This window comes from Pinus tabuliformis, chromosome 4_2 (assembly GCF_031772625.1).
Source record: "Pinus tabuliformis cultivar Carrire ecotype Pingquan chromosome 4_2, CPIR1, whole genome shotgun sequence".
NCBI lineage: Eukaryota > Viridiplantae > Streptophyta > Pinopsida > Pinales > Pinaceae > Pinus > Pinus tabuliformis.
This window is the reverse complement of record NC_142304.1, coordinates 496,156,516-496,228,604: the sequence shown is the minus strand read 5'-3', so window position 1 is coordinate 496,228,604 and position 72,089 is coordinate 496,156,516. Positions and strand designations below refer to the sequence as shown.

Sequence of the window (72,089 nt, the reverse complement as noted above, 5' to 3'; positions counted from 1 at the left end):
AAACAAAATCAGGTTGTTTTTGGATATCTAAACATGCTTGTTGAATTGAGAATTTTTCAGAAGGTAAAGGTTGGTTTCCTTCTTTTTAGGAACACCCATGACCATATTGATCAGATGTTTAGTCGTTTTTTAGTCACATTGAGGAGGAAGGAAGTTGGGAGCGTGCCATCATTAATTGAATGTATTAAGAAATCATACATGCTAGAGCCTACTTTTGATGTGTTGGAAGACACTGTTGACATGTGAAAGTTTATTCTAGGATCGCATGATAAGGAGAAATTCATTGAAAAAGTTATTGACATTAGCTTCCAACATCAATTTCGTATCAAAAAAATTGATGTGAAAACACTAATATGGGGCAAGAAGTATTCAACTACCGCAGAATGGACACCATCATTAGGTTTGGAATTTTTGAAGTTCATTCTAGATCATCCAATATTTGCATCAAAAATATTGTTATTACAATCAGTTGGTGAAGTTCATAATGCATGTAGACAGAATAGAGATATAAATTATCCTGATTGCCTAGAAGAAATTAAAAAATGTATTAGATATATATATATGAGTACTTTGACATTGTTGATACAGTTTGGTGGGAGTCATTTTTCAATAATCAAAGTGATATCATTTCAAGAACAACAAATGAAGATATACCTTTGAAAAATCCATTTATTTGGCCACAAAATGTGTCAAATGAACATGAGGAAAGAAACATTGTTGAACAACAACAATCTCAAGGTATTATTTATTCTTCACAAGCAGAGGAAAGAGAGATGTATATTGGTTCTGAAAGATCTCGTGCACAATGTGAAGCCATGGAAGACCTTTACAGGGGTTCAGTACATGATATTAAGGAGGGTTGCATGATCACAGTGCTAGCAGATGGAGATCCCAATGGCTATCCATTCTGGGTTGCTAAGGTTATAAATGTATTTACAACAAATGAAGATGTTACAAGTGTTGAAGTACATTAGTATGCCACAAATACACACCCATTCAATGGTGTGTATAAGCAAGAGATGGTAGTTGATAAAAAAATTGGTGGAAAGAGAAAAAGAAAGGGTACAAATATAAATCGTCGCCGCACAAACCTCTTAAAATTGGAGGATGTTGACATACTTGTTTATGACTTCAATTTAACTAAGATAGGAACTCTTCTCTTCAAGACGATAGAGATTCTGAAAAGTTTGTTACTAGAAGGAACAATGTTGAGATGAGAGTCTGCTGAAACTAGTCGTAGATCCAGAAGAATTTTGAAACCTGAAATGGTGGGCATGCATGTGATTCTCAACCCTTTGCACCAATGCATAAGGGCCTATAAATACTAAAATATAATAATATAAGTCTTGAAACATTAAAATCAACATATTTTTCTGCAAGTAAATGCTTAATTTTAAAAATAGAAATTCTATCCTCGTTCAATTGATATCTGGCAAAGAAGTAGGCATCCTTTCCTCATCTTCAGAATCGTCATAATTGAGACTGAGCAGCATGTGAGGTGCATGAAATTCGATATGATTTTCCCATTGTGAATATATCTGGGAAACTGCAGAGAAATGAATGGAAGGAAACTAATTTATGTTGATCTGGTAGTTGGCAAATCCTTGGACCTTTTTCTTCTTTTCCTGATATTTGACTTCAAATTTGGCAATAAGCTTGATTTGCTCAAAAGGCAATTGCAGAAATTTTTGGAAAGTTTGTTGTTTCCAAAATTTAATCCTTTTGATTTCTACCTAGTCCTTGGCAACAAGATCTTCTATAGACTGCTTTAATTCTCCTGGAACAACTTCCCTTAATGGTTTGGAACCTGATAGGTCAAATTATTCTATAAATTATGTTCCTTTCTGCAGATTGTTAAACATTTTAGTGTGTTGTTTGTATCCATGCTTTGATTTCTTTGGCCTGCAACTCAAGGATGCAAGCATGAATCTTTTATTTGTCTTAGAAACTTTTGGAATTTCATCAGATTGAAATTCTTTTTCCTAGTCAAGAATAGACGATTTTTTTTTTAATTGATTTGTCTTCTTCTACTAATGAACCAATCCTTTCATTTAAGTTTTTAATTTCTTGATAAAATCTTGAGATTTTATCCATATTTTTTTTTATATAAATTTGATTAATTTTTCCTTAAAATTAGATAAATTTATAAAGCTTGCTCCTTAAAAACTCCTAGACTTTGTTTTGCTTCTTGATTCTGATTGAGTTGATTATGAAGAGATTCAATTTTCTCTTTCAAGGTTGTGATCATATCTCAAAAAAAAAAATTATGCTTCTTCCTTCTAGATGCGGATTTTATCTTCATGTAATTTTTTCAATTCCAAAATTTGTTGTTAATGTTTTGCATTTGCCTTTTTCAATTCTTCTGTAGATTTTCCCTTTATATAGTGAATCCTTGAACTGGAGTTGCAAAATACTCCTGCCAGTTTTTTTTCGTTGAACAATTCACTTTTCTTCATTTTTCCCTCTAAAACTTTAATCTTCTACAAACTGTTATCATATGGAACTGCAAGCTCGTTCAAATGATATTGATTGTAATTAAAAAAAAATCTCATAAAGTCTGAGATAATTCCTAATCTTTTTCTTTTACATCTCCCTGAGCCTGTCAACTGAATTTAGAAACAACATCCAAAGCATCATGTTTCCATTTCTTTGTTCTTCTGACAAATGATTTTGTTTGAGTATTAAAATAATAATTTGTTAAAGAATATAACTTATCTACTTCATTAGGATGGAGCGTGCGGGATTAGGGTAGTTCCCTAGGGTTTTTCTGCATAACCCTGAAGATTGTAGCCTGTACCGTAGCCGTCTTGTAGCCTCTCGCCGGTGCCGTTAACCTCTTCCACACCCGTCGCCATCCGCTTCCGATCGCTGGCCGGAAATGGGGGAGAATATGGAGACAGAACAAGTGGATTACTCTGAGGATCCTTTCCCGGATTGGGGAGCATAACAACCATGCTAAAAAATTATCCAAGGAGGCCGCGTTAATGCCCAAAGGCGTTTGGGAGATTATCGAGCAGCAAGGGACAAATGAATACCAGTATTACCACCAGCCATATATAGATCAAATATATCAGAGGGAACCTGGTCACTGAACAAGCTATATTTTTGTTATTTTGTTAATTATCTGAACAATACAAATGATATTTTTGAAAAGTACAGAACAAAGTATGAGGGCCCTGCGCGGCTAAATGTACAAACATAAACTAAGTATAATACAGTTGATAGTATTTACAACTAAATATAGCAGACTGCCCTGCGAGGTATATCTGGCTATAGTTACTCATAGTTTCTCTTATGATCATAGTGCACAGTGGCAAACAGCATATGCGATAAGCATCTACAATATGTAATTTTTCCATTTTAATGAAAAATTACGGATTTTTCAAGATGAAAAAAATAATTTGTTAAAGAAGGGATTGTATATGGAACTTCCTCTAACTTAGAAATCGGTTTAAATAAAAATGATTCCCAAGGAATCTTGGTAGAAATGGGTGTTATTACTATTGAGGAGATGTAGTAGATATAGTATCCATTTTTTGATGTGATTCCATTTTTTTCTCATTTTCCTTGGTGGTGGTTTCACTAGATACTTTTTTTTCTTTCTCCTCATTCACTTCCATTTCTTTGACTGATGTAGTTTCTGGTTTCTTTTGCTCGGTTTCCTTAGGAGAATTAATCAGAATAATTTCTTATTCAATTTTTTTTTTTGGATTCTTTGTTGTTCCTACACTTTCATGCTTCCCCTTCAGACTTTTCTTTGCTTTGATGTCAACTTCTTTACCTATGACAACCAAATCTTCAATTTTTTCAATTTCAACCCCTTGTTCCTTTTGAGAAATAATAGAATGATCTGAAGTGATTTGGTTGAAATTAAACTGGAAAAATTCAGAAGTCTTTAACTGTTCAATGAAATGTTGAGATGGAGACCTTTTTCTTTTAGGATTTTTTCCAATAGATTTTCCCTAAACTCTTGCAATTGTTCTCTTGTTTCACTATTTAAGAGTTTGTGTAATGTCCTTAAGAATAAATAATAAAAATAATAAATAATAAATAAATAATAAACAATAAATAATAATAAATAAAATAAATAAATAATAATAAAATAATAAATTAATTACATGCTCTAAATAAATATAAATAAGAATAAACAGAAAAATAGTAAAAATCAGTAAAGCTATCAAAAAGTAAAAACAAAAGAAATAAAACAAGAAAAATAGTAAAAATCAGTAAAACTATCAAAAAGTAAAAACAAAAGAATAAAACAAGAAAGCAGTAAAGTTGCATGTTGACACATGGAGTGTGTGCAAGTGGTTCCCCTTCTAATGTTTTTTCTATTTAATAGATGGTGAGGAAGATGAGAGGCATTCCATGATTCCATCATTCCACCATCCATTCTCTTGGGAGAATAGTGTTGTGAGACAAAGGATACCCTGGCAGTAGTACATTGATTGAGGGCTCGGGGTGGCCAGTTGTAGCAAGATTTTGTGCAACTAAGCCTACGGTTGGGTGGAGAGTCATCCCCAAGACTTTGTTGCAGGTACCAAAATTCAACTAGCATTCAACTAGCGTTCAACTAGCACAAGTAAGTTGCCTCTACTCGTATCTTTGAAATTCAATATTAACTAGTTGTTAAATTGCTCGTTGATGGGGCTGTTACATATGGTATCAGAGGTTAGGTTCAACTCTTAGGGCCTATAGACATTTTAATGTAGAAAACTTCGATCTAAATGATTTAACGAAAATAAGATGTTAAGCATAAGGTTGATCATTTAATATATGATTTTTAGAAGAACGGTAGCCTAATATTCTATTATTTGAAAATGTCCTGCACCCAAGCAAATGCCTTATACTAAAAAAATATAAAAAAAAAAGAAACAAAAAATATTGATAACATAAGACTGAGCAATCAACTCGGAAATTTTAAAAGTCAGTGAGTTTTCTGCGTGTAGTCAAGTTCGCTGGTTCCATTTAGTAACTTAAATTGGAGTTATTTATATTTTAGAGCCACTATTTACTTTACACATTTCAAGAGGTCAACCGACAAATTCTTGTTTGGTTGTTTACTATCTAAGACTGCAAGTTATTTCCGTTTTTGATGAACTAAGTGTCGAAGATTCGAGTTTTAAAGCCCTATTGGATGGAGAATAGTTGGATTTGGCTTTCCTGAGTTCTTTTTGTTCTGTGAATTTTTAAGAACTATTGCAGATTTTATGATTTCTAACCTGTGATGTTCCAAATCTCCGCTGGCTTTTTCTTGTAACTCAGCGTTCAATGAACCTAGTTTTCCTAATCTTTATAGCTTTTTTTTGTCTTGTGACATCCAAGTTGAAGTTTGGCGTTTGTTCTGTGGGATTCAATCTGAATAGTTGAGTTAGATAGTTGGATTTTTTAAATATTGTAGATAAATTCAGTTAGAATTTAAATATGGTCAAGAAGTACTGTGGCATGTTTGTTGCAATCCTCATATTCTTGCCGGTATACTTTTGGTTTCTCCTTAAAGTTAAAAGTCAGTGGTTTAATTTCTGGATTTTAGATTCTTTCCCCTGCTAAGGCCAACAGTAACTATCCTTCACAGGGTTAGAATATGGATTTCCTCTGCAATTTAAGTTCGGTGGTTGGATTCCCGTATTGAGAACCTCCCTTTTGTTTTATTACAACCTACGAATGGAAATTGTGAGCTTCCAGGTCTTACTCCACTTGAAAATCTAATCGTGTGCTTCATTATGTGAATATCGAAAAGCTTATTGTCTTTCTTGCGTCTATGAGTTTTGTGCAGTGTATTGGAATTTTAAATTAAAGGTGCTTATTGATTTTTTTTATTTTTATTTTCATTCTTGTTAGCCGTGACTTGTTTGAAAACCTTAGGAAATAAACGATTTAGGTTTACTTCATAATCCAATTTAGGGACACGTCAACAAAAAGGAAATGTGAAGCAGCATACACTTCCGGGCGAGTCGTTGTTCAGTTGACTGGTAGGCGAACTCTCTTTTACAATTTGGTTGGGCTAGTCACATGGCGCACGAGACAAGAGCCCGTCAGATGGATCTCCAAAAAATCGCTTCTAGTACCCCGTCTGGAATGCCCGATAAACCCAAATAGAAACTCCTCTGGCATCTTCGTTGCATTCATAATAGGCATCACGATTAAGGGTTATTTTAATATTTAATAGGTGGCACCCTTTTTCTATTTTCCCTAACTGGGTGGAAACAATAAAAGGCAATGGCATCTTCAATATGCAAGACTCTATAGATGACTTCCGAAATAAAAGCAGACAATAATCTCCAATATGTCGATAGATGGTAGCTTCATCCGAGTGTGTACTTGACGCAGACCACCTTTTTAGTTCAAAATAGACTGCAGCATGCTAAAATGTCTTCCAGCCTCGCTTCATGAAACATTGATATGAGCGATGTGAAAAACATGTGTTTTTTACGAAGGAAAAGCCTGTTTAAATGCTTCTCTAGTTGCATGAAAGAGTCGTCACAAGTATCTACGAACTTGAAAGGGAAATAAATGAATTTTAATTGCTGATGACAGATCAAGTTGTCCATTTGAGTATTTTTTGCCTAAATTCGTTTCTTGAATAGAATGTTTTCAGCATCAAACAGCTCAACTCTGCAAAATGACTTGATTTAAATAGAATATTTTGAGCATCAAACAGCTAAAGTCGTCCACAGTGACTAGATAAAGAGACAATCGCACAAAATTCAGGGAAAATTTTATGAATGTCTGCTAGAATTCGTGTCTCGTGTCTTCTTCTATCTTTGTGAAATCAAGGTTTGCTTTGTTATGTTTTTTTATCACCGATATATGAGCAACATGTTATATTTTAGTTAAGAACTTCAGACCCTAGTGAGAAAATAAGCAGCACACCGATACTCTGAAAATTGAGGATGGGTGCTAAACAATGTAGAGCATGTTTGGAAACCATGAATTTATTGGACTATGCTTGGATCAGTAGGTCTATTTGGATGAGGTCTTGTAGTATGCAATTCATCACGTGTACAATATCACATACAAAAGAAAAATCTTGTTTGACAGTTTCACACTTTGATTGGCTCCACAGAGTCTGGATAGAATCTGTTGTTATATTGGAGAGGATTTATGTCATGCAATTAAGTGTACATTCTCACTATAGTTCTCTGTGAAGCATCTTACAGTTTTGTGAATTAACTCTGGAGTGTTGAAGGAATCATGATTGTTTTCATCTTTTTTCTCATGGTTGAATGAGACTAGGAATTATTGTTAATAAAAATTTTGTCCAAGCTCAAGAAGATCAGAAGATAACAAGACCAAAGTGGGAAATTTATAAATATTGTCAAATCACACTTTTGAATTGATAATTTGCATGATCAATCAAACAGTTTCAAATTTGTCAATGGTTTGATTTCATGTCTTGTAGTAGGGGAAAAATATACAAAACAGTAGATTGAAATGAATCAAGAATCTTCAAAACTTTGTTGAATAAATTTGGCATGGTTAATACATATTTGGTTAAAAATTCACTGCATAATTATCACAACAATAATCTAAGTATTATTACAGTGTTTGGTTGCATTATTCTAGTGGTATTTTTTTTTTAGCGTACAAGGTCTCTACATCAACCTTCTTTTCTTTTTTTACAGTTCATCAAATTTCTTTCTCATCACATTTTGATAATTGATCTAGCTTTGGTAGGCTGATATACTTGTTAAACTAGCTATAGTCAACTTATTTCTTTAGAATCATTACAAGTCTGATATTAAATTATGAAAGTGAGACCTGAAATTCCAGGGGTATCACCATTTGTTTTGGAGGATCAACTGTAAGTGTTTGGCTATCATTGCATGCATATGCTGGTGACTTGATTTCACTGTTAGAAATCTGGTATTTTTTTTAGAGGTCTGATATAGGTCTGATCTTGACATTACAGTGATATATTACCTTTGCATTTGGAACTAATCTTGAATCTAGATCATTAGTACTCCTTATCTTGCATTCAGTGATCATTTGAGAAATGATTTGGTGGAATGATTAGATCATCTAGTGACTCACATCACATTGCAGTTTTGCCTTAATTAGTTACTGAATTTTGGTATCTAAGGACTAATATATTCTTGGCAATAAGCTACAACAATCGGATTTCTTGATAGCAGACTAATGTTGGTATAACTTGAAGTTTGGTGCATTCATTTTATAGACAACAGATTGATATCTGCATTAGTATTTGAATGAGTCTCCTTTCTTATTTCTTCTTTGGTTTGGATACCGGCCTTTTCCTCCGTGGTTCTCTAATCTCATTAGAATCTCATTGCATGGTAAAACCACTGATAGAAATCTCATAATCAACTACAACAGTTAAAGGTGTGACAGTGCTTTAGTAATCTAAAAGTTTATTAATTCAAGGTGTTGCTCACATAACTCTCTGTGGATAGCTTGTTTATCTCTACCTACTTGTGCTTGTACACTTTATATTCCATTACAACCATATAACAAAGCGAAATTCTAAATGAGTCACATGATTAAAGGTATATAGTTTAGTTGTGACTCATTGATAAAGTTTTCCATAGGTGACTAACTATCTGCATGAATTATGGATAACAAGATGTATGATCAGGCAATTTTATTATGTTGATGTCTTCAAATAGGAAATGATAAGTGGATTACATTTGGTAGCCATATTAATGAATTTATTTATAGGGTATTGCCCAAGTTTGGGAATAGTAACAACATTTCCAAAGTGTATCAATGCTATGCTTTTAAGATAGGAGGAAAAGAAACGACAATGACTGGAGGAGAGAAATTAAAGTCAATTTAATAAAATAGAATGAAGTGAAGAAGTTTCCATTTTTGAAGCTAATAGACTTGGAATATTAGGAAATTAAGACTAGGAGAAAAATAAAAATCTATCTATGAATATCTGGTAGGAGGAAATGAAGGGATGTTCTATCAAGAAGAAATTTCTTTTAAGGGTATTGATGAGTGGACCAAGAAACATGATTGGTAATGGTCATAATGATGATCTACATAGTTTAAAAGTGTGAATATATGAAGTTGAGAAGTTTTGTTCCCATAGCGTTAAAAGAGGATATCTTAACAATGAATTTCACCAGAATTTCCTTGGGGAAGGAAGAATATATGATGAGAAATTAAGACTCAAGATGATGAGAATCATGTGAAATTTAACGATGTACTTAGATGATTATACTTATGGTGTAAATGGTCAACTTTCTAGTTGAAAGAAGTGGAAATGATTATTGAAAAAGTAATTGGTATCTTGATGAAAACATAACACTAATAACACTGATGAGATACCATAGATCCTAGATGGATGTTGAATAATCTTAGTTCATAGTTGAAGGTTTGTAAAGTAAATGAAATTGATTTTTTTGATGAATCATGATAAGAATGCTTATAGAGTATTATTCTATATTTGATAATTATTGAGATGTTTCTCATATTGATGATGTTTCATGATATGATGGTATGAGGGTGATCATGCACATGTGGTTCATATTTATATAGTTGTTACAATAGTGATGATGTATCCTTATGATGATGATGATATGCATTGGCATTATGATGTTATGTCAAGGTATATTGAAGGCATTATGATGTTATGTCAAGGTATATTGAAGGCATTAAGATGTTATGTCAAGGTATATTGACATATTCATTTACTACGTGATGATACGTATTTAATGTTGAATACTCATGATGGATATGATATGCATAACGTGGCATAGGAATTATGATGCTATAATATGAGGTTTATTGACATATGGTTCATTTATTATGTGAAGTAATGATATGTATTTGATGCAAATATGTTAATGTTATAACTTATGATGGTATTTCATGAGGTGAAGCGTGTGATAGTTACGTACAAATTTATGACATGCATGAGCATGCAGTTCGTTATTATTCATAATGTTGCGATTAATGTTCTCATGATGACATGCAAGACTTGGCATGTGGATTATTTTCTATGATACTATGATGGTATAGCTAATGCATTGGTTGCATGTTGAGGTGTGATGATTGACAGGACTCCACAAATGGGCCGAGAGGGCCGATTTATTTGATGATCTCGTGCGAGCCCATACGCATGAGGGAGAATAAGTAACACCATATGGGCTGGGGACAAACTCAATCAACACTACATATGCCATTGGTTCTTTTGTCTTGTGTAGCTCTTGATGGATAGCTCTTGAAGGGATATGGGACCATCTTGAGGAGGCCAAGTGCATGATGTTCTAGGCTAGGTGCCTAGTATTGTATTGGGATGCCGAAGTCTGGTAGGGGTGTAAGGACTTCGATGCCTGGGGTTGTGCTCCTTAGTGAGTTGTGGAGGGAGTGGGCCAACCTTGAAAGATGCCAGTGACATTGAGCACTGTACCGGTGCCTGCCTTGGGGCAGATGAGGTCTGAGTCAGGTGCGAGCCTTGGGGCCAACCTTGGACTAGGATACAAACTGAGGAGGCCATCCTTGGACTAGGATACAGACCGAGGAGGCTTATGCCTGATTTCGGAAGTGGGAAAAAGGACGAAGATTACTTGGGATTTCTTGGGTGCTGTGAAACTTTCGATGCCTGCTGGTTATACTAGTTCAGCAGAGGGTGCTGGGACTGTTACATGAAGTAATAAATAACCAAAAAAATGTAATGTCCCTTTAAAAAAAATAAATTAACTTCAGTTCCTTAAAGTGGGGGAGTATGTAATGTCCCTTAATAATAAATAATAAATAATAAATAAATAATAAACAATAAATACAATAATAAATAAATTAATTACATGCTCTAAATAAATATAAATAAGAATAAACAGAAAAATAGTAAAAATTAGTAAAGCTATCAAAAAGTAAAAACAAAAGAAATAAAACAAGAAAAATAGTAAAAATTAGTAAAACTATCAAAAATTAAAAACAAAAGAATAAAACAAGAAAACAGTAAAGTTGCATGTTGACACATGGAGTGTGTGCATGTGGTTCCCCTTCTAATGTTTACTCTATTTAATAGATGGTGAGGAAGATGAGAGGCATTCCATCATTCCATGATTCCACCATCCATTCTCTTGGGAGAATAGTGTTGCGAGACAAAGGATACCCTGGCAGTAGTACGTTGATTGAGGGCTCGGGGGTGGCTAGTTGTAGCAAGATTTGTGCAACTGAGCCTACAATTGGGTGGAGAGTCGTCCCCAAGACTTTGTTGCAAGTACCAAAATTCAACTAGCATTCAACTAGCATTCAACTAGCGTTCAACTAGCATAGGTAAGTTGTCTCTACTTGTATCTTTTGAAATTCAATATTAACTAGTTGTTAGATTTCTTGTTGATTATAAATCACTTGATTAATCTAATTATGGGGCTGTTACAGTTTGCCTCTTTCAACAACCTGCTGAAAGTTGTCAATGTTTATAAAAATCTCATCAAAGGGGGGTTTTTGATGAATACCTTTTTTTATATAATTGACTGTTATATAATGACTGCTAATGATTCCACTAGGATCATAGTCATTATCAGGGAAAGAAAATAACCAAAATTCTTAAAGCTCTTCGACTTCTTTGAGTCTGTGTCCTCTGTCTCGGATATTTATGTCACCAAACTTGATTGGAAAATTAGGCCATATTTTATTTTGCAGCTTACTCAACTTTTTGGCTTGGCCATTCAAAATAACTTGATTAGCTACTTCTCTTAGAGCAAGCCTTTCCAGGATATATCGTGGCAAAAGGTGGGGACCAACCTCACTTCCAAAAACTCTGACATTGGAAAATAATTCTTCCACAAACCAGTGACCGATTGATTCTAAGCCTTCTTTCAAACTTTGACTAATTTTGGGAGGTATTGTTCCAAATAGGATTTCATGGAAAGGAATCAAAACATAATGGAAAATATCATAAAAATGGTATTTAAAATTAGACTCCCATAGAATAGGAGCATAATTTTGAATGGGTAGTTGCTGATCAGACAGGCAGTTCCATTTCATGAGTGGGAATGGAACTGAGGAAATAATAATATCTATCAAATAGGTAGACATATATAAAATATGTTTGAACCTAAGGGGAGATGATAATGACATATTTAATGAATCTATGATATTTTGTGACAAGATCTCAATCTAGTTTAGGCGTTTCCCCTCATTTAAAATGCTATGGATTATTGGGATCCATTTAATTTTGCAATGCTCAGGATCTTGTTCCCCATATAATCTGGTTAGCATTTTAATAAGAAATCTAACAGGTTTCTTAAAAATAACTATGGGATATTCCTTTTTTGCTTTAAGCTTGAAACCTTGCTCTTCTTCCCTCAACTAGTCTTCAATTACTATATCATAATTCTCTCCATATTTCTTCAAGAAAATACTTCAAAACTTATTAAGAAGTTCAACTTTAAGATGGATTTCCGAGGGAGTGAGATTGTATATGGCCAATAAGACTTCAGTTTTCTAGGAGGCTATGACAATTTTTTATGGTATGATATTGTTCGGGTTTTAATATCAGCGTGAGAGAAAATCCATGAATCCATGTCATAATAAGGAAAAATTATGGCCCTAGCTGCTACTTTATGTAACTCTATTGCTCTGATTGCTTCAAACTAATTGTTCTTTGTTTGAGAAGCTCTTGTGTTTTTTAACCATTATCTTTCCTCAAAGAAATCAAACATCTCCTCCCAGCTCACCGTACCTGATTTTTGTGTTTTGTAAGTTGAATTTGAGATGAGGAACGAGTTGAATTTGACTTGCTTTGGTAGCAGACCATCCATTTCCTTAATTTTTTCCCAAATTTGCTCCACTTGTTGCTTTGCTACTGAAGATTTTCCTGATTTTCCCACTTTTTAACTTGTGAACAAAAAATGAAGCATATATAAGTTTTCCTTGTTTAAAATTTGAAATTAAATTTAGGAATTTGTATAGTGACATCCTGCTTACACAAAACTTTTGAAACTATTATTGTATTCCCTTAATTCAATATTTCTTTGAACCAAGGTTAAGAAAACAACATGCATGCAAAACACTCTAAAATATTAAGAATTTTGTTTAGAAATATAAGAAAATCGTGAATAAATGTGTTCATTAATTTCCTATAAGAAAGCCAACTGTTTTCTTTTTGTGAATCGAGAAAGGATCGAAGAATTTCTTATTGATTTTACCAACAATCAATTGAACGTGAAATGAAAAAAAAAATTAAAAATATAAAAAAGTGGACTGCATGTAAATCAAGAAAAATAATATTTTATTCAGATGATCGTACAGTCGGGTAGTTGAGCGTGATGACATATTATTTATAGAAATTCTGGTAGTCGGCCCTACCTGCTAGTTGGGTGGTCGAAAGGTCGGGTAGTCGGGAATTTATAATTTATTTACAAAACCATTATGAACTGACCTTGGACTTAATAATTTTTATTTTTTATTTTTTTGGATAAACAAAAAAATTATTTAGGACCTTTTGTTTTTATTCATTTTTCCTATGTGCAAAACAAAAGAGGGTTGCTGTAAACTTGACAACTCATTAGAGGAACCCATCGGAAAGCTAAAGCATTGTTATGAGCAATTGAAGCGCATGTCTGAGGCTAAGCAGGATTGGAAAGGTAATGAGAAGAATAAGGGAAAGTGGGATAAGAAGCGAACAAGACCTCAAGATAGAGGTAACAAAGAAAATGCAACACCGCACACAAAGTTCAATGCATCTGAGAGAGGATAGTGATTTCAGTCTGAGGAGCATAAAAAGGTGATGGCATGAAGCCTTTACAATATTGGACTTTTGGAAAATATCATTATAGGAGATATTGTCCACAGCATCGGAGTGGTAGACCGTATATTTATAGTGCTTAGGAGGCACATACAATGGGGGATGTTGGGTAGAGTATTCCTCGTATTTATGCAGCATTGAATAACAGGCAGGAAAATCACCAAGAATTTATTATCGAGATGGAAGGTAAGATTTGTGATTAATTTATTTCTACTTTGATTGACCCTGGATCTAATTATAGTTATGCTAATCATGACCTGGTGGATAAGTGTGGTTTGAATAAATAAGTACATGCAGATTATTGGATAGTGTAGTTGGATATAGGTACTAAGAAAAGAGTTCATTATTAGGTAAGAGTTTGTGCATTTGAGTTGAATGCTATGCCTACATCAACACATTTAAATGTGCTTCCATTGGGATCATATAGTATGTTGTTGGGTATGGACTGGTTGTATCTTCATAGGACCAAGGTGGATTGTTATGACAAGTCTATTGAGTGATTGGATGACAATGGAGAAAAAAGGATCTTGAAGGGTAAAAAGAAGGAAACATTAGCTAGAATGATGGCAACTATGCAAGTAAAGTGTAGTCACAGGAAAAGGCATATGTTATTTGCAGTACATATTTCCAATGATAAAGGTAAGGATGTCAAGGGTGTGAAAGTTTTGAGAAGGTATCTAGTTCTATGTTAGTTTCAGGATGTATTACCAACTTAGATTTGAAATTTTCAGCCTCAAAATGAAGTGGACTTTTATATTGAGTTAGTACTAGGGTTAACTCAAAGGAACCATACAGGATGAGCACACTAGAGTAACTTACTAGAGTTGAAGTTGTAGTTCAAGGAAATGCTTTACAAGGGATACATTAGGTCAAGTGTATCACCTTGGGGTGCACCAATGTTGTTTGTGAAGAAGAAGGATGGTACTCTCAGGTTATGCATTGATTACATGCATTTGAAGGTGACCATCAACAATAGGTATTTGTTGTCGAGGTTTAATGACTTGTTTGATCAGTTGAAGGGAGCAACAATATTCTCGAAGATTGATTTGAAATTAGGATAACATCAGGTACACATTAAATAAGAGGACATCTACAGGATTGCTTTCTGAACCAGGTATGGGAATCATGATTTTGTTGTAGTTCCTTTTGGTCTAACTAATGCTCCAACAACCTTTATGTGCTTCATGAATAATGTATTGCATCCTTATTTGGACAAATTTGTCATTGTGTTCATTGATGATATATTAATATATTCTAAGAAGGAGGAAGAGCATGTCGAACATTTAGCAGTAGTGTTAAGATTTCTAAGAGAGCATCAATTGTATGCCAAGCTTAGAAAATCCAGTTTATTTCAGACAGAGGTACATTAGTTGGGGCATGTTATTTCCAAGGAAGGCATAACAGTGGATTTGGAAAAGATAAACTCTATCATGAAATGGGTAGCTCCTAGGAATGTGGAAGAGGTAAGGTAATTTATGGGCTTAACAGGTTATTACAGGAGGTTCATTAGGAACTTCTCACAAATTTCTTATCCTATTACATCATTGCAAAGGAAAGGTAAGAAATTTGAATGGACAGAAGAATGTGCAGCTAGTTTCGAGCAGTTGAAGCAATTGTTGACAAATGCTCCAGTTCTAAAGATTGTAGATCCAGATAAAGAGTTTGTGGTGTGTAAAGATTCCTGCAAGAGAGGACTTGGTGGAGTCTTGATGTAGGAGGGACAAGTGGTATGTTATGAATCAAGAAAACTGAATGAGCACGAGTAGAATTATGTTAAACGTGATCTTGGGTTAGCAACAATCATCCATGCATTGAATATGTGGAGGCACTATCTTCTTGGCAAGAGGTTTGTATTGATGAGAGATCACAATGGATTGATATACTTGTTTGACCAACTGAACCTGAATTCCAAGCAAGCTAGATGGTTGTCCACGATTAGTGAGTTTGCTTTGAGATCGAGTACATTAAAATGAAAGAGAACAGGGTGGTAGATGCTCTTAGCAAAAGAGTGTGGATGAATCATATAACGTCTATGAGTTCATATGGGACAAATTTAAAGGATCGAATCTTACAGGCAGGACAATAGGATGACAAGTATAGGCATCTTAGCACATGTTACAACATGATACATGTGATCAGGATGTGGACTATCACCTCACAACAGATGGATTAGTGAGATTTAGGGACATGATATATGTTTCGAATAATAGTTAGCTCAAGAATCTTATATTTAGGGAATTTAATGCTAAGTCATGTTCAAGACACCAAGGACATCAGAAGACATTGGCAATGGTGAAGAAGTTATATTATTGGATGAATTTGAAAAGGGAAGTGGCAGATTTTGTGGCTAGATGCTTGGACTGTCAACAGGTCAAAGAAGAGTGTAAGCATCCACATGGATTACTATAGTCGATTATGATTCCAAAGTGGAAATGGCAGGTCATTTCCATGGATGTTGTTGTAGCTAAATCATCCCATGGATAATAATAGTTCTATTGATGCTCATGGCTTACATGACATGAATTTATGATTCTTAGGTCAAAAAAATTATATTAAAGGTGGGGAAATATGACTTTTGATATAAAAAAAATCACTTGCCATTTTGCCAAACTTAAAGAAAAATGGCTTTGGAATGGAGCATTTTACCTTTTAATTCAACATAATTCTACCTATCTTCCAAATGTCTTTATTCTTGACTGGTCTGAGGGAATACCAGTTAGCTTTGAGAGGGTTTTGAGTGATGGAGTCAATACACACATGTATGATGCTCCTTCATGGACTTTGAGAGGCTTTTTGGAGTTGTTTGATATATGGCGATTAATTATGGAAATATGGAAAAATTCTTGTCATTCAACTAATTTCACTAATGAGGGGAAGGATAATTGGTAGATGATATGGAAAAATTTGGTTCACTGGTAACCTATGTTCAACAACATGGTTGTGATGGTGGAGGCTACGTTCAAACTTCTTGGTTAGTTGATATCTGAGAATATGTTTTTTGTGTTTAGTGTGCCTCAAGAATTTTGGGACCTTTGTGTATTTTCAGAAGTGCCTTCAGGGTCCACATTGTATTTCATCACTTCTTTCTTCTCCAATTCAGGTTGTCAAGTTGTTCATGGAAATGTTCTACAATTACGAAGGAAGATTTTAAAGTGGATTTTGAAAGTTTTTGATCCTTTGGATCAATTGGGGACAAATAACGAATTGACCTACTTGTTTTCAAAAGTTGTTTTTGCTATTTGTGTTGGTTGTGTGCCCATTTCAACATGCTCACTATTTGATGTAGTAAACGTGACAGATGTGCATCTAGGTGGTGACAGTGGGAACTACCTTCCACAAGAAGAATCATTGGAGACATCCTACAATGAGGTTGAATTTGCAGACGCGACATTGAAACATATAGGGACATGATATGGAACTTCAGAGGTAACTTATAGTAGAGGCCAAGAGAAAGGAATTATTAAAATAAAGGGTGACCTTGAATTTGAGTTAGAATTAGCAATGGCTCTATCAACTACAATAGTAGAAGCTCAAAGCAAAGTTAATAATGAAAACAACATTTCTTGCAAGGAAAGACATGCCACAACTCGTTTAAACATGCCTACATCTACAAGCGAGAGGAGACATGATATTAAAAAATCCAGATTGGGTGCTCGACAAAGAAACACTACAATATGGTCGAAGAAGTTGGTTACTTATCTCTACAAGGTAGAGGTCTATTGTGAAGGAGAAACATTAACATGAAGATAGGTGCATGTTGATGTTGCAAATGGTGTTGTTTATGGTGAGCATAAAGTAGAAGAAGTTGCGGCTGCATGCAAAATTCCTTTATGTTATGTACTTGCATTTGTTGGAAATGGTGTCGAGGATGTTACATGCATGTATGCTTCTAAATGGTTAGTCATAGCACCACAACGGGTTTCTTCACAATGGTGGGAAGTCATAATGAGTCCTTTAAAGGAGTTGGAATTTGCAACATTTGCAAAGGCATCGGACATGAAAGCATCCCAAGAAGAGAAAAAGGTTAGACCATCTACATTGAGTCCTAGTATAAATCCTCAGGGGTGTTCAAATGGAGTTGGATCTAAATATTTGGTCAAATTGGAAGCATCACAGATTTGTGATAAGTCAACTGAAAATGGTGGTAAAAGATTTCCTAAGGATGTAAATTGTATCTCTTTAGACACTCGAGATTACAAGACTCCACTAGCAGATTGGAGTTCTTTGGAGGACATGGAGCTAGAGATAAGAACTTTTACTGAGCCACTTCCAACCAACTAGCAGGCATATAGAAGTCATCATATTTATGTTCTTGAAATATGACTCATGAAATATCAAACAATTTATCCAAAGGGCCCTACACTTGGTTTTTGTGTTGGACAACTGCTCTATCCTCAAACATGTCCAGAGAATGAACATAACAAAACGATGGCTACAAGAGGGATTGAAAATCAATAAAGGTAAAACCCCTACAAAGGTTGTGAAACCTTCATGAAATCTAATGAACGAATGTTCTTCCAGTCCTACATTATTGGAAGAGGATTGTTTGAAAGGGCGCAACACTGCACTGTTTGGGAAATGGCAGACAAAGACGTTACAATTTCCCTTTGTTGTGGGTGTGATTGTGCCAAAGAATGAAAGAGGTCATGTGGATGTATGAACATAAAAGTGTCTTCCTCCTGGTACTATGCACCTAAGGATGCAATGTTTAGTGCCTATTGCAAAGAGGCTGGGAATTGATTTTTCTCAAGCCATGGTTGGATTTGAGATTCACAATGGACGTTCAATGCCGATCTTTGAAGGCATTGTTATCTGTGAGGAATTTAGAGACCAAATTTTGCAGTCATATTCGAAAGAGGAAGAAAGGAGGGAAACTGAAGAGAAGAAAATGAAATTCCAGAGGCAAGGCAAGAGGTTATGCGTTTAGAGAAAACACTAAAAGAGGCAGATGTAGATAGATGTCTTTCGGATTAATCACATAATTAGTATTTGGTCGACATTTCAAACCAACTAATGTGGTCCATCCTCAAGACAAGGTGAAGAATCAATCGATCTTAAGGAATAAATAGTATGGATGCATCATTGCCCAAAATTCGTTGTTGAAAACTAGCCATTGGTAAATTAGTTAAATTAGTTAAAAAGGTAAGTAAAATAATAAATAATAAAATATATTTGGCTAAAAACTAGCTGTTAGGAGTAAAAATAAATATAAATTATTAAAAATAAATTAAAATAATTAAAATATTATATATTGGTTTAGAAACTAGCTGTTAGGACTAAATAAATATTATATTAATTTTAAACATTAATTAAAGTGTTAAAATAATATATATTTATTTACAACTAACTGTTTTAAAATATTTTATTCATTATATCAAAGTCTTTAAATCTACTCTTGAGTCAATATCCTATTTTAACATTTTAATAATTAATTAGATATTATCAGTTTATAAAAATCTTCGGGGCTACCTTAATCAAATATATACCTAAGATCAAGGAAGAGAACCCAAGTTAAAGAGATCAAAATATAAAAATGAAAAGGGGGGTTAATAATTAAAATTAAATATAAAAATTATATTAAGAGACCTAATAATAATAATGCTCAAAATAAAAGTAAGAGAAAGACTCAAAATTTATAAAATTCAGAAAATTAAGAGGGAAACAAGGTAGAAACATAAAATGAATGAAAAGGAGGAAACAAGAAAAAAGAAAAAGAATTCATGAAAACAATAGAAAAATAAAATGAAGAGCTAGAAATAAAAATAACCATGGAGAGGAGCGGGAGGAATCAAGAAGTGAGAGTCGGAGTCCAACTCTTACTTAATTTCCAACCATCATCCTTATTAAGATTTTTGGCATGCCTTTCAATCTCAATCAGTTCCCCAAGCTTCCTATGGTGGAAGTGATCCACCCTGAAAATGACTTTGGACTCTTCAATGCAGACATGGTGTTTTGTTTTCTTTGCATGCTCGGCTAGGGCTGATGAGCGGGATCAATTGTGTCTAATATCTGCAACATGCTCATGGATTCTCTGCTTAATAGACCTACCTGTTTCCCCAATATAGGGAATACCACAGGAGCAGGGAACAAGGTAGACACCCTTCATGTCTTTAGGGTCAATAGGGTCTTTAACAAATCCCATCAAATTCTTAATGGTATGGAGAGGCCTGAATAAGGAAGTGTCATTAATCCTCTTAAGGATATGGGCAATCCTATCCGTGGTTCCTTGGATATACAGGAGATGAACCTTAGAGATAGGATCAACACTAGTAGGTTTAACTCTTGGCACCTTGCATGCCTTGTGAAAGGCCTTGAGGCTTTGAGATCTGTTATACCCATTCTTTCTAAAAACCTCAAGAAGATGAGATTTCTCTTGTTCAAGGTGGCTATCATCAGATATTCTTAGAGCACGAGTAGCAAGAGTGTTGAGCACCCTGAATTTCTGAGCCGAAAAGTGATGAGAGCTGGCATGGAGATATTATTCTGTGTGAGTTTTCTTTCGAAACACTTGGTGACTGACGGAACCATCATCCATCCTGGAAAGGAGAATGTCTAGGAAGGGAGTTGAGTCACGAAATGGGTATGTATCTACTATTAATTTCATCACCTTTTTCCTCATTTCTTATCTTTTTCATGTTTTAATGCGCTAATATATTGATTGATTATCATAAGAAACAGATGAACTACTCACAAATAATATTTAGCCATAGTAACTGCTGTTTACTCTTCTTTATGCAGAAAAATGATGAAAGGAACAATTATTTTTCCCTAACGATGGAACAACATAAACCAACAAATGAAGGATGGAATGCGTCGGTTGTGGACAGGGCTGAGGGTGAATCGGGAGGATCAGTGCGAAAAAGGAAAGGTGTCTGAAGTTAGAAATCAGTTGCGAACCCCTCAGGATTGGGAGATCCCAAGGGATCACATTTATCTTTTACCCCTTTCTTATTATAAAAGAAAATGATTGTAGGAAGAAAGGGGGATGGATCTCTGTTATTTCAAATTGTAATTTTAATTTACAGACTCGTGCTGTTGAAGAATCGACCATATTGTAATGCTATTTAAGTTCCATGATTAATATATAACTGAAGTTGCTGTTCATTCGTATTCTTTGAAGTAGCTCAACAGTGTTCGTTGGTGGCTAAGGGCCTGACCTCTGGTGGATTAAACTGCTTCCTTGTGTTATATATTTCTGATTCTCACAAGTTTGATTGGTTTGATAATTTTCCTGTTTTCCGTGAGTTAATCTTATTCGCTAATTACCACTTTCCTGTGTTGAAGTAGTGTATTTCCTTTACATGTTTTACAGCACTGTCATTTGATTTGATTTACGCTTATTCCAGATTCAATTATTTAGATAGTGAATCGTATTGATTTAATCAACTGTAAGCGTTTGGTTATTGCTATCGAACTCTCAGATTGATATCATTTCCATTTGGATTGCTTTATAGAGATTGAGTATGATTTAGATTGAATCAGCTAAGAAGAGATGAGTTATTGCTACTGTGCTCTCGGCTGATGCTATTGTTACTTGAAGTGTTTATGTGAGATTTGATTATGATTTCAGCAGAGGTTTGAGTCCTGAATCTTAGATGTCATATTTCCTTTAATGATTGCAATTTGAGTTTATTAGATGTATCCATTTACTCTTGTATCAAAGGTCTATACTTCCTTTTAAGAAACATTACTCTCTAGATTCATAGCATGCACATATTGTGTACACTCTTGGAATAAAAGGACTTGCCCGGGTTGATGATTAATGTGAGGTAATTAGGAGTTTTAGAAGACACCTGTTATCAACCAACAAAGGGAAGGCATCCATTCTCTTCAACTTTCATTGTGAACTTGATGGATTCCAATTGAGAATTAAGGTGGTTTAGAAACAAATCCAATTTCTTGCGACCATGAGGCCAGATGACACATGTATCATCAATGAACCTCTTCCACTTTTTAGGGAAAAATTGAGTTGTGGCTAAAGCCTTGGTCTCAAAATATTCCATAAACAAGTTAGCGATGATAGGGGAGAGAGGGGAACCCATTGCAACACCATAAGTTTTCTCATAGAACTCACCTTGGAAACTGAAAAAAGTCGAGGTGAGGTAGAGTTCAACTAATTTGGCAGTGTCTTTGTCAGTGATGTGATTGATGATATCAATGGCCTCTTGGATGGGGATTTTGGTGTATAAGGATACGATGTCAAAAATAACCAAAAATTCTCCAGGTTCCAACTTGATTAATCTCTTCTCTTATCCAACGAAGTACAAAAGGCTTGGAAAGCTGCATTTTCATTACAAGAAACGTTTCCCATCCATTATAATTCGAAATCCTGAGATACTAACATGTATCCAATGGCACTGGGAGTAAATGCAAGATTATACATTTTGCACAAATGTAAATAATTAATGATCCATATTACACATGACCAAATCCAATAGAGTCATAGGAGGACAAACTATTCAAAGTTTAAGCCAAAGTGTGGTCCCAGGAAGCAATGTTTCAAAATTACCAATGAAGAGTTCAACGGTCAATATCCATTACAACATCACTTCCTCTCTATTCCAGAAACCCCCAGAGGTGTTCCCGTAGGTTGTTTGAGGTCTTTAATAATCGTATGTGGTTTTTCAACATATACATGATGAAGAGTACTCGCTCCCACATGCATATTTTCTATTCCGTTGCTCATATACACACTTTATATTCCAAAACTCAATTTTATATATTGTTAATATGTAAAAGGATGGGATATTGTTTTGTAACGGAGGAAAATAAATATTATAGATATAATATTTTATATGTTTTTGTCTTTTTGTAAATATTTTTAAAAGAGAGGGCAGTTTGATAATTGTTCCCAAAAATTAGTTCTTCGAACCATTTAAGACAGTTAGTCAGTTAGGCTGGGAGGGGGAATAAAAGTTGAAAATCAAGACATTGTAAGGGTTTAAATTTTTTTTTTTGGGAGTTTTGAAGTTGTGAATATAATGTAATGGGTGAAGCTCTCTGAAATTGAAGAATTTAAATCAATTTGATTCCATTTCTTGGGGTATCGCAGAAATGTCTTCTTTCTATGTGTTTTCATTATTGCATTAAGGTTTTTCTTTTGCAGCTGTTTGTGTAATGAAGCTATTGGATTCTTTTAACTAACATATTTACAAATGTTGTGAACATAACAAATAACACCTGTGGATTTTATTTAAAGAAGCCTTTGAAAAGCACTCCACCACACTGGAAATTCGCCACCATTCTCTTTCTTTCATTATTCAGTCTGCAGAGCTTAAGCCCAGATTCTTAATTTCCTAAGCCATAAAAGTTTTGTCTTCTTGTTTTTCTTCCAATCATCTCTCTAATATAAAACCCTGTAAACCTCAGTTATCTTGGCTAGTATGATTTTAAGGGTAAGTTTGAGAATTATATAATTTGTTGCAAGATTTCATGGCCTATCCCTCTAGCCACTTATTTTAAAATTTGTTTTTCATTCAATCTTGGCATGTCCCGAGCACTTGTCCCCTGCATCCAGGAATTGTCTTCGAGGTGACAACATCTTTTGGCGTTGTTTCCGTGGGTCATAGATACAAAGTTATTTTTCCTTGGATGTTAAGATCTAGATGTTAAGATCTATTTCTTGAGGGTGAACAAGATTTAAATATAAAATTGGTTTTTATTATTCACCTGGCGATTCCACTGGTAAAGACTTCACTAGAGGAAAATTTTTGCTAGCAAGAAAATGAGGAAGCAACATGGAAAATCCAGGTATCAAAATTTTAGGTTTTTCAAGGAATTTTTTATTATTATTATCAGCTTTGTTATTTGTCTTCCTCTATACATCAAAAATATATTTTCTTGCTTCACATTCTCATAGGATTGGAAGGCCCAAAAATTACATTCTTTATTGAAAAAATAAAACCTATCTTCTTTATGTATCATTGATATTGGGATGATTTCACTCCCTAAACCTAAGGAGAGAAATTATGTTTGCATTACAATACATGAAAATAACCGGTCACAATCTGAACATGAAAAAAATGATTCATTGTCTTTGGCAACCACCACTTTGCCTCACAAGCAACTCACCGCTTTTCAACTCAAAACCAGGGAAATCTTTAAACCCCTAAAGATGCCTAGAGTTCTTCATGATTATCCTTCAAAAAATTTCAAGTTTTTGCAAAATTTCTATGGAGATAACAGTGATGTTACAACTAAACAACATGTCTTGGAATTTGAGTACTTTTTGAGTACTTTTTGAACAGATTTGAAATTATTTATGAAGATGTGGCCTTGAGGTTGTTTTGACATTCATTGAAGTGGGAAGCTCAGTAATGGTTCCAATATTTGAAGGAAAATTCAATTAGTTCGTGACAGGGTTTTCAAGATATATTTATTATATATTGGGTAAAGAACAAGTTGTATGAAAAATACTTTTTGGAATTATCTACTATCAAGAGGTAGAGCAGTGAATAAGATTTAATAGAAGATTTCAAAAGCTCTATTGCAGCATGCCAAAATAAATTCGACCTCTTGAACCTATTGTTATGGTGTAGTATTCAGAGGCTCATCCTATTGACTCAACTTTTTATCTCAGGTAAAGGAAGCCTTGCACCCTAGAGAATATGTTTCTTTATGCACAGGAGATTGAGGGTAACCTTTGCGCCTCTAGGAAGCTTCCAGATCAAAATTTGCAGGAAAATCTCTAAACAAACCAACAGAAGTAGGAATCTAAATAACAACCATCAGATTTGAGTTTTCATGTGTTTAAATATGAGAATGTATCATCTTCAAGTTTTTCTTCTTCCTCTGATCTTATAATTAGTAAATCAGTTTTCTCCAAGGAGTCAAAAAAATTTCACCAGCAAGATGTTTTTACATGTGCAGACTCTACTCATGAAATGATGAATGGTCTTAACATGATGTATTTTAAAAAACCTATTATTAAAGATGGTGGTACTTGATCAACTAGTATAGGGAATTTTACTGACAACAATAAAAACATTCTAGCCCCTGATATTTATTTATCATATTACTAATTTGTTGGAGAAAGGCACGTGCCATATTTTTCAGAAAAAAAAAAAAATTAGGTTAATTTTCCCTCAACAAAATAATGTGACAAAATGAACAAAGAGTTGTGTAGCTACATCTCTGAGGAAAAAACCCTTTTATTAGGTTGTCTTAAGGAGCTAGCTACTACAAAATTCAAAGGAAATTTTGAAATTGTTGATCAAAATGATATTTTCTTCTTTCATAGTTTTTATGATCATGTAGCTAATTATATGACAACTTTATATACCAGACAACCACTATTTATAGGGAGGTATGTATCAACTTCACTGCCTCCAGATTCGTTATTATACAGATCAACGTTTATTCTCAAAATTTGGGGACAAAGTTGTGTGTGGTCCAACACTCAAAAGTTAACATGGTTATGTTGGAAATTTGTTTTCACCTAATGACAAAGAATTGATTCGTAAATAGTAGGAGCTGTATATAAATAAGCTCAGGTGTTGAGCATTTATTTCCAGTTTTAGTTTAGTTTTTCAGTTAGTCAATAAGGGCGGCAATCTAAGTTAGAAACAGGTTTGGAGGGTGTTTCAGATTTCAAGAATGTCAGATTCTGGTTTTTAGATTTCAAAGTTTTTAGATTTTTAGAATCCATGCCCAATTAAGGCCTTTGAACTGTGGTTCTTAGTACTTTGTAGAAAGTTAGAAACAGGTTTGGAGGGTGTTTCAGATTTCAAGAATGTCAGATTCTGGTTTTTAGATTTCAAAGTTTTTAGATTTTTAGAATCCATGCCCAATTAAGGCCTTTGAACTGTGGTTCTTAGTACTTTGTAGAAAAAGCGTCGTCCCCAGTTGGAGCCAGGATGTTGTAGCTAAATCCTCCCAGGGATAATAACATTTATATTGATGTTCATGGGTTACATGATAGGATTTTATGATTATTAGTTCATAAAAAAATTAAAGGTGGGGCAAATCTAACTTTTGTTAAAATAACTCACTTGGTCTTTTGCCAATCTTAAAGAAAAATGACTTTGGAATGGGGCATTTTTCCTTTTAATTCAGCATCATTCTGCCTATCTTCCAAATGCCTTTATTCTTGACTAGTTTGAGGGAATATTAGTTAGCTTTGAGAGGTTTCTAAGTGATGGAGTCAATATACACATATATGATGCTCCTTTATGGACTTTGAGAGGCTTGCAGGAGTTATGTGATATATGGTGATTAATTGTGGCAATAGGTAAAACTTATTTTCATTCAACTAATTTCGCTAATGAGGGGAAGGATAATTGGCGCATGATATGGAATATTTTGGTTCACTGGCTACCTATGTTCAGCAGCATGGCTATGATGGTCGAGGCTACGTTCAAACTTCTTGGTTAGTTGATATCCAAGAATATGTTTCCTATGTTTAGTGTGCCTCAAGACTTTTGGGACCTTCATGTATTTTCAGAAGTGCCCGTGTTGTATTTCATTGCTTCTTTCTTCTCCATTTCGGGCTGTCAGGTTGTTCATGGGAATGTTCTACAATTATGAAGAAAGATTTTAAAGGGGATTTTGAAAGTTTTTGACCCTTTGGATCAATTGGGGAGAAATAACAAATTGAACTACTTGTTTTCAAAATATGTTTTTTCTATTTGTGTTAGTAGTGTCCCCATTTCAACATGTTCACTATTTGTTGCAGTAAATGTGACAAATGTGCATCTAGGTGGTGACAGTGGGAAATGCCTTCCATTGAAAAAATCATTGGAAACATACTACTCTGAGTTTGTATTTGCAGATGCAACATCGAAACATACAAGGACAGGATATGGAAATTCAGAGGTAACCTATGATGAAGGCCAAGAGAAAGGAACTATTAAAAGAAAGGGTGACCTTGAATTTGAGTTAGAGTTAGCAATGGTTCTATCAGCTACAACAGTAGAAGCTCAGAGAAAATTTAATAATGAAAAAAATATTGCTTGCAAGGAAAGACATGACACAACTTGTTTAGACGTGCCTACATATACAAGTGTGAGGAGACATGATATTAAAAAATCCAGACTGGGTGCTCAACATAGAAACACTGTAGTATCATCGAGGAAGTTGGTTCCTTATATCTACTGGGAAGAGGTCTATTGTGAAGAAGCACCATTAACAGGAAGATGGGTGCATGTTGATGCTGCAAATGGTGTTGTTGATGGTGAGAATAAAGTAGAAGAAGGTGCGACTGCATGCAAAATGCCTTTATGTTATGTACTTGCATTTGTTGGAAATGGTGCCAAGGATGTTACATGTAGGTATGCTTCTAAATGGTAAGCCATATAACCACAATGGATTTCTTCACAATGGTGGGAAGTCACAATGAGTCCTTTAAAGGAGTTGGAAGCTGCACCATTTCCAAAGGCATCAGACATGAAAACATCCCAAGAAAAAAAGGGTTCGACCATCTACATTGAGTCTTGATATAAATCATTAGGGGTGTTCAAATGAAGTTGGATCTGAAGATTTGGTCAAATTGGAAGTATCACATATTTGTGATATGTCAACTGAAAATGATTATAGACTCAAGATTACAAGACTCCACTAGCAGATCAAAGTTCTCTGGAGGAATTTTTACTGAGCCACTTCCAATCAACCAACAGGCATATAGAAGTTATCATGTTTATGTTCTTGAAAGATGGCTCACGAAATATCAAACACTTTATCCAAAGGGCCCTATACTTTTTTTTTGATTTCGACAACCAGTCTATCCTTGAACATGTGTCCAGAGTCTGCACACAATGGAACAATAGCTACAAGAGGGATTGCAAATCAAGAAATGTGAAACCCTTGCAAAGATTGTGAAACCGTCACGAAATCTAGCCAAGGAATGTTCTTCCAGTCCTGCATTATTGGAAGAGGATTGTTTGGAAGGGCGCAACACTGCACTATTTGGGAAGTGGCATACATAGACGTTACATTTTCCATATGTTGTGGGTGGGATTGTGCCAAAGAATGAAAGAGGTCATGTGGATGTATGGTCAGAAAAGTGTCTTCCTCCTGGTAATGTGCACCTAAGGATGCAACGTTTAGCGCCTGTTGCAAAGAGGTTGGGAATTGATTTTTCTCAAGCCATGGTTGGATTTTAGATTCACAATTGATTTTTAGTGCCAATATTTGAAGGCATTGTTATCTGTGAGGAATTCAGAGATGTAATTTTGTAGGCATATTCGAAAGAAGAAGAAAGGAGGGAAATTGAAGAGAAGAAAAGGACATTCCAGAGGCAAGGCAAGAGGTTATGCATTTAGAGAAAGAATTGAAAGAGGTAGATGATTCATCTCTTCTCTTATCCAATGAAGTGCAAAAGGCTTGGAAAGTTTCATTTGTATTGCAGGCATTGTTTCCCATCCCTTATGATTCGAAATCCTGAGATACTGACATGTATCCATTGAAATTGGGAGTAAATGCAGGTTTATACCTTTTACACAAATGTAAATAATTAATGACCCATATTATTCACAACGAAATCCAATAGAGTCATGGGAGGACAAACTATTCAAATTTTAAGCCAAAGTGTGGTCCCGGGAAACAATGTTTCAAAACTACCCATGAAGAGATCAACAGTCAATATCCATTATGACATCACTTCCTCTCTATTCCAGAAATCGCTAGAGGTGTTCCCATAGGCTGTTTGAGGTCTTTAATAACCATATGTGGTTTGTTAAAATATACATGATGAACAGGATTGGGGCCCGCACACAGATTTTCTATTCCATTGCTCATATACACACTTTATAGTCAAAAACCTGATTTTATATATTGTTAATATGTAAAAGGATGGGATATTTTTTTGTAACAAAGGAAAAAAAATATTATATATAATATTATATATGTTTTTGTTTTATTTGTAAATCTTCTTAAAAGAGAGGGAAATTTGATAATTGTTCCCCAAAATTAGTTCTTCGCAAAGTTGAAAATCATGACGTTGTAAGGGTTTAGAGTTTTTGGGAGTTTTGAAGTCATGAAGGTAATGTAATGGGTGAAGCTCTTTGAAATTGAAGAATTTAAATTAGTTTGATTCCAGTTCTTGGGGTATTGCAGAAATGTCTTCCTTCTCTGTGTTTTCATTATTGCATTAAGGTTTTTCTTTTGCTAGTGTGTGTAATGAAGTTGTTGGCTTCTTTTAATTAACAGATTTACTAATGTTGTGAACATAGAAAATAGTACCTGTGGATTTTATTTAAAGAAGCCTTAAAAAAGCGCTCCACCACACAGGAAATTCACCCACCATTCTCTTTCTTTCATTATTGAGTCTGTAGATCTTAATCCCAGATTCTTAATTGCCTGAGCCATAAAAGTTATTTCTTCTTGTTTTTCTTCCAACCCTCTCTCTAATATAAAAACCTGTAAGGCTTAGTTATCTTGGCCAGTCTGATTTTAAGGCTAAGTTTCAGAATTATATCATTCGTTGCAAGTTTTCATGGCCTATCCATCCAACCACTTATTTTAACATTTGTTTTTCATTCAATCTTGGGATGTCCTAAGCACTGGTTCCCTACAACCAGGCACTATCTTCGGGGTGACAACCGATTTCATTACAGGTTTGCTGAGGACATCCAGAGAACATGATTCTAATATGGTTTTGCTTGATAGGTTGACTAAGGTAGCACACTTCATTCTAGTGAAGTCTACTTATTCAGCTAATGATGTAACACATGTCTTCATCAGAGATATAGTGAGATTGCATGGTGTTCCAAAGAAGATTTTGTCAGATAGGGATGCTAAGTTCACTTCCAAGTTTTGGAAGGATTTATTTGGAGGTTTGAGTACAGAGTTGGCCTTCAACACAACTTATCATCCACAAATATATGGAAAGATAGAGAGGGTCAATATAATTCTAGAGGACATGTTGAGGATGTATGTGATGCATCAACAATAGAAGTGGGAAGAGTATCTTCCACTAGTTGTGTTTGCTTACAACAATGGGTATCAGGAGTCACTAAGGATGTGTCTGTTTGAAGCAATCTATGGGCAGAGTTGTAATACTCCCACCAGTTGGAGTGATCTAGTGAGCAGGTTGTTGATTCGACCGAACATGTTGGTAGAAATGAAATAGGAAGTGTTGGTAATCAAGAAGAATATAAAGGCAATATAGGACATGAAAAAAAGTTTTGTAGATCACAACAGGTTATTTAAGGAGTTTCAAGTTGGGGAACATGTGTACTTGCGCGTCAAGCCCAAGAAGAGATCCTCCAGGGTTGGGTCATTAGTGAATTTGGAAACTCAGTCTTGCACGCCTTTCGAGATCCTTGAGAGGATTTGACGAGTGGCCTATCGACTTACACTACCTTCAACAGTGAAAATCCATGATGTTTTCCATGTTTCATTGCTTAAAAGATATGTGAAAGATGTTGAACACTTTATTGATTGATATATATTGTAGATGGAGCCAGAAGGAGAATTTTAGCCGGAACCTTAGTGTATTTTGCAGAGAAAGATGCTCAATCGAGAAATCAAGCAGGTTAAAGTGCAATGGAAGCACTTTGGGCCCATGAAGCGACATGGGAGATGGCTGATCAGATGCAGGCTATGTATCCTTCATTGTTTTCCAGTGGAGGCAAATGAGTTTTGGTTTATGTACATATTTATATATGGTTGTCATTGTACATACCACAATGATTTGTGTTATAAAGTGCCAATAAGTGGTATGGTTGTCATGTTGCTATGTTTGTCTTGTTGGTTTGGTTTTCAGCAGGTTGTTCATGGTAAATACTACAACGAGCTAAGTTATAAAGCTCCATGGAAAGTATGTTTTGATTTTTAGTGGTCTTGCTGGTTGTAGGTGTCATTGAACACCAAGGATGGTGTTCCCGCTAAGGGGGAGGGGTCTGTAACAAACTCAACTTAAAAATTCATGTAATAAATTTAATAAAGGCAAAATAGTAACCAAGGTCATGGGATACATATTCCAATATGAATGTTGGGAAAGAACGTAGTGATAGGAATCAGTTGTGATTAATTAATGGCTGTGGAAATTGGAAAAGGAAACGACAAAGGCTTTGGAAAGGCATGGGGCATTTATTGGAATTTTATTTATGAAAACAATGGAAAATAGGAGAAAAGGAAGGTGAAAGGTCACATGTTTCATGTGAGGAGGAAAATGAAGAAACTAGAGGCCTCAATGATAAAAAGGATTATGAGGATCAGTTCATAACTTTGGTCAGTTGAAGCTTTTTTCAGTTCAGTGTTTAACACCCTCATTCTATTCTCTCTCTCATACCCTTGGACACTTATAGTTTTCTTGGAGCACTCTTGGAGGAGTGTGGCATACTTAGGATTTGGAGCAAGAAGGCAAAGGAAAAATCAGAAAGCATAAGAGTACATTGAGATCAACAACTACAACAGGTTTTTCTTGCAGATACCGAGTTTCATGTATGACTTCCTTGCTATTTTTGGCATGTAAGACACATGCATGTGGTTTCTTGGTTATGATTTGTCATTGGCATGGAGGATTTCCTGGATTGACAGTGGTTTTGCCTAGCCTTGCCATTTCCTAGATAACCATGGTGTTGTGGGTTTTATCTTTTATTTTCTGGTTGGTGCTCATGTTCCTTATGGTTGTGGGTTGAGTTATTAGTTCCTGGATCCTTGGTTGGACAAACACTCTCAATCCCTTGGTGGGTTGAGTTACTAATCCTAGAAGCCTTAGTTTGAAAAATGCTCTGGAGCCCAACGACCATTGTGGGTTGAGTTACTAGTCCTAGAAGCTAGGTTGGAACAAATTCTCTGGAGCCCTAGACAACTTGGATGGAGATTGATTTGGTGATGGTTAGTGATGTTTGACCATGAGGTGGAATCATTGGTTGAGGGTTGAGGCCTTTTGGCCTCTAGAAGGATTAGTTTGGTTTTCTTGGTTTATTCCATGAGATCCCACATTCATGCTTGGAATATGGCACGAGGGTGATTGATTGAAAGAGAGATTTGGTTCAACCCAATCTATGGTCAGGTGGTACATGGAACCCCTTGACTTGGTTGGATTTGTATATGTTAATAAGAGCTCTTTCCTCTTATGTTCTATGTGTAAATGTACTTGTTATTATGTGGCTTTGATGGTTGTTCTATCATCGTTATTATTTTTGTTATATTTTGGTTATAAGCATGGTTTATGACATACTTGAGTTATGGCTCTCATCATGTTTGATTAGCAAATGAATGGTTAATGAATGTATGACCTAATATATGATAACACAGTTAATGTGAGAGGGCATCAAACCTTCTTGAAGAATCTCAGATAAGTATGAGGTCTCTATGTTCATATGTGTTTTTATGACTTGTACATTACATGTTCCTGATGTGTTTGACGAAATTTGTGTCATGGGTAGGGTGATTTAGCTCAACTCCTTGTTCAATTTTTTGCATTAGAAGCCTTGTCTTCCTGTTATCTATCGTTTTTGAGAATTTCATCAAGTTTTAGGCATAGGCCTGAGTCCTAGCCCTAAAAAAGTGGCTCATAATTCAGGGTTGCTGGCAAGGAATTGCCTGAAAAATATTGCAGTCACATGGAGGTCTTGTTCTGGGTGTGAATGGAGGGTTACAGTCACTTGGAGATCTTGTCATGGGAGATACTAGAAGTTATTTCAGTTAAAAAGCAAGTTAACTCAGGGGTTGGACATCTGGAGTGGTTGGTTAGCCCCTGGGGGTCCTGGGGGTCCAGAGGAAGGTCAATTTTGTCTTGTTTTTGTCGATTCCACTTCCTTAACTGTACTTGGGGAGTTGAATCATATCATAGTAACTCTTCGTCGCATATTTAAGCCTGTGGATCGGTAAGATTGAGTAAGTGTGGGAGGAGGGTGTTACAACTTCCATACATGGAAGGTTAAAATTCAGCTACAACTGATGAATAAAAACTAGGGGCTTGTTAATGGCATTAAGAAAGCACCTAACGATCATGCCCAATTAATCCTTTGGAAAAAAGGGAAGAAAAAGCAAAATCTATTATTGGTCTCTCTCTCTTAGATTCTCAGCTTCACTTAATAGATTTAGAGAAATCTTCTGCAGAAATATGGGAAGAATTAAGTAAAATATTTGGAGAGAAAGTTGTGAATGAAAAATTCACCTTAAAATTACAACTATTCAAACTAAAAATGCATGATGACACATCTTTGGCTACTCATATAAATGAGCTAAAATCTCTCATAAGGTAGTTGGCAGAAATTGGCTCTAAAGTAGATGATGAAGATGCAAGGGCTATATTGTTGAATAACTTATCTTCAAATTATGACAATATTATTTTTACTTTAAGCCAATTATCTTTTAAATCTCTGGATGAGATGATAGCAACACTCCTAGCAGAAGAAAAGAGAATGAAAGCGGGAGATATTGAAGGCAATTTACAAACTGGAATTGCACTCTTTTCAAAAGGGAAGAAGAAAAATAGGAGCTCAGTTGAATGTTTCTATTGTCGAAGACAAGGACATACAACACTGAATTGCAAAATCCATGCCAAAGATCTTCTGAAAGGAAAACTGAAAGAGTCAGCAAATTTAGCAAATACAGAAGATATATCAGATTCTATATCTGAAAATTCTGCAGAACTTGAGAGTGAGGAAGAATACACTTCTAAGCTTCTCAAACTCTTCTAGGATTTATGCATCTATATGCAGTTTTATTATGTGGTGTGTATTGCAGTTTTATAATGTGTTATTGTCCAAGTGAAATGTGAAAAATCAAATGAAGAACTAATTGTGGAAAAAATTAACATATTTTCAAATTGGTGGTTCTCTATGCATACGGGGACACAAGAACATATCACTAATTTGATTATGTATAATCTATTATAAGTCGATGACATCCTTTAGAGCCAGGAACATCAACTTACATGCTAATTTGATTATGTGTTTAAGAGGTCACCTTATATAATTGACTTCTGAATACATTCAGTACCCAGACAACCTTCCTAGATAACTGGGGAATACAACATAAGACAATATGTTCAACATATGGAGGTGTGCCCATAGGATGGTTCATTATTGAGATTCATCTGTCATGATCCGGGAGGTCGAGAAGCGTCAATTATGCAAAGTATGTCAACAATGGCCTAAAGCGATTGTCTTAAAAGGACCAAGTGATAGCTTGAAGATTTGGTAATGAAGAAAGAGAGGTGTTTGCAAGATTTCAGAGTGGGTGTAAGTGTTGATGAAGACTAGTGAGATAGAGATTAATATTATTGTTGTAATATGTGTTTTCAGTGCTTTCCATGTAAGAATTAAGGGAGGGTGTTGGAATTAATGCTTCCATGTCATGTGTAGGTGTCATTGAGAGTCCCAAGGTGTCAATCTAGAAGATATTGATTCCTATGCTATGAATTGGAGCTGTGTCATGTTTGAGTCATAATTTGTCGAAGTCAGTGTTTTATGTCCTATATATTGTAACAGTTGTGATCAATAATAAAATAGTGAAGTGTGATTTTGTGTTATGTGTAATCTTTCTATCACTCCCTCTATTGTTTTCAATCACATTTATATTTAAATAGGTTATAAAATTAGTGGTAGAATATTAAGAAATGAAAGATGGACAATAAAGTTTTAATTTCTTTAAATCTTAAATAATTAAACCATGCACTAGGATTGAAAGTTGATAGTAAGAATAAATTTTCAGTAAAATAAGTCTTCTAGATTAATCACATTGTTAGGATTTGGTCGATGAGCATGCTGCAGACATTAGACACAATTGCTCCTGCACATCATCCCTAGCCAAACATGTAGAGAAATCGAAACACCATGTCTGCATTGAAGAATCCAAAGTCATTGCTAGGGTTGATCACTTCCACCACAGGAAACTTAGGGAAGCGATTGAGATTGAGAGGCATGCCAGAAATCTTAATAGGGATGATGGTTGGAAATTGAGTAAGAGCTGGATTCCAGCTCTCTCTTCATGATTCCGCCTCCCTTTCCTCTCCCTCTCTCTTTTTAATTGTCTTCCTCTGGTTTCATCATTTATCCCCTATTATCCTTATTAATATTCTTTAATTTCATGTATTTAACATAATAAGTATTTTTAACAGCCTCTCCTTAAATTATATTTTTCTCTTTAGCAACCACCCCCCACCCCAACTTTTTATATTATGTTTTTTTTTAAACCCCTTAGGATAATTTAGTTCTTATTTTATTTCCCCTCTTGACCTTTCCTCTTTCTCATTTTATTTCTTGCAATATTATTAAATTTGTTAATATAACTAAAAATATAACATAGATTAATAATATTTTTCTAGTAATAATTCTTAGCCTATAACTCTATTTTTATATAATTTAACATTGCTATATTTCTATTTAAGGGAAATAAGCAATCATCTAACAAACAACCCTATTAAATTGATAATATTAATAAATAATTATTAAAATATATTAAAATCAAATATTTTAAATTATATTATTCTTAACCACTAGTTTTTAACTAAATATATGGGAATAAGTCCACCCTCAACAAATAATATTATATAAGGTGATATTATTAAATAATATTAAATGTATAATATGAACAAATAATTATTAAAACATATTGAAATAAAATATTTTAAATTATATTATTCCTAACAACTAGTTTTCAACTAAATATACAAGAATAAGTTAACCCCCAACAAATAATATTATATAAAGTGATATTATTAAATAATTATTTTATATAAATCGATAATTTTGAAAAATAGTATTTTATATTTAATTATTTCATAACAGCGAGTTTTTAATTAATTATACAATATTTCAACAGATATTTCCCTATCACCAATTCTTAAATATATATTTTTTAACTAATTTACCAACAACTAATTTTTAACGGCTAACTCTGGGCAATGATGCATCCATGCTATTTATTCCTACAGATCGATTGATTTCTCACCTTGTCCTGAGGATGAACCACATTAGTTGGTTCAAAACGTCGACCAAATTTTAACAATGTGATTAATCTGGAAGACTTATTTTACTACAATATGGATCACAAAAGTCTTAGATCTAACAATAAATTTTCATTTATTAAGAAGATTTTCAGCGTAAATCACATGTAGAAAACCTTTGTGACGCGTTTCGAACCAACTAGTGTGGTTCATTGTCAGGACAAGTTGGTTCGAAACGCGTCATAAATATTTTCTATATGTGATTTACGCCGAAAATCTTCTTATCTTCTTAATAAATGATATGGATCACAAAAGCCTCAATTCAACAATAAATTTTCAATAAAAAATAAGACTTAAGAGTAAGCTATCCAACAAAATTGTTATTTTTATAGGTCTATAATGAAAAGTGAATGTCTCTTTGTGAGTCAATATGAGTTAAATGTAATATTTATTCATGATGAAATAACAGATCATGGATAAAAAAAGATAATGTAAAAGTAGTAAATAACAAAAGTTAATAATTTGAAGCAATATTTAGTCATGTCATGGATATAATGGATTCTCATACCAAAAATAAAAATAAAAAATACAAAAGTAGTAGAGAACCAATGTTAATTATTTGAAGTATGTATCAGATTGAAATTTGATACTAAGAATAGTAATATATTTAGAGAATAAGCAAGTCAATAGAATAGTTATTGTTTTTATGATTAAAGAGTTTTGCAATAGAGGGGTTGGTTTATAAAATAAAGTGGATGTTTTTTTGTTTTGTTATTAATATGAGTTAAATATGATATTTAGTCAAGTCAAATATCAAGAAAATAATGAAGTATGGACTACAAAAATATAATGTAAGGGTAGTAGATAACAATTGATTATAGCTAGATGAGTTAGTTTGATTAGTTAAGTGTTATAAATTAAAATAAAAAATTTTGGAGTCCAGTCATCGATCCATTATTTATGATATGTTAATATTATATGTCTTTGAGAATTAAGCATACTATAACATATGTATATTATTTACCTTTGATACTAAGTATTGATGATAGTGAACTTTAGAGTTTTCCATGTGAAAATGATAATAGTAGATAATAATTGGACAAAAAATGTTCAAAACACCATAGACCCATTTTTTCTCATTCTCACTCAAGTTAGAAATTATGTTATGCGAAAAATTGCATAAAAATTATGACTTACATTGGTCAATGTTAGTGAAATTAATACTAGTTAATAGGTAAATGGAATCCTATAGTCATGCTTTGGGAGGAACTAATAAATTAGGATGTGAAGTGGATAAATTAATTTTTTGATCATGCACATAGACTTGTATAAATTTTGGTGCATAGTAACCACTAGTAAGTCTATGAGTTTAGGACTTTACTCCTACATAAGTGCTAAGGAAAACATAATTAATGATAAGAAGTAGCTCTTGGTAAATATATTTATTTGCATCTTATTCCTATCCATTTTGTAAAATTTTCTTAAGTTATGGTGGGAAGTAACTGGTGGTAAATATGTTATTTTCCTCCTCTAAAGCTTAAGAATAAAAAATCACTAGAGAAATCTATAAAAATAATGCATGAATATTGCAACCATATCTATAAATTATGACATAAAATGTGAGGAAGCTATCCACATGGCAGTGTCTTGTGCAAAAAATGTAATAATATCTTCAAGTTATGATCCAAACACATGTTTGAAAAATATTTTTTTAATAATATTGAAAATAAATATTTTTTTTTTCAAATTTAAACATTACAAAATGCATTGGTCATGTTAAATTAATAGTAGTCAACAAATAAATGGATTACTATAGTCCTATTTTGGTAGGGACTAATAACTATATTTTTTATTAATATTTAATAATTAATTTCTAATATATTTTAGAAAACTTAAAAAAAAAAAACATAACAAAATGTAAACCATCAAAATTTAAACTTGTCACTGTAATTAAAAACATTTTATAGTGGGAAAGATTCCTTGCAAAAAATAAACCTATAAAGAGTATGTTGTAATGACCACCTAATAGGCCAACTCTTCTTAGATAATAAGATCGACCGTGTTGACTAGATTATATGACAAGTAAGGTGTATATTAATAAGTTGTGAACATCTTTACATGTCAAAAGATAATAATATTGATTGCGTCGAGTAGATTGTATGCCAAGTAAGGTGTATATTAATAAGCCACAAACACCTTTACCTTGATCTATTGTTTAATATCATTGTCTTTTGAAATAAATACAAACTAGTCCATATTTTTGTCCTAAATGTTGGCATTATGATTCAAGTGTTGTCCTTGATGGCAACTCACTCAGAGGTTGGTACAGATGCTCAGAAGTTGGTACAGGTAATGGCAACTTAATCAGAAGACAGATCCTAGTACAGCTTACCAAGGAAGTTCATACACGCAGGTTTGTTAAGCCCAAGTCGCGTGTACACGCAGGTTGGCTTCAGAAAAAGCGCGTGTATGTGGAAAAGTACCTTTGGTCCATGGCGGTTAGTCCTTGGAAGTTGTGCCTATGGTTTCGGACCATTGTGTCTCGATGGGCGTGTCGATCCCTAGTTTTGAAGTTGATGGTATTGTGTTTCTATGGTTTTGGCTCTTGGTATTGAACAAGGCCTAAGGCTATATAAGGAGAAGATCACTAGGCAAAGAGACGTGTGTGGGTGTCTGACACAGTGAGAGGATCTGGTATTGCTGGTTATCTGTTCGGGACGCTTGGCAAGGGTCGGATCTGACAGCAAAGGCAGAAGTAATCATTTCTAGATCTGCACGCGGGTTGCCTTTGGAGAAAGCGCGTATACACGCGGTTTTGGTACAGTGAAGTAGCGTATGCATGATAAGGGTTGATATTTCAGGTTGTTGCTGATTCTGGTGGTTGTTGCAGAGTTCTAGATTCTGGTTTGGGTTCTGTGTTCTTGATGACAGGGTTTCAGTGATTCGGTATTGGGTTGTTTAATGAATTATGATGCAAGTATAAGTTGATGATTGTATTGCGGTAATGTTTGCTTTGTACTCTTGGATCCAGTCTGAAAATTGATGAAACGTGGTCCCTGAAGGTTGTAGGGTCAGCACCTACGTACTAGTAAATGGATCAGCTAGTACAAGAGCTGAGGGAGTTGTAGCTCCCTTCCAGAAGTAGTTGGAAAACGAAAGAGAGGGTTGTAGCCCTCTGCAGGTTGTAGCCTGCATACTGGTAAAGGACTGCACCAGTATATTGTAAAAGAAGTTTCTCATTAAAGAAGAAAGAGACGAATTGCAGCAGGTGGTTTTCACCCACATTGGGTTTCCACCTTATATCATGGTGTTCATGTGTGTGGCTCTTGTGTGATGTTCTGTTCTGTTATACTACACCTGTTTACTGTTAAATTGCTTAATAATGTTCTGATGCATTTACTGAAGATAAGATTAACTGAATCATAAGATATCTTCATATACGCTAGTTGCTTTAGACACAGTCGCGTGTACACGCGGATTCACTTAACTGAAGTCGCGTATATGTTTCTGAGTATGAAATTGAAAAGGTTTTATTGATCTGATAATACTGATTCACCCCCCCTCTCAGTATTATTTCCAACAATTGGTATCGGAGCAGGTCCTTCAGAGGAAGCTTGATCGCTTGAAGGAAAAGATCCATCAAAATGGCTAATCCAGAAAGAGAGGCACACATCAGGCCACCAGTCTTTGACGGGAACAATTTTACTCACTGGAAGATAAGAACCACTGCATATCTACAGTCTCTTGGAGCAGAAGTTTGGGGACTCGTAGAAGGAGGATACAAATTCCCATCAGCAACTCCTACAGATCCAGCAGAGAAAAAGCAATATGAGCTCAATGCCAAAGTAGTCAATGTCCTATTGAGTACTTTGACTCAATCAGAATTTATGAAGATCATGCATCTCAAATCAGCTAAGGAAATATGGGACAAAATCGTTACAAGCTACGAAGGAGATGATCAGGTAAAAATAGCGAAGCTTCAAACTCTCAGAATCCGGTATGAAACTCTTAAGATGCGAAGTAATGAAAGCGTAGCTAATTATTTCCTGCGTATGGATGAGATTGTGAATTGTATGAGGGATCTGGGTGAAGAATTTGAGGAAGTTGTCTTAGTTCAAAAGGTTTTGAGATCTCTGTCTACTAAATTTGATTCTAAAGTATCTGCCATAGAAGAAAAGGAGAATGTGCGGAAAATTACCATGTCACAGCTTCACGGGATCTTAACTGCTTTTGAAATGCGACAAGAGGTACCACCAGAGGCCGCATTCGAAGTGTCAGAGGAAGAAGATGAGGTAAATTTTGTCAAGAATCTTGAACGGGGAACTGGACGGTTCAAAGATAAGCTGCCTTTCAAATGTTTTCTATGTGGTAGAGTTGGTCACTATGCTGCTAGATGTCCTCATAACAAAGAAAGGATATATGAAGAAGATGGTAGAAGCTATTATTCCCATATTAAAAGTTCATTAAATGATAGTGAAGATATTAGAAGTCTCATGGCGCACAAGAAGAAGAATGCTTCATCCAATAATAGCGAGGATATTAAAAGTCTCATGGCACATGAAGAGAAGAATGCAGAAACTGAAGAAGCTGCCAAATTAAAAGAACTATTGGAAACAGAAACCAGGGTAAGGAGAGATTGCAGGATATAGCAAAAGATCAGAGCACAACTATTCAGAGACTTGAATCAAAGATCCTCTCTCTAAGAGAAGATCTTGAAGATCAAGAACATGAAGTGATCAAACTAAAGCGACAAGTGGAAGAAGGGAGAAAAGTTGAAGAAGACCTAAGGAAGCAGTATCTGAAAAAGGAAGAACAACATCAGGTTGAGGTAAATATCTTGAAAGGTAAACTAGAAGAAAAGGATAAGCTCTTACGATTTCAAGATAGTTCTAAAGTCTTGGATGATATTCTTAATAGTCAAAGATCTCCTGCTATCAAGACTGGTCTTGGTTTTCATGAATATGGTGAAGGTGAATCTAGTTCACAAGGTGAGGCAAGAAACTCTAATGAGAAATCTGAAATGCTCAAGGAACAACCAAGGAAAGAAATTCCTCAAGGAAGATCCTTTACTCCTAACTATGGACGTGATAGACGATTATTTCCTCCGCTGAATAATGTTGAATGTTATGTATGTCATAATCTTGGACATGTTGCAGCCAGATGCAGAAGTAGAATGGTTCAAGAAAGATCATCGCATCCCAAGTATTTCAGAGGGTATTGCTTTGCCTGCAATGCATATGGACACAAAGCAATTGATTGTGATAGAAGGAACATGAAAAATATAAGGTGTTATACATGCAACAACTATGGGCATAAAGCAAGGGAATGCAGGAGCAGATTTCAAAATTCAAGACAAGGGGACCATACATCATCACAGTTGCAGGAATTGAAGAAGACAGAGACAGAAAGGTGTGGGACAACTCAGTCAGCTGACATAACAGACACAGGGGAATCTGAAAGTGACGAGATTCAGTATTCCATCCTGCATACGCTGAAATAATGAAGACAAGTCGCGTATATACGCGAGTTACAGGCTGCAAAGTCGCGTATATGGAGAAAGGGCAGCAGAACAGACCCAGGTTCAGTCATGGTTGGCTCAGGCTCAGGGGGAGCAGAACAGACTCAGGAAATGGTTCAGACATGGTTGGCTCACACTCAGGGGGAGAATATTCTTCAAATAATGCATTGTTGGCATTATGGTTAGAAGTTGTTGATAAAGTCTATGAAGCTAAATGATACATCTTACTGTTTAGGAATGGGATTGCAGGCTGATGCTTATGGTACAGATCATGATGCTGTTGGTGGCTTTCATAAGTCTTGGTCTAGATATTTCGTCTCTATGTCATGTATCTCTTGAGATATCTCTTTTTATGGTATCAAGGTCATGTAACGGCCTATGTTGGTTTCCCCACTATGCCTGGGATGAATGATGAATGTATGTTGAGTCTTTTGGTGATAGGAAGGTCTTCTATGATGTATAAGTCCTTGTTCTTCTTGAAGAACATCTTTTGCAGATCTTGCCTACAGTCAAGGGGAGCATGAACAGCACAATTCAGCAAGAGCAGGATGGATAGATTGGTACATTTTGGCATACACAAAGGGGGAGCACAGTTGGAGATTTCAGCAAGTACTCAGGGGGAGTATGGACAGCAGAAGGTATACCAAAGAAGAGAATATCTTGGTCCGCCCTTTGCCCTTGATGTCAAAGGGGGAGAGTGACTTGGTGTAGTGGTTGCCATCAAGTCCAAAGGGGGAGATTGTTGGCATTATGATTCAAGTGTTGTCCTTGATGGCAACTCACTCAGAGGTTGGTACAGATGCTCAGAAGTTGGTACAGGTAATGGCAACTTAATCAGAAGACAGATCCTAGTACAGCTTACCAAGGAAGTTCATACACGCAGGTTTGTTAAGCCCAAGTCGCGTGTACACGCAGGTTGGCTTCAGAAAAAGCGCGTGTATGTGGAAAAGTACCTTTGGTCCATGGCGGTTAGTCCTTGGAAGTTGTGCCTATGGTTTCGGACCATTGTGTCTCGACGGGCGTGTCGATCCCTAGTTTTGAAGTTGATGGTATTGTGTTTCTATGGTTTTGGCTCTTGGTATTGAACAAGGCCTAAGGCTATATAAGGAGAAGATCACTAGGCAAAGAGACGTGTGTGGGTGTCTGACACAGTGAGAGGATCTGGTATTGCTGGTTATCTGTTCGGGACGCTTGGCAAGGGTCGGATCTGACAGCAAAGGCAGAAGTAATCATTTCTAGATCTGCACGCGGGTTGCCTTTGGAGAAAGCGCGTATACACGCGGTTTTGGTACAGTGAAGTAGCGTATGCATGATAAGGGTTGATATTTCAGGTTGTTGCTGATTCTGGTGGTTGTTGCAGAGTTCTAGATTCTGGTTTGGGTTCTGTGTTCTTGATGACAGGGTTTCAGTGATTCGGTATTGGGTTGTTTAATGAATTATGATGCAAGTATAAGTTGATGATTGTATTGCGGTAATGTTTGCTTTGTACTCTTGGATCCAGTCTGAAAATTGATGAAACGTGGTCCCTGAAGGTTGTAGGGTCAGCACCTACGTACTAGTAAATGGATCAGCTAGTACAAGAGCTGAGGGAGTTGTAGCTCCCTTCCAGAAGTAGTTGGAAAACGAAAGAGAGGGTTGTAGCCCTCTGCAGGTTGTAGCCTGCATACTGGTAAAGGACTGCACCAGTATATTGTAAAAGAAGTTTCTCATTAAAGAAGAAAGAGACGAATTGCAGCAGGTGGTTTTCACCCACATTGGGTTTCCACCTTATATCATGGTGTTCATGTGTGTGGCTCTTGTGTGATGTTCTGTTCTGTTATACTACACATGTTTACTGTTAAATTGCTTAATAATGTTCTGATGCATTTACTGAAGATAAGATTAACTGAATCATAAGATATCTTCATATACGCTAGTTGCTTTAGACACAGTCGCGTGTACACGCGGATTCACTTAACTGAAGTCGCGTATATGTTTATGAGTATGAAATTGAAAAGGTTTTATTGATCTGATAATACTGATTCACCCCCCCTCTCAGTATTATTTCCAACACTAAATGTGTTTTAACGTACATTACCAGTTGTTGGCATAAATGTGCCGAATGATAGCAACAACAATACAATGCAATGTTAAATGGTTGAATGACAAAATCCTTTGGAGGAGAGTACAGAGGTACACATTGATAATGATTACGCAATAAGATCACAACCAATAACAACCAATAAAATGTATGAAATAAATAAAATTAAAATAAAAATAATAATAATTTTGTTTTATAATGCTAATTTTATACAATGGAGTTTAATTTCTAGTCAAAATTGATGATAATCAATGGTCAAATTAAAAATTGATTTTGTTATCATATTTGTGGCATGGATAATAAAAACACCTTCAAGTTTTCATGGCATAAAATATAGCATGGTGACATATGTCTTTTACATAATTTTTTGTTCCTATGAGAATAAAGAAAAACACACTCTTCAAGTGCTCATGGCATAGTATATAGCATGTGACATAAGTCCTTTAGATCTGTAACACATCTACCCCCTTATAGCTATAATCTGATTTTTTTTTTTTACTAACAATTACTCCGTGATTATGTTTTCTTTATTTCTTGCACAGTAAAATGTTAAAGCCTAAATTATTTTTTTAACTGAAGGTAACATACATATATATATATATATATATATATATATATATATATATATATATATATATATATATATATATATAATTTGGTAACTTAGACACTTGATTTTGGAAGTCTTAACCCTTTGGGGTTGTGATATCAAACTTTATATTATATTTTGACCCTATGTTTGATTCATTAACAACGTAGATCGTTGTCATAGTACTTAAATTTAGTATTGTCATATATATAGTTCGTGACATGAGTCCCTCCCTTATGAGCTAAGGTTATTGGACTACATTATCCGACCTTGGATTATATTATGGTCTCGATATTTAATTTTGACGGTTCTAAACACAAAGAGGGCAGGGTTCATTCCATGAGCTGGAAATCAATTGAATGGTAAGGATTCTTGGGTTTTTATCCAATGGTGGATTGTTCGTAGTACTGTTATGTCAACTACCCTATCTAGTTGTCATTGGCTGCTCTCAGTTGCACCTCTCAACCTCCTGGTTGAGCTCTTCAACTTCCTCGACTACCCTAATGGAATAAGCTCTGTGATGCCCGTTTTGCTAGCTAAGTTGCAATGAAAACTAGGTAATTCCCTCATCCTTTATTACATTAATCAGATGATTCTTCTCCGGGCTTTGTCTCTCTACCTTTAAAGTAATTTCTCACTCCTTATAGTAATTCCCTCTCAAGTTTTCTTCTTCGTAGGTTGATGGGTTATGGTCATCTAGACTCTTTGTTCTGGGACCAAACACTTCTATCTTAGTGCTTCGCTCTCTTCATGGTTTGGGGTGTAGCCTTGTCAATATACAGAAAGACATAATGCCGAGTTTTCTTGTCTCATGTATTATTTTCTAAGGGTATAACTTTAACTATTGTTTGATTAGCATTATTAAAACATTATCTAACATTTTTTCCTTCTTTGTTTCAAATTGTCACCTATCTCCAGAGGATTCTGCCACTACTTAGGTACATAGTCTGTTTACTACTCTCCCTTTTCTGGAGCTTGGGTTATTTATTGACTATTCTCTGCGTACAAGTTTTAGTTTTTCTCCTTGATGTTAAACCAACTGTAGGCTAGGGTTTTTACCCACAACCATGTCTTCTCGTTGGATTTATGGCATGGTCATCTTCGACTTATTGGGGTTTGATTTCCGTTACAGTGCAGGTCCTAGCTAATTCCTTTTGCCCTTTTTTTCTCAAAGTTTCACCAAGGGGCCAAAGGGGTTTTTTTTATCACCCTACAATGAAACCCTTGTTACATATTGTTGTCAGTTCTTTCTTTTATGTGAAGTGGAAGTCGTTAAAACCTTGAAACTTAATAAGTGTGTCCTATTTAGTTATGGGGTTATGAACTCAATTATATATATTTTATGGGTGGGTTTTGGCCATGACGACTTGTAATTTTTCTCACTATAAAATCCGCACAATAATGCCATATTGAGATCGTCTGTAAACAATTTTACTTGGAATTGTTAATATTTGTATATATACAATTTTCTCCTTGTTAAAAACAGCTTTTGATTAATAAATGTTTTGTTCAAGTTTACAACCCTCAATATTTATAGCTTGTCATGATGACTGTTATTTACGATTGTCTTTGTTGTTTTACTACGCCGAATTGTTAGGCTTCGACTATGTGCGACAATATGCAAACTTTCTCTAAATTTTTGCTAGAAATTTATAAATTACAAAGTGTCGCTCTTACAAGAAATCTCTTCTATGTGTTTCCTTTACAAAGGAAAATATATTCTATAAATTTCCAGGCATACGTGCATATGTTTTCAAGATTCATTATTGTATTCGTATATATATGTAAAAAACAGTTTCATATTTTTAAGTTAATCTTTTAGTTTACTTGGTTTGGAAATCCTAAGCAGGACCTGCTCGCACCTCTAGACTTCTCTTTCGAGATCAATATTGTCTCTAGGCCTATGGTATTGGTTAGTTTGAACTAGATACTAACCTAGCTCGCAACCAATAACAAGTATTTAACACTAAAATTTTATATTCATTATAACATCACACTTTCATTAGAAAAGGGTTATTTTATAGTAATTAGAAAAACAACATTCACATCTGAAAGGAAACAATATTCATAACATAAACATACACATGGTACATATCTATTTAATGAGTTTAGTCTGTCACAAAAATCACAGGGGGGAAAGAATGCTCCACCCAACGAATGTGAACCAGTAATCACTACCAGAACTCCCCTGATCTAGTTTCCTTTCCATAACAATTCTTCTTTGACAAACACCTCACCAGGTCCAACCCATGACATTTTTTACCCAATCATGTCTAGTCTAGGGTTGTAACTGAGCACATACGCTTCAAATTGGAATTCCATTGGCCAACCAACTCAAAAATTCCTTACTTTGGCAGTGTCTTGCCTCCCTCAATAATGTCCTGTATGAGGGTATCAAGCTTACAACTTTATCATCCTCTCTTGGGCCCCCTCCAAATAGGATCCAAGATAACAAGGTTATCTCAAGATTTTTCCCTCCCACCCTCTTGGCTCCCCTTTCCCTAACTGAGATTATTTATTTCTAGGGAGAAGAATAATTGTCTGGTAAGTGAAACTCTCATTTCACATATTTCCCCTCCACAATTTCCATGGATGACCATAGCCAATATTTATTAATGAAATTTAGAAAAATAACATTTATGTTTATCACCTATTCATATCAAGCCTTCAACATGGCCCACAGTCTGCCAAGTAACTTTAGAAAAAGTAAATTAAAATATTTACAATTCACTGAGGGGTATTACATCCGCCTCCCTTGAGCGAAACATCGTCTTTGGCATTTTTTCCTGGCTCTTACAATAGGTTGGGATATGCCTCACACATAAAATTCTCATCCTCCCAGGTTTCCTTTTGTGGGATGAAGTGCCTCCACTGCACTTTAACCTAGGTGATAGCTCACTTTCGTAGCATGATTTCTCTCTGACATATAATACGAAGAGGCTCGATGAGGAACTTTCCATTCAACTCGACCTACATTCAAAATCATCATAACTATTATTTGTTTCCCATTAATCTTCGATTAAGAAACACATATGTAAAACCATTTCAACTTTATTATTTACCTGTATATTGTTATGAAACCAGCTCAAGAAAAGATAGAAAAGATAGAAAAGATAGATCAACGCCTTAGAATTCAGCCTCTTCGAGGGGGCAACCTCCTTTACATTACATAAATGAACAATTCTTGGATGATACAAATGACAAAACCTCCTTTCTATATATAGGAGTCTAAGGAGTCACAATATAATCCAGCCGACCTAACAATAATAATATAAAGCCACAAAAATAACAATAGAGGGATTCTATGGGGCACAGAAATAACAATATGGGGGTAATAGGGGCACAACAATAAATAAGGGGTATAACTACAATAGTAATGGGGTAATCACTAGTATTATAGGGACCCAACATGCCCCTCTCCTTCAAAAAAGTGTTGTCCTCAACGCTTGAGTAGTTCTGGATACTTCTGCATAAAATTCTCATCCTCCCATGTGGAATCTTCAGCGGATAAGTTCTTCCACTTGATAAGATACTCTGAAATTGATCGATTTCGTAGCTGTCGAGTTCTTGTTTCTGTGACTGCTTCCGGTTCCAATATAATTTTTCCTTCCTCGTCAAGTTCTGGCAATATTGTTTGAATTGGGAGCTTGTCACCTATAACCTTCTTTAAACATGAAACATGGAAAACTGGGTGCAATCGAGAAGCTGCAGGAAGCTCCAATTTGTATGCCATAGTACCAATCTTTTGCAACACCTTGTACGGACCATAATACTTTGGTGATAATTTATTATCCTTCTTAGCTTGCTTTAGGGACATTTGCTTATATGGTTGTAGCCGTAGGAATACCCAATCACCTACATCAAAACTTCTTTCACTGCGATGTTGATCTGCCTGTTGTTTCATTCTATTTTGTGCCAACACGAGGTTATCCTTTAAGAGTTGGAGGACTTGTTGTTGATGTTCGATGTGATGTTCCACTGCCTGAACCTTAGAATTTTCTCTTAAATATGATGTGATGGATGGTGGTTGATACCCATAAAGTGCCATAAATGGGGTCATTTTTGTTGCTGTATGGAAGGAAGTGTTATACCACCATTCAGCCAGAGGCAACCATTTGACCCATTGTGTCTGTTTATCAGATACAAAGCAACGAAGATATCCTTCCAAACATTTGTTTACTATCTCAGTTTGCCCATCAGATTGAGGATGATAAGATGAGCTATGAGCTAACTGAGTACCAAGACAAGAAAATAATTCTGTCCAAAAATTTCCAGTGAAAATGGGATCTCTGTCACTTACAATAATCTTTGGGTTTCCATGTAGCTTTTGAACTGTTTCCATAAATGCAGTAGAAACTGTACTGGCTTTAAATGGATGTGATAATGCACAAAAGTGTGCATACTTGGTAAGTCTGTCAACTACCACCATGATGACACTCTTTCCCTCAGACTTGGGTAAACCTGTGATAAAATCCATTGAAACCTCCTCCCAACGTTGGCTTGGAATGGATAAAGGTTGTAATAGACCCGGTGTCTTAATTGTTTCAACTTTATTTTGTTGGCAAACCAAACATTCCGCCACAAACTTTTGAATATCTGATTTAAGGCCATCCCAAAAAAATTCCTTCTTAACCCTGTGGTAAGTTTTTAAAAATCCTGAGTGCCCTCCTAAGGGAGAAGTGTGCAATTCCATAAGAATCTTTTGTTTTAGCTGGGAATTCTTACAGAGGTATAAGCGATCTTTGTACCATAACGAATCATTTTTCCAGCTAAATGTATCAGAAGTACTGGAATCTTGTTGTAGCTTTCGAATAAGTGCCCACACTTCTTCGTCATTCTTCCATTCCTCCCTTGCTTCGTTTATCCAATCTGGTTGGATAATAGAAATGGCACACAACAATGCTTCCACATCCTCATCCTTTCTTGAGAGTGCATCTGCCACCACATTTTGCTTCCCTTTTTTGTAGATGATTTCAAAGTCATAACCCAACATCTTTGTGACCCACTTTTGTTGCTCTTCAGAGGATAATCTTTGTTCTAAAAAGTATTTAAGGCTATCATGATCCGTTTTTACCTTGAAGTGTCTTCCCATTAGGTAGGGTCGCCATTTCTTAAGTGCATGGAGTATTGCCAACATTTCCTTCTCATAAATAGCTTTGCTTAAAAACTTTCCCTTGATTGGACGACTTTCAAAAGCAATGGGTCTTTCATCTTGCATTAGAACAACACCAATTCCATTTCCTGAAGCATCACATTCCACAATAAAGGTTTTTGTGAAGTCCGGTGTAGCTAAGACCGGTGCTTGGCACATTGCCTCTTTAAGATGTTCAAAGGCCTTTGTTGCTTCCGGAGTCCATGAAAATGAATCTTTCTTCAATAATGTTGTTAGAGGTGCTGCTATTCTCCCATAATTCTTAACAAACTTGCGATAATACCCTGTCAACCCAAGAAATCCTCGCAGATGCTTTATGGATGTGGGGATTTTCCATTCCTTAATGGCTTTAATTTTGCTAGGGTCTACCTTAACTCCTTCATGAGATACAATATGACCCAAATATTCCACCTCCTGGACTCCAAAGAAACATTTGGATCTTTTTGCATATAATTGTTTCTCCTCCAATAGTTGTAGCACCCTGTCAACATGTTCAACATGATCCTTCCAAGACTTGCTGTAGATTAGTATATCATCAAAAAATACTAACACAAATTTTCTAAGGAATGGTTTGAAAATTGAATTCATCAAACCTTGAAATGTTGAAGGTGCATTGGTAAGGCCAAAAGGCATGACCAAAAATTCATAATGACCCTCATGAGTTCTAAATGCCGTTTTCGGAATGTCTTCAATCTTCATTCTGATTTGATGATATCCCGAACGAAGATCCAACTTGGTGAAGTAAATTGATCCATGCAATTCATCCAGTAATTCATCAATAACAGGAATGGGGAACTTATCTTTAATAGTGAGCTTGTTGAGCTCCCTATAATCCGGACACATGCGCCATGATCCATCCTTCTTGTGCACCAATACTACTGGAGCTGAGAAAGAACTTTGACTCGGTTGAATTATACCAGCCTCTAGCATTTCTGCAACCATACGTTCAATTTCACTTTTTTGGACATAGGGATATCTGTACGGCCTGATGTTTGGAGGAACACTTCCTGGAATCAGATGAATAGCATGATCATGATCACGCATAGGTGGGAGACCTTTGGGAGTCTCAAATACCTTGGAATGATTGTCCAGGACTTTTTGGAGATCTGGAGAAATAGATGATTCCAATGTGGAAACATCTAGCGAACATAATTGTGCAATTACACCTCTTTGCTCCTTTTTAGAAGCTTTGTCATGCCATTAGAGCTGATTATCTTTCCTGGTTTCCCTGCAATACCCCTTAATTCAACTTCCTTTCCTTCCATAGAAAATTTGATGAAAAGTTCTTGAAAATTAAAAGCTATTGTACCCAAGGATTGTAGCCATTGGACTCCTAGTACAACATCAGCACCTCCCATTGGAATGGAAAGCATTGGGCTAGTCAATACATATTCTCCCATGGATAGCTTGATATTATGGCACTTTCCAGAGCAATTTATTGTTCCTCCATTTGCAATCATCACTTGACACTCTGGTGCTGGATATAGGAAGCAATTCAATTCTTTTGCTACCCTACAATGAATAAAATTGTGGGTGCTTCCTGAATCAATCAACACTATTACCTTTTTCTTCTTGATTTGTCCTTCTATCTTGATGGTTTGAGGAGTGGTAATTCCCGCCAATGCATTACAAGATATGGTCGGATTTATTTGTTCTTCATCTAGGCTTTGTTCCTGGAGTATATCTTCTTCTTTTGACCTTTCTTGCTCCTTTTCTTCTTCCTCTTCACAATCTATGTAGAATAATTTCTTCTCAGCACACTTATGACCTTTAGTGTATTTGCTATCACAACTGTAACAAAGCCCTTTTGCTCTTTTTTCTTCCAATTGTTGTGGTGTCAACCTTATAGGTTGTGGAAGACTAGGGGCAACAACACTTCCGTCTTTATAGTTGTGAGTGGTATGCTTCCTGGTTGCCATAATTTTGCTTTCCATTTTTCTTGCTAACCTGAATGCCTTCTCTAATGAATCAGGTTCCCAAAGGCGAACATCATGTTGGATATTATCCTTTAAAGACCCTATGAACACATCAATCCTATGCTCCTCTGGAATATCTTTTACCCTTATGTTCAATTTTTGGAACTCCTCAATGTGCTCCATTACTGAACCCTTTTGTTTGAGACTTATCAATTGGCTAAAAAAAGTGTTGCTTTTTGTATCTTCATAATGTGCTATCAATTCTTCCGTAAAAATTGCCCAAGTGATAAATTGTTTACGAGAGCAAAGCCATTGATACCATACAAACTGATTTGGTTCCAAATATACAGTTGCCATACGTACCTTTTGTGTGTTTTGCACATTATTGAGATCGAAGAATTGCTCCATCTGTAATATCCATGTGGCGGGATCCTTGCCATCAAACTTCCTCATATCGATTTTTGGAATATGGTGATTCTTCGATCCAACATTAGCATCTATGGAATCATGATTAACATTTCTTTTGTTCTCATCATGAGTTTCCTTTACTACCTTTTCACCATTAGTGACCCTTTCTTGTAGCAACTTCTTCAATTCTTCCATGTCTGTCTTCAAATCTATCTTCAAACCTGCCATCGAATCCTCCATCTTAGCTTCCATGCCATTTATCTTAGATTCCACGCCATTTATCTTAGATTCCACGCCACTTATCTTAGCTTCTGTTAGCTTTTTTGAGCGTGACATTTGTTGCACTTGTTCTTGTAATTTTGATATATCATGTAGCATTTCTTCCTCTTCTTCATGAGTCATGCTAGAGCTTTCAGGTTCCTTACTAGGTGTTTGCATTTTCTTTCCTCGGGGCATCAGTTACCGATAATAATGCTTTACTATGCCCTTTGAATTCCGTTAAACCAAGCTTACACAAAAATTAAAAAAAAAAACTACACACCTTTTTTTCACTTTATAGAAGCCTGATATTGAATCTGATGTATCTCTGTAATTTCGATCATCCAGTTCTGAAATTGCTACCTGTAGTAGCCTTCTGCGTCCTCTTTCCAATGCCACAAGTCTGAGCCAAATTGGATTCTCCAAGGAAGAGTTATGTGAAATCTCCCACAGTGACTTGCTTTTAGACTGGTTCAGTAGAGCGAACTTGTATGACGTGCCACGAGTCACTGTTTCAACCTTTGAATCTGAAACACACACCCAAGAAACTACAGTCTGTCCTCTTTCTGTACCTTCTTACGAAATTTCAATCCGATCCCAGAGAGAAAGTTATGACGATTTTCCCCAGGTCACCTGTTTTGAATGTAATTCAGGAGTCTGCAAAAAGACCAACTTCCTCAGATCATATCTCCTCAAATATCACGCGAAAAGCTCTGAAATTCGGACCCAAGGTTCAGCGTGATTTCTTCTCAAATGGGTTTTTTTTGCGACTTCTGAAACGTCACAGAAAAAAAGTTATAGCGAAAATTCCACGATGACCTGTTTGGAGCAGCGAAACCCTAAAATCCAAAGCTCTGATACCAAATGTTATGAAACCAGCTCAAGAAAAGATAGAAAAGATAGATCAACGCCTTAGAATTCAGCCTCTTCGAGGGGGCAACCTCCTTTACATTACATAAATGAACAATTCTTGGATGATACAAATGACAAAACCTCCTTTCTATATATAGGAGTCTAAGGAGTCACAATATAATCCAGCCGACCTAACAATAATAATATAAAGCCACAAAAATAACAATAGAGGGATTCTATGGGGCATAGAAATAACAATATGGGGGTAATAGGGGCACAACAATATAAATAAGGGGTATAACTACAATAGTAATGGGGTAATCACTAGTATTATAGGGATCAACATGTCACTGAGGGGTATTACATCCGCCTCCCTTGAGCGAAACATCATCTTTGGCATTTTTTCCTGGCTCTTACAATAGGTTGGGATATGCCTCACACATAAAATTCTCATCCTCCCAGGTTTCCTTTTGTGGGATGAAGTGCCTCCACTGCACTTTAACCTAGGTGATAGCTCACTTTCGTAGCATGATTTCTCTCTGACATATAATGCGAAGAGGCTCGATGAGGAACTTTCCATTCGACTCGACCTACATTCACAATCATCATAACTATTATTTGTTTCCCATTAATCATCGATTAAGAAACACATATGTAAAACCATTTCAACTTTATTATTTACCTGTATACCCTGCCAACTAATATTGTGTTTAGGATCATATATGTACTTCTTTAATAAGGAAACATGGAATATATTATGTATACATATATGACTAGGAAAAGCCAATTGATAGGCTACAGGTCCAATTCAAGAAAGTATTTGGAAAGGGCCACAGAATCGGGGAGCCAATTTTTTATAGCTTCCCAACCTCAAGGTGTTTTTGTTGGTTTGACCCTCACATACACATGATCTCCCACTTGAAATTTCTTGTAGGTCATCTTTCATCTGCATAAGTCTTCTGCTGATCCTAAGCAATTTTCAAATTCATTCGTACTTTCTTCATAGTGTGCTCCATTTATTTTAACACGTTCGGTTCCTATATTAGTTTGTCTTCAACATTGTTCCAGTTAATATGTGTCCTACACCTTCGTCCATACAATACTTCGAATGGACTCATCCTTAAGGAAGAATGATAATTGTTATTATATGTAAATTTTACCAAGTGGAGATAATCTTCCCACTTGGTTGGCTGCTACATGACGTACATCCCTACCATATCTTCCATAACTTGATTCACTCATTCAATTTTACCATCCGTTTCTGGATGGTACGCAGTACTGAATTGTAATTGAGTGCCTCGTCTAATAAACAAATCCTTCAAGAAAGCAGAAGTAAAATTCACATCTCTATTAGAGATTACTACCTTAGGTATACCATGTAAACGAAAAATTTCCTTCATAAATATGCCAACAATTTGATCAACTTTATAAGTTAACTATACAGGAGCAAAATGTGTTGATTTACTTAATTTATCCACGACAACCATTATGGAGTCATTTTTCCTTCTAGACTTAGGTATGGCCGTGATAAAATCCAATGTGATAATTTTCCCATTTCCATTCGGAAATGGGTAACAGGTGAAGTAACGAGTGAAGTAAACCTGCTGGATGTTAATGTTCAACTTTAACCTATTAACACTCTAGACATTTTGCTAGATATTTTGCCACAATCCTTAAACCAAAAACACATAAACATTAAGATTCAAAAAAACCTATAAATAAAAAAATATTTAATATATAGTATATACGTATTTTGATTTAGCCTCAACAAGTCAAAACGATAAATGGTGGGTGTAGATACCTTGTATAATTAGTCTCCTTTAAAATTATCTAAACAAAAAACGCATAAACATTAAGCTTCAAAACTACCAAAGTAGTACAATTTCCAAATAAAACTTATGAAACAACAAATCATTACAAACATATGAACATCCTCTTCATCCATTTGCCTCAATCATGTAGGCAAACCAATAGTCTTGGTACTGAACTCATAAATCGTCAATGAGAGAGGTGCGAGGCGAATGAAGCGATCACCTGCAATAGGATTTATAGGGGGACATGCTTTTGTGGGTTTCTTCTATTTTGAAGGTGTTTCTTAATTAAAGAAGAGCACGTGCGTGTTCGTTTCAGATCAGGGCTGCCCAGTTGAACTGGTGAGACCATGAAGCAGCCCAAACCAGACACGCGTAGGTTAAAGTCTGGACTCAGATTTTCAGTCAAACCGATCTGAATCAATAGGTTCCAATAACACACTAGTTAACTATTCTCTTTTGAGTTATATATAGTATGGAACCATATTTTTAGTCAAACCGATATGAATCAACCGCATCGAATAATGCACTCAATATTTTCACGTACAGACTGCATTGTGTCAGTTGTAATGAAAGATCAAAAAAATAGTTATTATTATAATAGGATTGTTAAAAGGATGTAATGAAGTGCCTAAAGAATCTCAATAATTTTGATAAAGTTGGTCAAATTTATACTCAAATATTTGCAGACTGAGGTTACTTCCGAATCTATCTACCAATGTGTGATAAAAATCCCAAAACTGATCTCAGTGTTTTTAAGTAAAATGAACTAACATTAAGCTCTAAAATTTTCCCTAAAACATGTCATAATCTCATTCAATAACTAAATAAAATACACAAGAAATTATAATCTTAATCAATGCCGATAGTGAGAAAATCACATAGCACAACCCATGTCAATCAACAAACATTTTATTTCAAATTTTAATTCAAGTTATTTTATTGAGCAACCTGAAGTAACCCTCCCAAATTGAAAGATTGTAAAGATTTAATAAAAAGAAAATGTAAAAGACAAAAGAATGAAGATAAATGATCAAATTTAAGTAAGCCACCCTTAAAAATTGAAAGATGGTATATATTTAATTAAAAGAAAATGTAAAGACAAGCATGAAGATGAATGATCAAATTTAAGTATGTCATCCGACAAGTCGAAGATCTGAATGGATCTTACGGACTCCTAAATGAACTTCCAAATTAAATATATTCATCATTTGCTGATTCAGGGATCTTAAAACATACAAAATTATTATTCCCTAATCTGTTTTATGAGGATCTGAATTCAATTCTAATTGCGTTGCAAGAGAAAATCTGCAAAAATGTGCAAAAATGGGAGTAATAAGGTATTGGAAAAAATTCGATTATTATTTTGACGATGAATCACACTGGTTGGTTCAAAACGGGTCCACAAAACCACACTGATTGATTCAAAACGCGTCGACAAATGAATTTTTATGTAATTTTGCCAAAATTATTCTCACAAACTACCATTCTTACATTGATATGGAAATTAGAGATCCTTCGACTGGATGAACACTCCATTGCATATGAATTTCAATGCTGGAACCTTTTAAATACGAGTTTAACCCCCGTACTGTTGTATCAGAATTCGGGAGGATAAAACCTCAAATTCTTTGACCTACGCAACCCATGGATACCCACCCATCACCATCCTCCATCATCGCACTCCGCGGTCATAATCCTGCGGTCACATTATGGTGGCACAGGCAGACTGAAGGTGAAAAATGGCTCAAACACAGTGCAGAAAAATTGGGTTGTAAGCGCTACAAAATATTTTTGCTGCGCTCTTTTTAAAAACATGTAGGCCTTGCGAAATATTTTTGCAGTGCTTCCAGAGACTCTGTTTTCGGGCTTTCGGGAGGTGAAACGACTCAGTCCTAAGCTCAATCAGTTCCTCAATGGTCTAGCATGATTTTAACTGAAAAAGATGTTCTCCTCATGGCTCTCCTCGCCCAGCGTTCACCTCACTCAATTTGATGGTACCAATCATGAGCTTGGTTGGATGCACTTAAACTTATGATTTTTAAAATATTTACCCGGTTTGAGTAAAATTGAGTAGGAAAAATGGTCAAAATCTTATTTCCTTGACTATCTATTTAAAAAGAATTACGTAAAATAGATGTGCAGTTATGTAAGAATTATGTGTTTATTTTAAAATAAAAATAAATATTCTATATTATAATAAAAAAACAAAAATGAATATACACATAGATGCAGTAAAAATATTTCATTTTTAATAAATAAAATATCCAATAAATAAAATATTTTAATGTCTATGTGTAATAATATAACTTTATCAGTTTTAAATAAGAATATAAAAATAAAAATAAAAACTTATACTTTCAATTTTTAATTGTGATGACGATATGATATTTTATATTTTTTAAAATATTTAAATAAACTAGTGACTTATTTCAATATCAATTTCATATATAAATATAAAGAGAAAAAATGTAAAAACATAAATTTAATGTTATAAAATGCTTTAATGCTTAGAGAAAAAAGAGATTTAATACTTTAAGAAAAAAATAAAATATGTAAAAAAATAAAATAAAAAAACCAATTACTTTTTAATAAGAATTATTGGTAATTTATTCCATTTTTAATATGATATTCAAAAAATTATTGTTAATAATAAAAAATTCTATGAATCATAAATAAAATATTTAAATGCCTTTAACAAGTAAATTTTTTCAATGTAATATATATCTATATATATAAACAAAAAAAACTACCTACATATTATAAAAAGTAATTAAATTTTTTTTATTATTTTACATTTCTACTTTTTGAACATTTTTCAAGTATATTATTTGGTCTATTTTGTATAAAATCTAGCAAATATTTGCTGAGATTACAAGTTGTAGTTGTATAGTCTACAATATCCAAATGGTAAAGGGAATTTTCAAAGCACTAAATCTATTTATACATTCAAAAATGTAATTCAACAATTATATATAAACCACGAACATATCAAATCATGAAAATGATCAAATTTCTCTGTATAATTTATTTTTCAGATTTTACAATTTAAAAAAATAAGGTGTGCTTTCAGGAAAAAAAAATAGATCCTTCTAAATATTTACTACATTAATAATTAGAATAAATTAAACTCATCAAATATTAAATAAATATTTAAAATTAAAATAATTTATTTTAGATAGTTTTCCAATGTACATTTTCATTCAAATATATGATAGATTGTAAATTTAGTGGTAGAATATTAAGATAACGAAAGATGTACAACAAAGTTTTAATTTCTTTAAATAATTAAAGCATCCAGTAAGGTGGCACAGGATTGAAAGTTGATATTAAGAATAATTTTCAGAAAGTTGATACTGAGAATAATTTTTCAATGAAAAATAAGGCTGGAGAATAGGCAAGTCAAAAGAATAATGATTGTTTTTATTATTAAAGAGTTTTGCAATAAAGTGTTTGGTTTATGATGAAAAGTGGATGTCTTTTGTGAGTCAGTATGAGTTAAATGCAATATTTAGTCATGTCAAATGTCATGGAAATAATGGATTATAGATCTAAAAAACTATGTAAGGGGGTAGATAATAGAATTGTTTGACGCATGTTAAATCCAATATTTAGTCAGGTCAAATGTCATGGAAATAATGGATTATAGGCAGAAAAGATAATGTAAAAGTAGTAGATAATAAAATTATTTGAAGCATGTATTATTAGGATTGAAAGTTGATACTAAGAATTTAGTAATTTTTTAATAAAAAATAAGGCTAAAGAATAAGCCAGTCAATAGAATAATGATTGTGTTTATGATTAAAGAGTTTTGTAATAGAGTGTTTGGTTTACCATGAAAAGTGGATGCTTTTTGTGTTAATATGAGTTAAATGCAATATTTAGTAAGGTTAAATGTTAAGAAAATAATGCAGTATGGATAAAAAAAAATATAATGTAAGAGTTGTAGATAATAATTGATAATAGTTATATGAGTTAGTTTGCTTGGTTAAGTGCCATCAATATTGAATAATAGGCGTTGAAATCAACTCATTGGGCTTATTATTTATGATATGTTAATATTACATGTTTTTATTATTTATGATATGCTAATATTACATGTTTTTGGAGAGTTAAGCATACTCTAATATATGTCCATTATTTGCTTTTGTTACTAAGTAGGGATGACAATGAAGTCTTTAAAATTTTCTATGTGAAAATGATAATAGTGGATAATATTGGACGAAAAAATGTTCATAACACAAGAGATGGTGTTTTTTTCTCCAATGAAAAAATGCATTTTTTGTTCCAATGAGAATAAATAAAACCACCATCTTCAACTGCTTATGGCATAGTATATAGCATGGTGATATAAATCCTTTAGATCCTTGAATCTTTGTATCTCATATGAACATAAAGAATATTAGATACATAGTCTTGTAAGTATCAAGAACTTACTAAGTTCTACTAAAAGATAACAAATTAAATGTCCAAAAACTATCATATTATGAACTCATATGATTTCAAAATTACATAAGCATAAACTAATTAATATAAGCCATTAAATTAGTAAAGTGTTTCGGCTAGATTCTAAGACATCTACATCAAGAAATTCCTCAAGTAGAAATTGCCCCACACATAGTTGTAGGGCCTACCTTTGGAAAAGAATTGATTGTTGTATTTAGCTCTCTACATAAGCGTATGTGACTACTTAAAGGTGACTAGAAACCTACTTCAACTACTTAGCCAAGGGAAGCAAAGTAATGTTATGAGCCTAATGTTAATTATTCATCCAATTTATCACCATCAAGGAGTCTCGAAAGACCTAGAGTTGAACATGTTCTTTTCCAAGGTTGTCTTCAAGAGAAATTTAAGAGCCATAAATTCAATAAAGTTGTTGGTTCCCTTGCCCATATTAGATTTAAATTGAAAAATGTGAGAGTATGTGAGATATTAAAACCTCCAAGGCTATAAATGGAATCTAGCCTCTAACATGCGCCATCGAAATAACCCTAAGGAAAGGAACTATCCACCAAAAATCCTTCCACCCATACTAATTATAGGTTTCTTAGAAAATTTAGAAGACTAAATATGACACACACCCTTGTAGCAATTTGGAAATATGGTATTGACTTCTATCTTAAAAAAATGGAATTTCTACCAATCCATATGCCCTAAAAAACCTAAGAAGTGATTATCCAAAAAGTTTGAATCTCATCAGTGATATATCAAAGTTTCAAATAGTTCTCTAGGTCTGCCTCATTCCAAAGGTTGGAAAATCCTAGTCACTACTATATATCCTTCCAAAGTGGACATTCTAATAGGAGATGTAAATTTATTTAAGCTCCCATTCGACACAGTAGGCACATACCAAGCCTAATATTACTCCTCTTATATAACATCCCCCACATGTGTACCTTATTATGTAAGGATAACCAAATTAGCAAGTTTGTCTTCAAGGGAGCTTTATTCTTCCAATTTTTCAACCAACGCCACTTGACCTCTTGGTTTTATAACCCTTGTAATGCAAAATAGCCCAATTTGGTTGTATAAGAACCACTAGCCTTATTCTTTTCCCAAATCAACTTGTCAAATCCATCATTAAACCTTACACAAGCTCTACTTAATTCAGAAAGGAAAGTCTCCTAGTGTTGAATTAAATATTTTGACAACCCTAGGTCTTGTTTATTCAAGAAATGATGATGCCAAACAATAGTTGTAGTGGGACTAACCATCAAATTCAAGGTGCATCTACCAATATATTATAAATGTTGTTTCATATTAGTTGGAGAAAAATATCATCACCACACCCCATAATTGCATCAACAACTACTCTTACTTGGGAACAATTGCCAATTTTCCATGCAAAATAAGAGCCAATTACATCAAAATCTAATTTCAATGCTTTATATTGATTTGATACACTATGAGTTCCCTTCCTATCCCTTCTCATCCAATATTTAAGAATCCCTATCGCTATATATTTTTTAATTATAATATTCTTCCAAATGCTATATTTTGTAATTAGGTTCCATAATGTTTTTGTTGCTAGGAAGATACCAAATAAATGAATATTCTCCCGGCCTTAACCTCCCATATCCTTGGGCCTAACTATGGATTTACATTTAGTAAAGTGAGTAACAATTTTGTGATTATCCCCCTCCACGAGCAATTAAACCAAGTCTTCTTAATTTTATCCAAAATACGCGTAGGAATACGTGTAAAAGAGTGTCAATACATAATAATAGCCTCCAAAATAGATTTTACCATAACAAGTATACCCCCCTCTTGACAACCACCTAGTACACTAGAAATATACTCTTCTTAATATTAGTAAGTAACCAAGACTAGTCTTGTTTACCATGGCAATTTGATTTAAGAGTGAACCCTAGATATTGTAACCCTTCTTGTAAGTTAAGTTGTTAACAAAGGAAAATTTATTTCATAATTTAAACCACCCCCCTCTTCCAAATAATTAAAGAATAACATTGAATTACTAATGTTAATTTCCATCCCTTCATTGTTAATTAAACCTATAATTTATCTATTTAGTGCCTACCTTCTTCTGATGACCGAAAATAGAATAAATATAATCATCCAAAACTAATAGGGATTAAGTGCCTCATGTCCCCTATCCTAATCCCTTGAATACATAATGTATGAAGGGAATATAATATGGGGTGCTTAGGGAGGTACCTAAGAGAGATAATGAATGTAATGTGGCCACAATCATGGAATGGACCTACATGTTAGCTACATAAGAACATGCAAATGGGGATGGAATTTGATGTACATGGGAAGGATAATATGGGGTCCTACCTTAACATCCTTAAGTAGATAGATAGGTTGTTATATAGTGTAAAAGAAATAATTGTAATAAGTCTTACTAGAAGATTTAATCTACTAGAAAGGATCATGTGAATTAACTTCGCCCACCTATCTCCCAATTACTTGTTTTTGAGAATATTTACAAACATGAAATATAGCACAGACATGTGTAATAATTTGGAAAGATGGGATAGATTTGTCTTAAAAAATAATGGCATATTTATAAATCTAGATGATGTACAAAACAAAACAAAAAGGGATTTTTTGAAAAGTTTTCATCTCACCCCTAACATATCAAATCTTCAAATAGTTCTCTAAACATGCCTTATTCAAAAGGTTGGGAAATCCTAGCCATTACTCCATATTCTTCCAAAAACAAATTGCAAACAAACATTCTAAAAAGAGATGTAAATTTGTTTCAAATCTCTTCTGATAGAGTAGACATATACTAGGCCCATCCTTATTCCTCTTTTATACTATTTCCCACGTGACTAACTGATTGTGCAAGGATAACCCCATTAGAAACCTTTTTTTCAAAGGAGTTTTTTTCTTCCACATTTTTTTTACTACCAACACCCGATCTCCTAGTTTTCTTACCCCTATAAAGCACAATAGGCCACTTTGATTGTAGAAGGATCACCAACCTTATTTTCACTTGGGTTTATCTCGAGTGGTTGGGAGGAATGATTGTTATCCTCCTAACCTAAGTCCAATTACTGCAAATGATAAGTTGAGCTCATAATAAGTATATTGTTGCAATAGATTTGAGTTTTACTTTTTTATTCGCCTTGTTCTCTAATGATTCTAGGGTTCACCCTTTAGGATTTTCCCTATGATTTGTACCTTTGAGAAAAAAAATAACCGCCAACCTTATTCTTTAAACAAATAAACTCATCACATTCATTCTTGAGCTTTACTCATGTTCTAATTAGTTTAGAAAAAAAGTGTCCCAAAGTTGGATTAAACCTTCCTCCAAACCTCGGTCTATGTTTCTAAGCAGCTATGATGCCAAAGAATAGTTGTAGTCAAATTCCCCATCAAATTCAAGGCATATCTACCAATTTTTTATAAATGTTGTATTATATCCTCTAGGAGAAAAATGTCATTCCTCCACTCCATAACTATATCAACCTCCACTCTTACCTTGGAACCATTTCCAACTTTCCATGTCATATAAGATCCAAATATATGAAAAGAAAATGTCAAGGTTCTCTATTGATGTTATACACTATGAATTATCTTGCTTACCCGTTCTTATTTTTTGATTTTTCTAGTGCAATAGATATAAGCACAATATTTCTAAAAATTTGATAATTACTTCTAATGATGTTGATCTTCTTTTAATTTTTGTAGTATATCATTAAACAATTATACTTAAAAAATTCAACCATACAAAAACAATAGAATAGTAGATATCATAATGCACAAAGAGAGCACAAGATTTGTTGAGTTCCAAAACTGCCTTTCCCTTAAGCAACTTTCTCATCCTTCTTTCTTTGCTTTTCCATGAAAAATGCATCCTTAATCATCAAAAACCATTATACATTGCCTCAAGCAGTATATTTCAATGACTTACAAGTTATACTATTATGTTTGCTATTTGAATAGGATTTTGTCTTTCAGTTACAGAACGCAGCCACATTCCGCAGCTAATCGGCTGTTCCGCAACCATCTCCATGCTTTTGTAGGTTATAGGTGTCAAGAGAGGAAAAGGACCACATGGGTAGCTTGGAAAAAATCAGAGCATGGATCGTATCCTATCCATCTGGCCTAGATCAATGAGGAGGACTCCGGTCAAAGGGAAGTCAACTATAGAAACCTATGGCAAACAGGACTCTATTTTGCACACGTTTCTCAGTGATGGGATCTGAAGCAGTCTCTTGAGGCCATGGACTTCATGTTCCACCTATGCAAACGGAATCTAACAACCACTACCATAGATTTATGTTTCCAAGCAACCAGGGACAAGAATTCTGCATACTTGCCTGTCTACGTGTTTTGTTGTAGTTGATTTCTGTCTTCAAAACAATTGTATATTTCTCTATAAATACCAGCGTGTAGAACGCAGAACAAGTTAACATTTTTACTTATGTAATTGTTCAGATTTCTGCCTTGTAGTTTGAAGAACTTAGTTCTCTATTTTAATATAAAGACTCTATTTTCGATGGATACCTGAAGCGTTGTTGGTGTATTGATTGAGTGCTTATAATCTGAGACCCTTGCAGAGGGCCCCTGCGTGGTCAAGGGTACATTTTATTTCTATTTTGTCTTTCATAGTTCAATTGTAAATTCTCTGTGTTTTTTCCATTATGTTTATAATCATTTTCTAACTCTGTTTATAATGCAGCTTGTGTCATCTTTTCACTAACTTAGTGTAGTTTTATTTCAGTGCAGAATAGTTCTTTGGTTATTCATAGCTCTCTAGTTTCTTACCAGTAGCTTTAAGTTGATGTCAGTAGCATAAATTGGTTCATTTCATTTGTTGTTCATTAGTTTTTAGATTTTGAATTAAGTTGTTCAATGCCATTTTCTTATTAGTTTAAGTAACTCATGTTATAAATGAATATTTCCAAAAGCCCTTTGAGTTGATGGTTAATCTTAAAACAAGTGGTGAAATGTTTCATTTGTGAATGAGTCTTTCTCTGCATTTTCATGTTTACTTTTCTTAGAATAATGAAAAATGAAATCTCTCAAAATGCTATCACAAGGAGGTAGTTCTCCCCAAATTGTGTAATAGAGTGACAAAAAATAATTCATTTAGCTTTGCTTTCATAATAGAATAGTTGCAACTTCGTTTTCAATTATGGGTTTTCACTTAGTTTAGCTGCAATTCCATTTTCAGTTGTTCATTAAGTTTTGATTCTGCAATAGATTAGACAGTAGCGGTAATATTACTTTCAGTATTTCATTTTTTATTTATCATAGATAGCTAGAATTTCATTTTCTCATTTAAAGCTTTGGTTTTGTAATTGAGTAGATAGTAGTTTTAAGTCCTTCTAGTTCATGTTTTGGAAACAATCATAAAAGCAAGAAGAGAAGCTTTGTTTTCATTTTCTTGGTTAAAGCTTTATTTCCAAATCTGGCTTAAAGCACTTTTAGCTCTCATTTCATTTCTCTAGATTCTTAACAACAGTAGATTAAGATTTTGTAGATTGCATTGTAGAACATTAGGAATCAAAAGAAAAAAACCCCAAAACAAACATACAACTCAAAAACAGTGAGGTAAGAGGGTCATCTAGCACATATAGTGCACTACACTTCATCAGTTTACGATACCCGGATTGATAATTTATGTAGCAATTTAGGACACTAAATTGACTAAACAAGATTTACCCTAGGAAACCCCACTAAGGGAAAAACCCAACAACCTTTTCAATAGAGAAATTCTTGTTTTCAAGAAGAGACACATCTAGACCTTCTAGTCATCAACTAGGTCAAACTGACCTTCAACAAATCTATGGTCAAACCCTCTAGGTCAATCCTTCCAATCTGATCTAGAAACAATGCCTTTTGATCTTCCTTAGGCTAAATTTCGGCTTACTTGTTTTTCTTAGAAAATTTGTCCCCTTGCAACGGAAATTGCCCAAAAAATATGTGAACTAGGAGAGACATAGCGAGAGAGAGAGAGAGAGAGAGAGAGAGATATTCCTTCCACATTTGTGAGCTTAAGAGAGAGAGAAAGATATGTATTTCGTCCTTCTTTTCATCCTCCTTGTCCTTCTTTCCCTTCACTTGGTTTCCAAGAAGAAACTTGCTTGAGAGAGATGTCAATTACTAATTTGAGGAGGAGATTGAACTATGTTTATATAGTGATTGGCTAGGTCGAATGGGTTTGACTTTGCTTGGGCTGACTTGACTTGGAGGAAGGCCAACTTGACAAACTTGTAGCCAAAATTTTCAATTTTAAAAATTAAATTTCTTCTTTTAAAATTCCAAATGGGACTTGACTCAAAATATATTTTTATTTTGACTCTAGCATTTAAAATATGCTTTACAATAATCAATATAAATACATCAAGGGGAAAATATGCATTATGAAGACTGGTCATAGTTAAAAAATTCAACGCTCCCTCTTAACTAGGGAGTTATTCATAATGACTATTGTAGGTATTCTCAAGTTGAAAAATTTATCTATGAAAAGGTTATAAAATCATCATCAATATTAGCATCAACAAGTTACCATAATCTGGTCACCAACTATGACACATGGTACATCTTTTGCATCAACTAGTCACCATGATTTTGGTCGGCGTCTTTGACCCATGATATACTAGGTAGTTATGGTTCACCATCATTTGGTCAACAATTGTGACTCATGGTGAAGCCCTGGGGAGACACTCAATCCATTTGAGTAATCTAGTCCCAAATCCAAAGGCTGCACTCCCTCTGAGTAATCCGGTCCATGATGCTAAGTGGGCTCACTCATCCTATTTTGAGAGTAATATGAGCTTGATGCTAAAACGTTCCCACTCAATTGAGTTATTATGGGCCTCTAGGACCATTCTTCCTAATATGGTCAACAATTGTGACACAGTAATAATTAATGTCCTCTACTGAACCATTCTCCCTAATCTAGTCATACTTAACACAGGAAGAATGATTATGCATGGTGATATCAAATCATCACTCCCTCTCAAAGAGAGGGGTAATCTCCACAAGCCCTAGCTTGTCCCTGAAGTGCATGAACTTATATTTGGACAAAGGCTTCATCAAAATGTTAGTTGACTGCTCACTAATGGAGTTGTACTCGAGCCTTACTACTCTTCTCTGCACCATGTCATGAATATAGTGATACTTGATCTCAATAAGCTTTGACCTATCATGGAACACAGGATTCTTTGAAAGCTTCACACAACTTTTATTAGCACAATATATCATTGTTAGTTCCATCTTTTGGTCGAACAATCCTGCAAACAAATTTCAAAGCCATGTTGCTTCAATGCAAACTTCATTGGTTGTGATATAATCTACTTCTATAATGTTGATTATGACAAATATCTACTTCCTGATCATCCAAGATATCATAACGGAGCCCAAACTAAAACATAACCCTGAAGTACTCTTCCTGTCATATGCACTCCTTGCCCAGTCAGAATCCGTATATCCATGAAGTTGTAAATCATTGTTTAAGACATATCTCAAACCATAGGTCACTGTACCGTGTAGTTGTCTCAAAATTTTCTTTGCTACAATCCAATTCTCATGTCTTGGTTCTGCCTAGAAATGGCTCAACGCGTTTACTACAAAGAAAATGTTTGACCTAATATTAACCAAATACATCAACAAGCCAATCAATTATCGACACATGGATGGATCTACGAAGTTGGACTAAGAGTCTCTCAACTTCTTCAAATTGGTCACCATGGGAGTTGCCATGGTTTTACAGTACATCATGCCAAACTTCTGATGGATCTTAATAACATACTTTCCTTGACCAAGGAAGACTTCTCCAGGCTTTTTCCATACCTCTCGTCCCAATTATAATGCATCAAACCAAGACCCTTCATGTCAAACTAAGAAGACAATTTCCTCTTACACTGAATGATGAGAGGCTCAACACCTGTTAGAAACAAATCATTAACACATACAAATAAAATCACAAGTGTATTCTTCACAACCTTTTAGTATAGGTTTGGATCAACAACACTCTTGGTAAATCCAAGTCTTGTCAAGTAGCTGTCAATTCGATCATTCCAAGCTCTTGGAGCTTGCTTAAGTTCATATAGGGTCTTCTTTAATATGCAAATGTGAGACTCCTTCCCATGCACCTCAAACATGAGAAGCTTGTCTATGTACACCTCTTCCTCAATCACACCATTGAGGAAAGAAACCTTTACATCCATTTGATGGAAATTCCATCCCAACGAAGCAACAAGAGAAATAATAGATATAATGGAGGTGTACCTGGAAACTAGAGCACAGGTCTCATCATAGTCTTCTCCCTCTTTCTGGGAGAACCCTCTAGCCACAAATCATGCTTTGTATTTGTCAATACTTCCATATTCAACAAGCTTGATCTTGTATATCCACTTGGAATTCACCAATGACTTTCCTTAAGGTCTCAGCACAATATCCCAAACATCATTCTTTATGATGAATTGGTTAGCCTCCTTCCACACTTATTGGCTAGCTACTTCTTCATAAGTGGAAGTTTCTACATCAATAAGGCTAATCATAAGAGTTGCATAACTAGAAAACATGTTAGGTTTCTTTCTCTCTTTATATGTGCCATCAGGAGCTACATGTCATTTTTCTTATTCCGAGGTATGTCTATGCCATGTTGGTCTCTTTCTTATTACAGGAACAACAAATAGTTCTACCAGATCACAATGCCATTCTGGCTCTTTAGAACATTTTGTGGAACTCGGACATTCTTCCTTAGAGACATCATGCTTTAATTCATCATAGGATTCCATGGAAACTTCCTTAGACTTCCAATATGCAACCTTCTCATCAAAGGTGACATCTCGATTGACCTCAATCCGTCGATATTCCGGAGTGTAGATTCTATATGCCTTCGATGATTCACTGTGACCGACAAATATTCCTTTCTTTCTAGAAGGTTTTAAATTATTATTTTTATCCTTAGGAAAATGTATGTAAACAGGGAAAATAAATATTCTCATATTCCCAACCTTCAACTTACATTTAGAGAATGCTTCTTCAAGAGTCATACCTTCCAGAATTTGACTAGGACTTTTATTCTGAATGTAAACAATTGTTATGGATACTTCTCCCCATAAGAACATAAGCAATTATTGATCATGCATCATAGCCTTTATAGATTCTTAATGGACTTGTTCTTTCTTTATACCACACCATTTTGTTGAGGATTATATGGAATAATCAACTCCCTCTTAATCCCAACTTTCTTACAGAAAGCAACAATTTCTTTTGAGGTGTATTCTCTTCCATTATCAGATCTCAAAATCTTGATCTTCTTACCACAAAAAATAGGCCATTAGCACCACAAATAGCGTCAAAATATAGTGTTTCTGAGTGCATGAATTGGCTTCAAGTGGTGGCGTAATATGTAGCTAAAAAAATGCATGTTCACATCGACACCTTGATTTGCGATGAGAATAGCGCCCGAAATAGCGATGGGCATATCACCAGGAATAACATCAAAAGCTATTTCTTCCATTATTGCTTTCATTGTTGCATTCTTTTGTACTTCTAGATTTTCTTGCAGTTGTGCTTCTTGTTTTTCTTCTGGCATGGCATTGATAATAACTTATTTTTTGGCTTCCTAATAAAATGCCAAGTTATGCTTCCATAGTAACATCAAGTTTTGCTTCCAATATGGTGTCGCTTGTTGCATCTAGCTTTGCTTCCATTATGGCATCTTCTTTTGCTTCTAATATGGCTTCCATTATAGTATCTTTTGTTGCTTCTAATATTGCTTCCATTATTGCTTCTTGGTTTGCCACGTAAGTGTCTTCTTTGTTTGCTTCTTTGGGAATGCCAAGTTTGGCTTCTAATATTGCTTCCATTATTCCTTCTTTGTTTGCTACCTGAGTTGTTCATGTTTTTGCTTCTAAGGTAATGCCAAGTTTTTCTTCCATAATTACTTCTTTTTTGGCTACCTGAATTGCTAATGTTTTTTCTTTTCACGTAACACCTAGTTGGGTTGTCAGTGTTGCTTCCATTATTACTTCTTGGTTTGCTACCTAATTTCTTCCTTTTTTGCAACTTAAGTAATGCCAAATTTTCTTCCAAGATTGCTTCTGGTGTGCTTCTAGTTTGGATTTCATTGTTGCTTCAAGATTTTCTTCCCCGTTAGCCTCAGGGTTTGCTTCTTGTTTAGCGCCTGGGTTTGCTTCCTTTTTAGGTACAAGGTTTGCTTCCTTTTAGTGTTGGGATTTGCTTCTAAATTAGACGCCAAATTTTCTTCTTGTTAAGCAATCAATTTAGATTCCTATTTAGAGCCAATGACAGCTCCAAGTATGGCTTCCAATTTAATGTCAAATTTTACTTCCATTTTACAGCCACATTTTGCTTCCATTTTAACAACGCACTATGCTTCATTTATAGCTTCCAAATCTAATATTTTTTATTTCAATTAAATTAGTTAAGTATGTCATACCTCTTAAATAACTTATATGATTATAGAGTAAGTCATATTGCATTTTTGTTGTAGCGGCTACAACCACCCTCCAAAATTTTGCCTTAGCTTCGTTTTGGAGCCTCCCTACCAACCATCTTCGCAACATGTCTTGCACTGTCAAGTACATAGGCTTCATTGGTTTTTCAGCAAATTGCTAGGCTGTGCATGTCATTTTGTTTCACTCCTTTCATAGGCTTCCATCCTAGACTTAAGCTAGTTCTTAGCTGAGCAGCGCCCTCAAAAATTGTGCAATTTTGGAGGGGAACCAACCTTCCCTCCAGAAATTGTGCAAATTTACTGGGCAGCCTGTTGGGCCCAAAAATTGCACAACGTAGTCAAATAACCTTCCTCAGGAAAATTGCGCAATCTAGTGCAACACTGTAGCTCAACCTAGAAATTGCACAATTCTAGGCAGCAGTCACCTTCTCCTCCCATAAATTGCGCAATCCCTCTAGGACAGCCAGCCTAGGTCCACCCATAAATTGTGCAAAATTATCTCTCAGCCAAGCAGGCTGTTGCATGTTCCTTCAGGTTGACTGGTTCCACCCGGGACCTAGCAAACTTGATTTGCATGCATGGGTTGCTTTTTCCTAAAATAGAAAAAAGAAACATGCAAAAATCATCCCTAGATTTTAGGGATCTATTTTTAGCAGCTGGAGGTTACATGCAAAGATCGTTTTAGAAACTTTCCTCCAAGTGTCACTTTTTCCTATATTTGTGGCATGCGCGTCATGAGCCTCAAACTTATTTATTCGATGCTTTAGAGCTCATTCTTCACATTGATCTTGGAGCTCTGGCATCCCACACCACATCCAGGAGTCTTCGGCACATCCAGCTTAGCTATTTCCAGGTAAGTCCGCTTCACTTGTCTTCTGCAACATTTCTGTCGTTTTTTGTGTTTCGGATTATGTGAGTGTTGTCTGCTTGATTTCTATGAATGCTTCCTTTCATTTGCATGCATGTTAGCCTGTACAAGCACCATTGTAGTTTTCATTTGCATGTCACTGTTGTCACATGCATGACACTTTTTTTCACGAACAGTCGCCGATTCGGTGACTCATTTCACACAAATGCACGTTTTTCCATTTTTTAAATCTTGCATTCGTTGTTTTCATGCATGATCATTCACTCCTGCTTACACTTAGTCTCACCATGTATTCACATCTTCATATGCTTTCATTCGTCCATCAACGGGTCTGGGAAACCTTGGTTGGGACTATGCCTTTCCCAGACAACATTGCACAATTCTGAGAGGGAAGGCTCTACCTTCCTCCTAGAAAATTCACAAATCTGGCCAGACTGTGTCTTCCAGACTTTCTTTATGGAATTCTGAGAGATAGTGTCTGCTGGCCCAGAAAATTGTGCAATGTAGTCCCTGGGCCTCCATGACTTACCAACTGAAGTTACACATTGCGCAATTTCAACACCCAACAGACCAGTCTACATTGCACATTGCGCAATTCCAGTAGTTAACCAGCATCTAGACAATCCAGACTTCCTTTTGCGAAGTTCTGGCAGTCAGTGTCCCAGCCTCTCGGTGAAAATTGCAGAATCCTTTCCATCAGTCTCACGGGTATGTCGCATGTCAATCCTCAAGTTTGCTTTGGTTACACATTTCTTGCCATGCATGTCGCCATGTCTCCAGATATAGCAGTTTTCCGTCCATCTCTCAACAGTTTAGGATCAATTGCCTCCAAGAGAGCGAGGTAAAAGGACATCGACGAAAGTGCAACTGGAGAAGCAGTTAAGCGAGTGTCTATGAGTTTTCCGATTTACGAAGACACCAAGTTGATCATAGACAAATACATAAACCTGAAATGGCATGAGATCAATGATACATTCTCAGGCACATTTGGGAAAGATCTTGAAGACTACAAAGTCTATGTGAACATTCACAAGTTCGGCTTGTACCAGATTACATGTAGGTATCTCGCGTTTCCATGCGTGGACATGATACATTGGATCGTCTCGCACACTGATCCCGAGATGATGGTGTTATGCAGTGTCAGTGGGACAGAGATTGTTACCTTAAAGGCACATGATTATCAACAGATGTACCACTTGTCGAAGCCAGTGATCACCATGGAGACACCCTTCAACATACTTAGCAGCAATGCCAACTCCAGGGATATCTTAAAGAACTGGGTGAAGGAGCCAGCCAAGTTCAGGTTGACACCCAACCAGATTTACAAGATGAATATACTGCCGAAGGAATATCAGTACTTGGTCACATTTGCATGCCGCTTGTACGACCAAGAGAGCACGGAGACCTTCCCACAAAGTTGGGTGATCACGTTGGACCAACTGGCTAGTGAAGGCAGAGCATGCAACTAGTCCAACATGTTGGCTTCACAAGCTGAAGGAATAGGTAAAATGAGCTCGAAAACAACCCAAAGGTTAGCAAGCATAAATCTACATGCCCGCAAACATATTGGATGCAATTTGTGCCCATTAGCAGTTCCCGGGCTTGAAGTGGGCATGGACATCAACGGAAACATATGTGAACACTTATTGTAAATTGTTTTCTGAATGCAACTTCCGCGGAGCCATCACACAGTCGTCAAACCATTTTTTCACCCCGATGTACAAGATGATATTTGAGAAGGATCCACCTTGCATGTCGAAGGCAACAATGGAGGCACAGATTGACATAGCTGATTGGTATGCCTCACCTTTTGGCACGTTGATATGGATGTACAACGCAGAGAAGCCTCAGCATGTTTTGCCAAAGTTTTCCATGGACAATCTTGTCATGCAATAAGTGTTGCACCACATCTCGGTAGGACTGCCAGCTAGACTGTATCAAAAGAAGAAGACACCCTGGGCCACTCTTCCATTATGGATTGGGTTGTACGAGATACAGAATCTCAAGCATGCAGATGCTGAGACAAAAGAGTACAAGAAATTTAATTTCGGCACCATAAGCTTTGATCCGTATGACTCGCATTACTTTGTGAAGGATCACTGTGCAAGATTGAAATTTCCATGGATCCACGGGGCGTGTCATTGGGCTAAGGAAGACCCATG

General features: G+C 35.1%; 1 protein-coding gene and 1 pseudogene across 1 annotated transcript; both read left to right on the top strand.

Annotated features, from left to right (window-relative positions):
• Nucleotides 1-26,053: 26,053 nt before the first annotated feature.
• LOC149170157 (DNA repair protein RAD4-like) lies at nucleotides 26,054-27,157 on the top strand. Its single transcript, XM_089425463.1, is given in 2 exon segments — nucleotides 26,054-26,090; nucleotides 26,493-27,157. Coding segments are annotated over 2 exon segments (702 nt in total).
• Nucleotides 27,158-27,246: 89 nt separating this feature from the next.
• On the top strand, nucleotides 27,247-27,981 carry LOC149170156 (DNA repair protein RAD4-like; annotated as a pseudogene).
• Nucleotides 27,982-72,089: the final 44,108 nt, after the last annotated feature.